Genomic DNA, 72,089 nt, shown 5'->3' with positions numbered 1-72,089 from the left:
ATCGTGTCTTGCAGAATTTACCACCTAAGGAGTCTTTCTGCTGTGCCTTTTGCAACCGGACATGTCTATCTCGTATTGGCCTTTTTAGCCACCAACGCGCTTGCAACAAGCGTGGGTAGAGCCCTTCCCAAATCTTCGTTCGCAAAGCCCAGCCATGATGATGAAACTTTAGAAGTACCAATGCACACTTCCATGGAATAGAATGAGAGTATTTCACAAGTCTTATATGAACTGCATATTACTGTAAACTTAAGACCTAAAATGATAAATGTTTCTATATTATATGGTGAAATAATGAATTATACTGGAGGAAAAATAAACTATCAGCTTCAAGGGAAACACTAGGTTTTTTCCCTGCTCCAAGTTTGCCCAAAAATGCCAAATTTTAAAATTCTTATGGAAAATAAAATTCCAGTACAGGATCATTAAAATATTTTGTTAGGATAAATTGATTTTTTCTCAGTAATACAAAAAAAAATGTAATACTAAATTCTCAACAATATTTTCTGTGATACAGAGAAAACTTACAATGGATGGAAACTACTAAAATATTGGTTTAAATAAAATAGCAAAAGAGGAAAATGCTGGTTTGTCCCCAAGAAAATTTGTGTAAAAGCGGTATGTTCCTTTGAAAATACTTGAAATGAGTTGAATTGCGCTTTCTGGTGGAAAACTTATGGAGAAAATTTCTCATCCAAGGTGAAAACAGGTTCTTTCTCTAAAACGTATTTCCACGTTTAGGTTGATTTTGCTTGACTGTTTTTGTTGTCCCTGAATCTACAAAATAATAAAAATAATAATGCATTCTTTAGGAATCTTCAGGAGGGTATTAAGCTGACAGCACTGATACTGCTATTCATGTTGAAATAATTAGGTATTCCAAGGCTATTAATGGTGTATTGTATGACTATTTTAGACTGGGTAGGATGAAAGTAAAAACCTTTTGGTGACTCTTGCTCCTACTAAAATTTAATTAGCCTTACTTGCTGACCTCATGTTTTATGTAACAGTACACTCCAAAATGACCTCTTAAATGGCTACTAATATAAAGGCAAAGTCTTCCTTTTTTTCTATAAACCAGCATAGCATAAAGTTTTTTTTAAGGGTTTTTAAACTACTTTTGCAAAGTATTCTTATAATTGCTAACATTATATATTCCAGCATTACCTGTGGGACCAACTAACTCTGAATTTAATTGAAGTCAGAATGCCTCACTTTGACAAGGTCACTTTTTAAAAGGTATCATTGCACTGGATTTTTGATTTTTCCTTTTTGAAAAAGCTATAACCTGTAAAATCATTGATGAAGAGTTATATCTTTCCCATCAAATATTAGTAAAGACTAAAAATGAAAATGCTTCCATTAATGGACATAAAATTTATGGATTATGATGATCTGTACTAAATCTGAAAGGCTATATCTCAACAGTAAAAAAAATGTGACTGTAGCCAAAGAACATAAGTTTTTAGAAGCTACTTAACATGAACTGTTTAATTGTTGCAAATTTAGACTGGTAGGGTCAAATTCACCTCTGTAATCATAATGGTTGAATGCATGCTCTTGTTTTACCTTCCTAAAAGAAGCAGGGAAAACTAATCAGATTAAAAGCTCCAGTCAAGCAATTTGAATCTCAAAATAAAGATATGACATAGTATGTTTTGCTTCAATTTAATCATATTAAATAAGATAAATATAAGAGCTAATAAGTAGGTACTAAACCCAAAAGGTCTCAAGAAGGAAATGGGAAGCACATTTTAAATAATAAAACATTTAGCTGTTTAAACATATTATCAAGGATGAATTTTCATCACCTCAAATATTACCAAAATCCATTTGACAAAAGCACAGCATCTGTGGGAAGTACCTTACAACCTCAGAAATTAGGAAAATAAAGCACTTTATATTAACATAAGAATCCTTCTAAAAGCTTGCTTTGGAATTGAATATGGAACAAACTTTCCATCTGATATGCAAAAGAAAAATCAAAGATGTTTTGAATTTTTGCACTCTTTTTTTCACAGCTCTCTTTTTTTATATTTTGTTCATTTTGACATTAGAAGGGAAAAGAACAGCAAAGGAAAAACAACTGGGGAAAAAAATCAAATTAAAAGCTGCAGGAAAATATTTTTAATACAATTGCTTTTCTGAAGGTATAGCATAAAATACCACATTTTTTAAAATTAGATTTTTAGCAGGATTTAAAAGCAGAGTGATAATTTAGAATTCCAGTGAATGACAAACAGAAACAAATTTGTTAGCTATTTTACAAGAAGAAACATGATAAATAATCCCTTGGGAAGGAGTTTTCTGAAAGTCAAAGAAAAATTATAATATTTTCCTTTCTGATGAGTTTATTTCACTTCATAAATGTATTCCAAAATGCATTTTCTGAAAGCACACAATATCACCTATTATTTTACTAATTCTTACATACAAAAATAGACCAGTAAGGCAAACAATGCCATCAACAACTAATGCCCTCAGTCTTTGGTCATATCTCAATGGCACTTTTCATTCTCTCTGAGAGAAAAAGTCACAGATATATTTCAGTATAGCTCCTCTTCCATGCATTTAAATTTTTTAACTTAAGGGAAAGAATTCTCCATTGAAAGGTTAGAAATACCAGACTTCAGATATTCAAAAGTTCCTTATGTTTAGCACATCTCTGTCTGCATGTCTTCTAAGGCAAACAAATCAAAGGACATAACTAGTTATTGATACACATTGCAAATTGTTAAACAAATTCCAGCACATGACTTTTGTATTCATGAATCTGAGTCCTATTTTCATAGATAAAACAACTGTATGTGATATTTTATGTGCATTAACATGCTTTTGGGCTAGTACCCATTAGTGTGTATATGAATGTATGTTTTGCTCTGGACAAAACTTTGGTGTGCATTGATACTCCCCTTGAGTAAAATTTGGGTGTCAATGTTTGCCTTATATCTGTGGGATGACTGTAATGACCAGAGCACATGTTGTGAAATATTGTCTACAGAAAATTTTTTTAGAATAAGTAAATGTGGGTTTTTAAGTTTTATACAACTGCCCAAAGGTATTTAAATATTTTTGAAAAGAAAAACAATATAACAAACCTAAATATTCCCACAAAGAGCTACACAAAAAAAGGGGTCCCAAACTTTCCAAAGTATCTTAATGAGGGTTAAAGGTCACTGCTAAATAAAACTGAGAAACAGAAAGGACCAGGATCCTGTTTCCTTTTTAATGTGCCTCATGTTTATGTTTTGCTGTCAGTAGGGGAAAGGCTGAAACAATTTCACTTACAAGGAGGTTACAAACAGACGGAATATTGCAGCTGGCTGGAAGGAAAAAGTTGGTGCTCCACAGGGCTAAGGTGAATACAAGTTCACACAGACCAGACACATGTTAAGCACACAGCTAATAGCTGACATTTCTCTGTAAATCCTTTTCTAAAAATTACAATCTAGGCTGTGGGCTGAATTCTAATTCCTTTAGATTATTTAGATTGGCCCAAACCCATAACATTAACTTTTAATATCTTCACCACTATTAAAGTTCAAATTTTATGGAAAATGTTCAATTATAAAGATGTGTTATGCCTGCAATTAGCATGACACTGAACAGAGGAAGATCCTAAATTCAAAGTTCCCTGGAATAAGAAACAATTGCTAAGGTTACTCATCAAAGCAATATGGTGAACCCCAACCTGTGTTTAATCACTTCTGAATTTCAAGTCCTAAAAAAAGACTGCTACTTTTTTGAATTTCATTTTAGTGGCTTGAAACCAGTATTATGGTTCTAAGGAATTATTTTCTTCTTAAAAATATATGTACTGTTCTGCTAAGCACATTCTGTTTCTATCATCTAGAATGTGTAGCATACTAAATTATGAAAGTCGGTGTTTAATTAACACATTCACCTTAAAAGCCAACCCATCAAAATTTCTTATGTGGAATATAGGATACTTTGGGAGACTAGTTCTCAGTAAAGAGTAGTTCTTGACTGAGATATCAATAAATGAGTCTGAGCTCAACTTCCATAGTGGTGGCCACCCTCAATGATCAAACTTTAGCTATTTTGGTGAAACGTTCAATGATAATTACATTATTTGACAGAACACCTACATCTGCTTAAGAAGAGAACAACATAGATTTTCCTAACTGACTGATACACATCAACAATAGAAGAAATCTCGGTGATCACTTTTCCATGGCCAGAAGCTCTAAAATGGATTTCTAAGTGGAAGACATAAAAATACAACACACCCAACTGTAATTCTTATAGTTGTGACTGGAAAACCCGTATTGCCAAATGTTCCTTAACTACTTGTTTATTCACTCTAATTAATCAACAAAAAAGCCCAGCTTCTTGTTAAGATTGGTATAAAACTGGTTATGCAAACAGGTTAGCATCCTCAAAGTTTACTGAATGAGATGCTGGAAAGCAGTGCCACGGAAAGGGACCTGAAGGTTGATGGCAAGTTGGGTATGAGTCAGCAGTGCCCTGGAAGCCAGGAGGGCCAACCCTGTCCTGGGGGGCATCAGGCAAAGCATCACCAGGCAGTTGAGGGAGGGGATTGTCCCGCTCTGCTCTGCACTGGTGCGGCCTCACCTGGAATATTGTGGCAGTTTTGGGCACCACAATATAAGAAAGATATTAAGCTATTGGAGAGCGTCCAAAGGAGGGCAACAAGGATGATGAAGGCCCTTGAGGGGAAGCCATATGAGAAACAGCTGAAGTCACTTAGTGTGTTCAGCCTGGAGAAGGGGAGACTGAGGAGAGACCTCATTGCAGTTACAACTTCCTCGTGAGGGGAAGAGGAGGGGCAGACACTGATCTCTTCTCTGTGGTGACCAGTGATAGAACTCGAGGGAATGGCCTGAAATTGTGTCAGGGGAGGTTTGGGTTGGATATTAGAAAAAGGTTCTTCACCCAGAGGGTCATTGGGCACTGGAACAGGCTCCCCACAGAACTGGTCACACCACCAAGACTGCCAGATTTCAAGAAGTGTTTGGATGATACTCTCAAGCAAATGGTGTGACTCTTGGGCATGGTTCTGTGCAGGAGCTAGACTCAATGATACTTGTGCATCCCTTCCAACTCAGCATATTCTGTGATTCTGTGAAATAAAATACTTTTGAATTTAGGAGATAATATTTTACTGGAGAGAGATTACCCTGCTTACTATGCAAAATTAAACTTCAGTAGCAGTATTTTTGTCACCAATTATGAGTTCTTTCAATCATATGAGAAAGATATTATTCAAGAGATACCCATACCAAGTAGTTTATTTCTCATTATGTTATTGAATCACATTAAGCAGTTTGCAGCAACTTGGGAACACTAGTTTAGAAACAAGATTCTTCTTTAATTTTTTTTCCTGGTGAGTGAAACTAATGTGAGTTGCACTGCACTTGTTGTTCTGAAGTCATCCTGAGAAAGGGATAGATCCAAACAACTACCTTGTCTGACATAAAAATAAATTACTTTTATATCACAGAAAAAAATTTCAGTGGACCAGGGGATAAATAAGCCACCAGGATTTTTATTCCTGCAGGCAATGTGTCTCAACAAGTGAAAAACTCAGATACCACCTATTTCTATTGAAAGATACTTCTGTTCTTGGTATCTTGCTTCTGTCTGGCCTAGCCTGAATTTAAGTTGATGTGTTCTTACTATTCCACTGTTATGTTTCAGAATAGACAAGTGTCTACTCATAAACAGAATGGTCTTGAAGCATTCTTCTAGGTAAAGCAACCTTTCAGTTTAGCAGATTGTCAGAGCACAGAGCACACCAAACATTCCTAGGAGTGTAGTTCTGTTCCCTTTGGGTCAGCTTTCAGAAGGGAGAGCTGTCTGAGAAGATCCAGCTGGCCCTGAAGACCTTTGAGAAAAAGATGGAAGAAGCTGCAGCAGGAGTTCCTATGTCATTTGGTTGGGAAATGGACTTAAGCAGATGTCATACTTGGTCCATGACCGAACTGAATTGTAGCTATTGATCTGGACCCTGTAGGTATGGATACTGATCCTGACCCATGGACTGAATTCTTGGCCTGACCTCTGGCATGTCTCATTACAGTGAACTTATCTTGACATCTGGATTCCTGTCTGAGCCTACTTACTATCACCAGGTCTGCCCTGTTTGCCTCACTCTGGTGGGACAGGACCCTTGTCACTAAGGCCACTGCCTCTGCTTGCCTTGCTGTCATTCTGGGCTGCGGGCCATCCTTCTCTAGGGAGTTACACCTGCCCTTGGTTCATCCTAACGCAGGCGTCCTCAACCAAACATAAAGACCTATATTTAAAACAAGGAGTAATGTCTTAAAAAAAAAAAAAAAAAAAAGACTAATTCAGGCCATGAATATATTGTTTGTGCAGGATATTTTTAAGAAAAAAATCAATTCTAACCTCCTTCCCAACCACCTTTTCAAGATGCAATAAGAAGGATGAGCATCTACAGTGCTTAAATTTGGATAAAATTTAGCACATTATTTGTGAACAAAATGGCAGCTCAAAATGTCTTTTTGAGTAAAATTTTAGTTTTCTTTTTTTAAATGCAGCAGTAAAACTAAAGCTCATGAAAACCTTTTCAGGCAGCCCCAGAAATTTTAAAGCCAGAATGAGTAACTCTGTGATGCTCAGTAAGAAAGGGCAGTGAAACACTGCTTAGGAGTTGAATAATTTTTATAGTCTTTTGGCCAGGCTGCCTCAGGTCTCTTCAGACATTTGCACACAATAAATACGCATGCCTCACTAAAAGTCTTTGAAAAATTTCAATCAATTAAAATTTAACATATAGTTCCATTACACAGAACTAATGGAAGAAATTAGAGATATATAATTAAATTTCAAAGTGTGGATTTGGCACTGGAAACTTATTAACTCAGATGCAAAATTACATATAAAGGATATACAAATGAGAATTTTGATCATATTTACACTATTGAGTAATATCTGACCATGCATCTGTATTAGTTTTTAGGACACACTCAAAATTAGATTTGCAGTTTGTTCAAACATCAAGTCCAAGCTCAGCAGCATATATATATAAATATATGTATACTGTGTTTAGTATACCATCAAATACCATCCAGACTGTCTGCCTACAGTATTCTAGTGACAGCTCTTGTGGAAGACAGAGAACAGTGTAGACATATTCAGTGACACAGTTATTTAGTTAGTGTAAAACTGTCATAGCCATTGATTTCAACAAATCTTTGACAATAAACCAATCCAGGAACTTCCCAGTGTTGTTTTTGGTATCCTGTTTTGTGATGCTCAGATGTTCACCACAAAATTCTGTGAACACCCCAGAGATAATTTCTTTCTTCTTCATAAAACATGCCATTTTTTGTTCTATGGTTTTCACAGCTCTCAATGGAAGAGAGAAAAAAATGTCCTTTGAACAAGATTCTAAACTCCTGAAGAAATGACTAACAATGGAAAGGACCGTAGTAACCACAGGGAAAAAGCACTTCTAGCACTACTAAAAGTCCCTTTACCATGTACTCCTGCTTACTTTGTAATGATTGCATGTTTTCCCTTCGGGCCCACTAAAGTATTTAATTGCAATTACACTCATTTACATAGCAGATGAGGCTAATTGCTGGTATTAGTTACCAAATGTATGCTTGTATTGTGAGGGTAAAAAAATGCCCTACAGAAAAGAAAACGACTATGCCTCTAATTAAGGAGCTATGAGTCAAAGTGAGCTTGTTCAGAGATGTAAATATAGAATCAAGGGCTTTCAGAGTTCTGCAGTACATTTTATTATGCCACTTGTTCTCATATTTCAGAGATAACACTGGTAGACCTCATAGTACATACAATGAACTATTCTCATTTTCCCAGAAGCAGAAATGATGGGCTCCACATAAAGACTGAGAGAGATCTAGATTTCTAAAATTTTTAATTAGAAATAAATGTGAATGTCATAATAGGAAAGCCCTTACTGTATAATAGATATACTGAAGTTATTATTTGAAGCAGTTCCATCACCTATTCTTTTGGGCTAATTCCCAAGAAAAGTCTTTTTTTTACATTATTCAGACCTCGAACTGTTTTGTGCCAATGGACTTCATTTTGTATGCAATTGTACAAAAGGATTTTTAAGATACTATGCTACTAAAGTGAATGTGAAAAGCATCAGGTCAAGTGGAAATCCAGATGAATAACATTTCCAGTATTTGGCCCTGGATACCTTTCCTCATATAAAAATTCTTAAAAGATTTGAATCCATACATCTATCTGTATACAGAGAGAGGGTTAGTCCCGGATGGTGAAAAGAAGATTTGTTAATTTTAGTTAGCTTCAGGAGGTCACAGTGAGAACAGAAGTGTGCCCATCAGTATCCTTTGGACAGGATTGAAAAGCTCCCTATACACATTTAAAAATTAACACTTTATCAAACTGTGCCTTAAATTTTTTCCTTTTCCTGGAAGTCTACCAAATCTTGACAGCAGTTAAGCTGTGGGTGTGCAGAAGCACCACATATGATATTTACTATTATATTCTTTTAGGTACTTTCCCATTAGTCTACTATGTTTTGCCTATGTTTAAAATTTAAATTCTTTTGGTTTTGGAATTTGTCACTTTGTCTTCTCATTTCATTACAAATTGTTTCTGCCTCCCATCAAAAAAAAATGCCACTCTCATGCAAAAAATTAATTCAAACCTGAAAATAGTAAACTTGACTTTCTGTTGCCTTTCATGTAATATAATGTAAGTACTGTGTAGTATACTACTGTTCTCACATAGAAAGACTTTAAGTGATAAAGGGCTGATATAAATGAGAATCTATCACTCTTGCTTTGTTTGTTTTGTTATTCCTAGATGCTACTTATTGCTAGTGTTAGATTCATCAGTGTTTGGTTACCTACCTGGTCATTTCATAAAATGAGACTGGCTATGAGTCACCTTATCAGCTGCTCCCTCTTTTCTTTCTGAAAAAAAGATGAAAAAGTTTTAAACCAACTGAAATACATTCCATGGACACCAAGGCCTCTCCCTTCTGAGAGCTTATTCTCATTAAAAATATGCTTTTGTAGGACTAATCCCAAATGGTTTGATGACAGAGGTCATGCAAGTGTCATTTTTCAAACTTGACGAAAATCCACTTCAAGCCATCTTCCCCTCTTATATTTCACCTTACCACTGGAGCGCTTGTGCAGCATACTTACTTAGCTAATGCTCAAAATGTAAACAGGACATCCTCTCAGATAGGAGATCCCAACATGTTGAAAAGTATATGCCTTAGTTCTTAATCAGTTCTGGAAAGTATCCCAAGACTTTCACAAAAAGATACTGTTTCTGCTAATGTGGAACATAAACTTAGCCCTTAACATAAAACAAAACCAAACAACATCTGTCCTTATAGTTTGATTGTTTGTTCCATCCTAGTATAATTACTCTTGCATGACAGCAGCCCCTGCAGGCTATAGCCTTGCTTACTCTACTATGCCCTGAAAGCACACCCAGCATTTAGAGATGAAAACACTGTCAGAACTGCTAGTGAACATTCATTTAGAAGTGCTTAGTGTTACTTGTGTTATTTGGGATCTTTTTTTAATAGCATTTTGGCAATCCAAGTTGACTGAGAAAGATTTGTGTTTCCAAAAGTGACAGTCTCTGAACAAATCTCTGAAGCTTCCAAGGGGAAAAGTGGTCAAAGAGGCAGAGAGATCAATTTTTCACCCCTCTGTTTCTTTACAGTAATAAGGATTTCTTCTAATGTTTGATCATTATTTTAAGGCTTATTTGTAGTTTTTCTAACTAATGGCAATAAAATTTTAAATGGGTATAAAAAAAGGGGAGGACATGCTCTAGTCAATTCTGCAGATAATGTGGGGAGAGTAAAAAACCACACATTTTCTGCCACTGTGACCAAAATAGGGTCAAAGCAACTGAGCTCCTAAAACAAAAAAATTACTCAAGAAAGGAGGGTACTCACCAGAGGAGTGCTATTTCTCCAAGTATAATAACTTTTTCAATATTTTCCATAGACTGCACTAAAGTCATACACAATTTAAACCCATTTCTGAACTAGTATATCCTTGGCTGAACATTTCATTTCCTTTGGTCTGTGGATCTGCAGAACTCCCCATGGGCAGTATGACTTTGTCATAGCCACGAGGCTATGTCTCTTTCTCTTTAGAGGTATGTGGTCTGCTTGGAAGATTGTCAGATGAGATAGTGTGAGAAAACACCCTTTTTAAAACTTGGTGCTTCAGGGATCACAATAATCTAACCTACTCAGAAATGTCTAAGAAGAACAGATATAGAATGTGTCTTAACTGCACCCTCTTAGTGGCATATTTCAAATCCTAACTATGATCACAAAAGCTCTGGTTAAAGTTCACAGCTAAACACCTGAATTATCACTGCTACCTGTTTTTCTGATCATGTAATTACAAATGTTTTCTGCTATTCTGTTTACTACCTTTCCTCGCTGTCCACACAGAATGAAAAAGAATTACACCCTTTGTTTTGTGCTAAGTGTGAAAGTTCATGGTTTATTACATCAGTCTAGTTCTCCATTATTAGGTTTGTCTTTTTTGAGTTTGTCTTTATCTATTATACCCAACTATGGGGTTGGTGAAATGGCTTTTAGAGTCAAGGTACTCCTCCCATTTTGTACAGTATTTTTGTTCTGAACTCTCCACATTTTCTGCGATCAGAGAGTTGTGATTTATTATTTTCTTTTAGAGATCAGTTGCATAAACATTTCAGATATAAAATTTAAGGAAGTAAAATACAGTATTTTCAAAATGAAAAAATTAAGAGTTGTCTTAAGATCAGTAACCTTAAGTTTAAGCAAGAAAAATAAGTCACTGAAACAAGAGACAGCTTCCCATGCAATCTGTGTGCCTGAGAAATTGCTTTAGAACAGGATGGAGCTTTTGTTAAGAGATCAAATTTTCTGCTGTCCCCATAAAAGTACACAATAGAGACTTGCCTCTGAAGACTTACAGCTCCTAGACAGATTCCTCACAGTCATAATGTTCCTTTAGTAGGAGAGGCACTGTGAAGAGAACAGAAGCCACAGCTCATAGTGAACACAGACAATACTCTCAGAATTCTTTGCCAAAATTATAAATTCATCACCTAATCACTACTTTTATCCCCTAGTGGTCAAAAAGTTAGCAATAAATTTGATTCCGTGCCTTCTAAAAGCAGTGTTGATTGTATCTCTGCTTTTACCTTTCTTTATTTACTGGAAGGAACTCTATTACAAGAGAATGTTCCTTAGCTTTTTCTCTCCTCTGTTCATCCATGCTCAAAATAAGATCTTGGGATTTATAGGGTAGATGACCCACAAGCTGTAAATTGTAGTTCATTCACTTCTATATGAGCTCTGGCCTTATCCAGTCAACATTGCTATAATTGTTCTGTGATGTGGAATGAACAGAAAAACAAAGAGCTAGAAGAAAGCTTGAAATTGGCTGGTAGCCTAAGTGTTATTTTGCTTTTTAATGAGAATTTCTCTCTTGACCTTTAAAATTTTTTGCCTACCAATTGTACTATTGCAAGAACCAGCCCTGTTGAAACACTAATAACATGTATATTATTGGTAAGGCTACAATACCCCAAATAAACTGTTGTTTTAAAAGTGCTATTTTTGAAAGAAAGAATAAAATAAAAGAGCAATTTGATTGATTGTTTGTTTAATCAAAGAGCCTAATTATTTTAAATTTCATGTTTTTAAGTTCCTTACGTATCTGTCAAGTCTTCATCAAGGGAATTATCCCTGTCACATCTCCAGTGTGGTTTTGCTATCATTTGCATTCAGTGGTTCTTCAAGAATTGGATGCACAGTAAACAGGACTATCTGAACATCTACTAATTAGTAGGGGAACCATACTCTTTTGGGGTTTATGCCAAACATCTGAGAGCTGGAAGTGAAAGGAGCTTTCCTTGAGAAGGCCTTCAGCAGCAGAATTCCCTTACAACCAATAACCCTTAGAGACCAGAAAGTGCTAACACAGTCCCCTAAAGAGCATAAAGTGTAAAGGGCTGTAGGCAGAGAAGCCAGGGGACACACTAATTCTGATATCCCTCTTGAAACTTCCACTCTTAGAAGTGGAACTCTTAGACTTCCATTTCTGTAGAAGTCTCTGTAGTGATTAAATGCACTTTTCTGCTGTACATCCCCTCCAGAGGGCAGCGGAAACATCCCCTCCCCTCTGTAAAATGAATCACCCCTGGAAAGAACGGGCGTAGCTGTTTGTACGTCTCTTATCATACTAAGGATGTGCTAATATCTTGACCTGCAAACCACAGGACCACCCAGGCCTCTAGAAGCTAAACTGAAATGATTCAGTTATAATTTATGTTGAGAGGTTTCCTCTGCAATATATTCACCCTTGCGGAGATGAAGAAAACACATAAATTTGCCCATTTAAACTAGAAATGAAAGAAGAACATCAAGTATATAGTAAAAAGCTCTCAAAAATGAGTGTTAGCACAAGGCATGGTCTCCTAGATGTCATACTCAGATGGAGATGGACACAAAATAATGCATAGCCACTTGACCTGCAAGAAAGATTAAAAACTCAAAAATGGAAAGTAGAGAAAAGACCATGTGTAGAGCTTGGGAAGAAAAATCAGTTCTGGCAAGAAGGATTTGTACATCTAGGCCATTTCCCTCAGTACAATCTTCCAGACGAGTAAAGGTTGTGGAGTCTAAATCCTCTTCCTTGTCAGCCAAAAATTTTCTCTTTGGATATCAGCATGCAAGTTGGACAAAAGTCTTATGTTTTGGTTGAAGGTATTGACATAAGTTTGTGAAGACAAAATTGTTGGAGAATGTACTGTGAAAAAATATCCAAAAACAAACAAACAAAAAGCTAAATTTCCATTTTACTTTCCTTTAAATGTTCACGGTGGCTGCTGTTCACAACTAAGAGTATTTGTAAAAGCCAGAAAAGAATCACAAACTATTTTGCAAGTTCTGAAAAGTTCTCATTGTATATAATGTTTCTATTTGAATTCAAGGATATAATAAATAAACTTTAGCTGTTTGCCAGAAGAAATCTGAACCTACAGTTTAGGACATTATTGAGACATAGGACATTTATGTTCTCTGAAAGTAAAAAAATTATTTAAATAACAGCTGACAACAGGTATTTCTCTGAGATCTGTCAGATCTCACAGTGACTAAAAGTGAATGTGATCAACTGGAGTAGCTGACGTCTTCTAATAATTCACAACAATATTAATTACATTGCTTTTTAGAACTGGGTTTTTTACACCAATAACTGAAAGATATGTTTGGTGTATATCATGTTATATTTAAAGAAAACCAGAATGTCTCTTTTCCTTTAATGAAAAAATTTACAAGCCAGAAGTCCACAGAGTCACTCCGTATTCCCACTGCTACAGAATATGTGAAAACTGTTAACACAAATTACATGTTTCCTAAGGGAAATCAAGATTCACGAGGACTTGATATGTGGCAAGAGGCAGGATTTGCCTGCTTATCACAAGACCAATTTTAAAAATATGCTGGTCTAATGCATCATGGGAGTAGGGTTTACAGAACTTTTGACTACTAAGAGAGACAGTTAAAGTCAATACAACCTGCAGGGGTTCAGCTCCCTGAAAATCAGTCACTGATAATGTCAACCTCTATCAGACATGGATCAAGGACAGTTTATCGGGCACTCAACATAAATGGTCTTTCAGAAGGTGACTAATTTAAACATATCCAGAAAATGTAGAACCCTTTTTTTCTCCTTTAAATGTAAACATTTATCTATCCTTGTAGATATACAGATTTTTCCAGGTATCCACCAAAAGCTGGATATTTCCAACAAAAGCAGAGAGCAAATTCCAAAGCAGAAGACAGTTCTTGGACAAAGATTTACTGAAAACTTATTAACTTGACAAAACAAAGGGAAATCTCTTACTTCACTACCTCCCAAGAGATGTTCACAATTGATAGTTCACAGTACCCTCACAGGCTCTTTAAGACACAACAGCTTTTCCTTTTGGCTGCACCCATTTACCTCTACTCTTTCAAGTATTCTCTGAGTATTTAAAAATTTTGTAAACCCTGCTCCTGCAACACATTGGGCTGCACCCAACCCACCTTTAGTGTGCATCAAGATTTGTACCTTGCACCTGTCTTATGATTGTCTTTGGCCTCTACTGAAAAATTATTCACCTTTCCTCAGTCTACTTAGAGCTGCTTGTGCACAGCAGCAGAAAGCATAAACCCAAAGCATATGATGAAGAGCTTCAACAGATGGGCTCTGGCAGATCTTTCTGCACTACCGTAAAATTTTACCCACAACTGACTGCTCTGTTTTTTTACTATAGCTTACAGCCCTATAGAAGCGTTAGCAAAAAGAAGTGTGTATCCACAGCTTAGCCTGTGCTCATTTAAACTGTTTTCTCTCATGGCCTTTTCTTAATATTTTTAGTCCCAAATCCTCTTCAGAAATAGAAGACGGAGTGATGACTTACAAATTATCATAATAAGAATGGTCAGAGCTTGTCTGAAAAAGATCTGAGATTAAGTTCAGTTTCTCTATAATACCAGATACATTTGCTATCTGGAACTTACAGGTATATCCTGTAGTGGTAAGGGGACAGACATCTGTGATTTAATAGTGGGTTTGTATGTCTTTTGCCCAGTTCATTGACTCAATAAAGTAAATATGGTTACTGAGAGGGAGAGGAATGATAATGGAGAGAGAGTGAGAGAGAGAAAGACAGGGAGGGAAAGAGTGAGGAAAAAGAAAAAGAGAGGGGCATATTTCATGAGTACCTATATAACAATGCGACATTATGTAATAGCTTCAATAACTCCCAGGAGATCAGGAATGTCACAATTGGTTTCCTAATCTGAGAGTATTCTTCTTGAAAAAGGTGAAAAAGGCATTTTTTTAAAGTGGTTGTAGAATTCTTAGGTGATACTGTCTTCAGTTATATGTATATCCATGTATCTATGTAAACTGTAATTTAAGACACTATTCTGTTCCCCAGCCTATTGGCGGACGGAAGGAAGGAAAGAGATCAGTGGAGAGGAATGTTTAAATAGCTTCTTGTTTTTTACTCACAGGACAGATGGCGTGCAAACTAATAAAAAAATAAAACTCCAAATGGCATTGTGTAGCAGCTGTGTAGAGTGTCAACTATAGGAAGAAACACAGCCCACTGGATAGACTGTTTTACTAGAAATGAGGGAACTTGGGTTCTCAGCCCAGTTTCCTATCCTCAACATGCCTATACTTTTGTAAAAGAAGTCTCTGTGTTTCAGTTTCTTCATCAGCAGAATAGAAACAATTAGATGCTTTACTTTATGAAGAGAAGGACAGAGAGAAAAGAGGAGAACTTAATTTTTGTGGGAAAGCTCTTTGAAAGTACAAAATATTTTACTTAACTAATGAGTGGTCGCATTACATATATGAAGAAAACTGGGCTTTTCCACTTTTCTAGAAGTACTTTTTTTATTGATCAGAATTAGAATGTTGTGATACTGGTAATAAACCTAAGATTTTGCTCACAACTCAAAGCAAATGAAATTCATAAAGTTCAAGCTACAGCCATAGAAAAAAAAAGGACCATGATTTACTCTTCCTCGGGAAAGTTTTATATTTTTTGCCAGAAGACCAAGTTTTTCTCTTTTGGTCTGCAAAAATTTGTTCTGGTATGTGGTTGACTTTCTTCTTTTTCAAGTTACTGTTGTCATCAGCCTATGTCATTATGTGCCAATCTTTTCTGCTTTAAAGTTGTTTTGGATTTGCTTTTATGTATGCTTTTCGTTCTTAATCCATCATTGTCTTTAAACCCCAGGAAGAGTTGGTATAATCACTATAATCACAGCTTAGTCTGGGAAAACGCAGTTGCTTCTCTACTTAAGATAAGTCAGAACACAACAAAATTGATGTGATTTATGTCACTTTCCTAAGTTTCAGGGCTAGCTGCAGGGGTTACCTTAACTATGATTGGTTGCAGGTTTTTAAAACGGAGTGGGAAGAATATTTCTCATACCTACTGTATTCTTTCCTATCAGGGCACTATACAAAAGCCACATTAAATTTTCAGAGTAGCAGTCAAGATAACATTGTACCTCTCTCTGACGCTTTGGATACTATCAGCATTGAAAGGAAGCATGTGGCAGTTTAAAGTTGCAATGATTGTGTTCAACTACTGCCTCTTTGATATACCAGTTCTTCTGTTTATCCACTGCATTTGTGAGGCTGGGGAGGAAGCACTGCTGTGATATGATTCAAGATGGTAGATATAAAAGAGGAAGACAGTTCCCCCTTCATTCTCAGATTCTCTCTTTTCTCTAAAGGACTTCAGAACTAATTCTCTCCATGGGGATTTACACCTGAACGAAACAACACCGGTACTATGGCATTCTCATAAATAGTACTATGTATTTAATTTACTTAGTTTTGCTTTTCCCGTTTATTAATCTAAGGATACAGCTAATTTTTCCTGAATATAGGAGTTAAGTATGATGAAGTTCAGGGAATTTCTATGCTGTGAAAGATTTGTGCCATAAATTAAATTCTTGTTAACTAGCTTGCCTAGTATATTTGTGGCACAAAAGGACATGATATCATACTATAATATTAATAATAAAATAGGGTAACATTAATGTCTTCTTAATATTACCCTGTGAAATAATTCCATCACATATTGTGTTATCAATATTTAAGATTGCTAAGAATATAAATGATACTGGCCACATATGTAACTACATGTGACATCAGATTAATTATTATAAAATAACTGAAAGAAACTTGTTTATTGGTGCAGTAGTGGTGGAAGTGATGAAGTGGTGCAAATGCAATGTTTATCATACCGCACACATTAAAAGTTATGACTGCATAGGAACATTTCCCACTTAAATGGTATGTGTCGAAGAAAATTCTGCACCAAACAACAAAGAAAGGAATAAATTTTGTTCCATCATCCTTTTTTTCTTTTTTTTTTCTTTTTTTGAACTAGATCCCCAGTGTAGCCCACAGGATACTTTATTTATGTCACTGCAGTTCAGGGTCTGCAAACCAATTCATCATGTTTCTGCAGTGCCTCATCTGCTGTAGATGAATGACCCCTCCTGCAACTTTCTGAAGTCTGTTTGCCATTATGTAGATTAGTGCAATAAATACACATTCACGTGTGGGTGAGAAAACGCATTTATGGATGACATTGTGTGGTGTTCCACAGCCAGCTCCATCCAGAATCTCTAATTTAGCATTCAGTAAACACAAATGTCTCTCCAGTAGCACAAGGAAATGTGTTCTAGTAAGTCATATCGATTTTTTACTTAAATGTTATGAAATAGATATTAGCTTGCACTGTCTTTTGTATGCAGTAATTTAAATCAGATTTATAACTTCATGTTACATGTATATTCCCACCATTCATACATAGTGTGTTTAGAAAGTCTAGAATAAAGTAGAAGACCTGGACTGCTTTGGGTCTCTTTTTTGATGATTTGCACCGCAAACCAATTCTGTACAATTTTGAGTTTGTATTTTACAGCTGAATCTGATTTGTCAAAAGGTAGGTGAAAAAAGATGAAATTTTTGAAAAGGGTAAACAAAAGGACTGTGAACCAAATTCTGTAAAGAATATTTTTCAGAATTAAATTAATACTGAATCATATGACCTTTTCTGCAAGCACAAGAAAATTTTGATTGGAAAAAATAACCTCTCTGGCCTAAGCAGAATGAGTCAAGTTTGTAAGTATTTAATGTGTGATTGAAGATTTCTAGGATTAAGCTGTTTTGTTTTTTGTCCAGTGAGCAGTATGATCACACAAACAATCAAATGGAGTAGATTTCTGCCAGTCTTGAATGTCTTAACAGTTTTAGCTTAGAAAACCCCAAAGCAACAAAAGAAAGAGTCCCAAAGAGGCTGCTGCTTAAAAATTTTGGCTTTTGAAGTCTTTCACACCCCTGTTTGGGACAGAGTCATTAAGGTTTGTTTCCGTAGATATTTGCTAATTCTGTAGATATATTCCATACATAGTTTAAGCCATTTGATGAATAAAAAGCTGGCAAAAACTAATGAATTTATGGAAAAGAATGGCACAGCATGTTAACTAAATTAAATTCAGGAAATTAAATAAGAACACCTTAACAATTTCAGCTGCTTATATCTAGTCCAGAAATTCAGTTCTTTGCTATTGATTTTGGTAAGCAGCCTTCCTCACTGATGAGACTATAAGATGATAATGTCATTCAATAACTCTCACACCCTTTCCTGCTATTTGTCCAGTGCAGGAAACTAAGGGCTTTCTTGTCGTGTGGACACAGAGGAAATATCCAGCAACCAAATACTGACCCTTGCATGCAAGCAGGTCCATATCCTCTTCCCGCCTGACAATTTCCTTCCTGCCTGGTAGGAACAAATCTACTCTTCATTTTTCCAGAGTTCTTTATACAGGCTACTCAGAAAGCCCTTGGGCAGGGACAACATTTTATTAATGTAAACTTCATCTAGCAGATGAATACTTAGAGCAACCAGGCCCAAATTTACAGTAAATAATTATTTGCTTCTTTTAACTACAGTTGCTGCAACTGAGTCACTAAATGTTCTGTGTCAGGAACTAATATGAAGAGTTTACTGATATGTCTGACTTTAGCTTAATAAAGATATATTTGCAATTCTGACATTTTGTGAAGGCTAAACTTATGTAAGATGAATCTTATTGAGTCTTTCCCCAGCATTTTTCTGCATTACCAAAAAAGTGGTAGCCTTTTTCTGGCCGTGAAGAATGGAGGTTTTATCTTCTGTCATGAAGTTACTGATCAGAAAACAAACAACAAACCAGCCAACAATCAGCTGACAGTTGATAGGAGAGAACCAGTTTCTCAGAGCTGTATTTTTTTTTCTGGGATTACCAATGTTATTTATTCTTTGAGTGAAAACTCAATTCCAGAATGCAAAAAGAAAGCCCAGTCATGTTCTGTCTTATTCCCATTGTTTAATTACCTGGGAAATGTCCTGTGGCAGTACAAGATTTGTCACTCTGTGCTGTTGGAAGAACCTTAGAAGTCAGTAATTAAGTTGTCAAGAAACTTTCCTTCAGTCACATGACAACAAACAGGCTACTTTTTACTCTAAAGATAGTTTGATTACACTTAGTTTCAGAATTGTTCATTATACCACAACACACTGTACCTATATGCACATCAGAAAGCATCTTTTAGGGGAATTAGTACATTTTTGTCTGATCTGGACAGGTTGAACTGATGGGCTGCAGCCGATGGTATAGGTTCAATAAGGTAAAGTGCTGGGTCCTGCACTTGGGTCGCAACAACACCATGCAGCACTATAAGCTGAGGAAAGAGTGGTTGGAAAGCTGCCAGGAAAGGATCTGGGGATGCTGGTTGACAGCCAGCTGAACATGAGCCAGCAGTGTGCCCAGGTGGCCAAGAAGGCCAACGACATCCTGGCCTGTACCAAAAATAGAGTGGCCAGAAGGACTAGGGCAGTGATTGTCATCCTGTACTCAGCACTGGTGAGGCTGCAACTAAACACTATGTTCAGTTTTGGGCCCCTCACTTCAAGAGAAACACTGATGTGCTGGAGTGAGTCCAAAGAGCAACAAAGCTGGTAAGTGGTATAGAGATTAAGTCATATGATGAGCAGTTGGGGTTGTTTAGTTCGGAGAAAAGGAGGCTCAAGGGGGACCTTACTGGTCTCTACAACTACCCAAAAGGAGGTTGCAGTCAGCCTCTTCTTCCAGGCAGCTGGTGACAGGACAAGAGAAAATGACCTCAAGCTGTGCCAGAATAGGTTCAGGCTGGACATCAGGAAGAATTTCTTTGCTGAAAGGGTTATCAAGCATTCGGACAGGCTTCCTAGGGAAGTGGTTGACTCACCATGCCTGGAGATATTTAGAAGATGTGTAGATGTGGTGCTTTGGGATGTGGTCTAGTGGTGGACTTGGCAGTGTTAGTTTAAAGGTTGGATGTGGTGATCTTAAAGGTCTTTCCAATATAAATAATTCTACGATTCTATGAAAGGGTGGTTAAAAATTGGAATGGGCTGCCCAGGGAAGTGGTGGAGTCACCATCCATAGAAGTGTTTAGGAAACAACTGGATGTAGTACTAAATACCAAGGTTTAGTTGACATGTTGTTCAGTCAAACATTGGACTCGATCTTGGAGGTCTTTTTCAACCTAATGATTCTATGATTTGCATGTGTCTGTCCCTCTCATCTGAAGATCATAGAATCATAGAATGCTTTGGGTTGGAAGTGGCCACTGGCAGGGACGCCTTTCACTAGATCAGATTGCTCAGAGTTCCATCCAACTTGGCCTTGAACACTTCCGGGGATAGAGCATCCACAACTTCTTTGGGCAATGTGTTCCAGTGCCTCACCACGCTGACAGTCAAGAATTTCTTACTAATTTCGAATCTAAACCTACTCACTTTTAGTTTGAAGTCATTTCCCCTTGTCCTGTCACTGCATGTCCTTGTAAAATGTCCTCCATCTTTCTTGTGGCCCCCTTCAGGTACTGGAAGGTTGCAATTAGGTCTCGCTGGAGCCTTCTCTTCTCTAGGCTGGACAAACCCAATTCTCTCAACCTTTCCTCATAGGAAAGGTGACCCATCCCCCCAGCCATCTTGGTGACCCTCCTCTGGGCTCATTCCAACAAGTCATTGTCCTTCCTGTGCTGGGGACCCCAGAGCTGGGTATTGATACTGAGGAGTGCCTCAACCCAAGTGCAGGACCTCACACTCAGATTTCTTGAACTTCACAAGGTTCCCCACTTCTCAAGCTTGTCCAGGTCCATTTGGATGGTGTGCTGTCCTTCAGATGGATGAACCGCACCACTCAACCTGGTGTCATCTCCAAATTTGCTGAGGGTGCACTTGATCTCATTTTCTATGTCATTAATGAAGATGCTAAATTACATTGGCCCCAGTACAGACCCTTGGAGGACACCACTTGTCACTGTTGAACATTGGGACGCTGAGCCATTGACTACTCACTACCTTTGGAATTTGAGTATTTTAATAAATCTGCAGGTCACATCATGTTTTATTAGGCTAAAAGTTTTCTTATTTTCAAGGACTTTCATGCTTCAACATCTCTCTCCTTCAACCCACTACAGATGCCCAGCACTGTTACTGTACTTCTACAGTTCTTTCCCAAGGACTTGTTTTCCTGGACATACATTTAAAAAATTGGTCTTGTGATATAAACAGTCAGATTAGAAACTGAAAATAAATTGACTAAAGAAATTATTTCTTTAGTAATAGTAGACGAAACTTAAACTGAAAACAATTATTTCCTTTTTCTTCATCTTGTTTCACAGGCATCTTCAGTTGGATATCTTTCTTGAGTATTTAAAGTGCTATAACAACCAGCTATAAGAAATGTCAATGTTTATAAATATAATCAGAACACCGGATCACTTAGCAAAATACTAGTTACTTAGTAGTAAAGATAGCTATTTTTACGCTTCTAGAACCTTATTTTGCTCCATATTATTCAAATGTGTCAGTGATCAAGCATGTCAGTGATGGGACTTCCCATTCCCCTCTCCTATTTTCTTGTTAAGAAACTAAACTAAAAAATATGAATCTGAAATACAGGCTGTCAAATTGCATCACTTCTGTAGTTTAGACTTAGAGTGAGACCATCCAGACAGACAGATCTATCTGTATTAATGTAAAAAAGTCTCTCCCAAGCTGACTGAGATATCAAGCATGAGCATTTACATGTAAGAGAACCTTACCCATTTCTGCCCTCTACATAAGTGAAAGATCCATTTCTTTTACTGGATAAATTAATCCAGTTTCTTTCAAACAAATATCTTGCTTTTTAGGGAAAAGGGTATTGGAAACAAAATTAATTGTAATATTAAAATATGCACACTGTACATAGATATATAAAACTGAGTGAAGTTTTTGTGTGTAATACTAGTGTTACAATAAGTAACTTTTTTCCTAAAAATATCAAGCATATTGTGTCTGTAGTAAGCTTCTCTTCTAAACCCAGTAAGTTTCACTTGCAGTGAATGAGAGCCACTGAATGATTCACATAGTAGAATTTTCCAGGAATGTACAAAAATGATAACAAAGAATAAAATAAAGAATTTTTTGTGAAATTCTCATTGGCAAATAGGTGCATTTCAATGCTAAACATAATTTTTTTTAATTCAGCTAACTGAAATCTGATAAACATGAATTTCTGTATTGTTCTGGTTTCTAATGACTTTGAGCTGAAAGAGAACAAAGTTTTGAATTGCAGTGATAAAAAAATTGATTTCTGGCACACGTGCAAAATTGTTTATTTTCATGGGTGACAATTAGACTCAACACGCACAAATGAGAATATATTTCAATACATTCTCTGTACTGCTTAGGTCATGGAGTCAATCAAACATCAACTGAAACAAAACATTCCATTGGTAAATCAAAGGAATTACCACTGAAACGTCATAGAGGAAAGCTTGGAGTCTTTCCATACTAATGTCTGATTATGTGGAACAATGTCAAGAACTCAATAGAGTGTTTGTCCAACTAGTATTTCTGGCCAATTTTCTTCTCTCAAAAATATTTAAATGTAACTAGAATAATTAACATTTAAGGAAATTCAGCATTTTATAGGATCTAATCAATTATTCATTGTGGAATTTAGAGAGCTTTTATATCAGAGAAGACAGAAAATTCCATACGGTCATTACTAACAGAATGTTATATGGTGATGCAACGTATCAAACTGCCAGAAAAGAACAGCAGACCTTTAGGTTACATCAGAAATGGTACTGAAGGCCTGCCAGTGGTAGCTGTGCAGAAAATATTGGCACCATATTTTTTTTCTAGCTGTGGAAGCTGGAATCGAAATATGTAGTTCAACCAGCATGTTCATTCCATCTCAACTGCTACCATCAGCTTTAAGGCATGACTTTCAACTGGTTGCTTCCTTATAAGAATTAGGTTTGCACAAAGATCACTGTTGCTTACTTGTTCTTTCTAGCAGTGAGAAGAGACGGGTTGGGATCTCAAAGAATATAATAAAGGTTCACATGGACCACCTTTGTTTGAACTATTACAGATATGTAGAAGAGGCAGAAGCCATGAAGATTACACAATCAATTATCCATCTATGTTGTTCCAGTTAATTTGATTGTATAAACATAGTGGAACCTGATCAGTGTAGAGAAGCTCTGCACTTCCATCTGTCACTTCATTGCTGGCTGTTGGGACATCTTATTCATAAGAAACATAGACTCTTGAAGGAAATTGTCTCCAACTGCTTAAGAAGCCTAATGCTAATGATTCGTGACTGACCACTATCCTAGCTGCTGCCAAGACAAGTGTAGGTAGCCTGTACTGCCATTACAGAAACCACAAAGATAAATCCTGTGTTTTTAAGCATGTAAATGAACATGGTTGTTTGTAATGTTTTTAGGCTTAGTGTTATTTGCAGCCACAAATAAAGCTGCCTATGTCGTCTCACCCTTCACATCACCGTCTTTATGAAGAAGTTTGTGAATCACTAGGGGGATTCTTCAGAAGACCCACGCTTTCAGGCATGAGATTTATTACCCAGTAAGAGTCTTCTATATGCAAAGAATTCTTTCACCTACACTCCCTCACAAGGACATCTGATGAAGGAATGACAATTTTAACCTGCTAAAAGCATTTCCTATTCTAAAAACGATTTCCTATGCTAAAACCATGCTAAAAGGAACAAAAGAGCTGCCTGTTTCTCCAAGAAAAAGAAGCAATGTTTGGGTTGTGTACTTTTGTGGATGATTTGTGTCATCCAGGGAGATTTGAATGAATCTGGTCCCTTGTATTCAAAATATGTTAATTCATCCTTACAATGAACTGTGTTTAAGTAACTTAGTCTTACAGTTTGTTTCTTTTTCCATGTCTTTAACACTCCCTCCAGCTTGGAACTGGTGTTACCCAACCGCTTCCTGTGGCTTGGAACCAGCACCACACTTACTCAACTGGAAGGAACCCCTTCTCCTTGGAATAAACTCCCTTCCCCCTGCCCCTGGCAATGATGTGAGGTGGTATAGAATAACCTCTGGGACCCAGCCATGTCCCTTCCTGGCTACTGCAAAAAGTAACCCTGTTCCAACCAGAACCAGGACAGTTGTTCTTGGTAGAAAAAAAAAATCAGTATGATTTGTTCATCTGAGAGTTCTACTCACTAATATATCAAGTCACTTATCTTTCAGCATGATAGGAGGCACAGGTTATTTTTGCTAACTCCATCAAATATAAGAATCTAAAATAACAACTGCTGGAAAATGAGTTTACAAGAGGGCCTGGAATGGTTACTGGGACCATGCAAGTTCAAGCTTTAGAAATCAACTGCATAGATAATTACTTCTGAGAGTGCATTGATGCACAGTGTTTCAAAAGACACTGAGAACTGAGTTCCTTGGAACTGATTTTTATCACTGTTTATTCTTCCTCAAGTAAAGTCATTACTTGTTGGCATACATGGGGACAAATCCATAATAACAGAAAGTGACTCAAATGGATAGTGAAACAAATAAATATCCTAAGTTAAAATATGGTTATCAGTATTTCAGTTTCTAGAATAAATAAATAGAATAAAATAGAATAAAATAATGTCTTATTAAAAGAATCTCTTTTATGTCTAAAACTGTGTACAAATTCAGGACCAATAATATTTTTACCTGTTAAAAGATAACAGAATGCTATTTCTAATTCTTTTTATGTTTAAATATAGCATTTTTTTCAAGTAAACATTTCATAAGAACCTTTCATGCATACACTACAGTACATGTCATAGTTGAACTAACATAATGGAGTGCTATGAGCTATTAAATTAATGAGTCATACTGAGGAAGATATACATCAAAGGCTAACGCACTTTCTGATATGCAGGCATGCCTTAGTGTGTTACTTTAGGTGCTCTGGTACATGGAAAGACAAAATCTGCACTAACAATGTTTACTTGTAACACCCTTGTCTCTGGGCGTGGAAGGACTGACATCTACATCACTAGAATTTCTAGTTCAGGTTCAAAGTTGATATAAATTATGAAGAAATTTGGTCACCAGGGAGTTGTTCTAAATAGTTGAATGACGAGAGAAGTTACTCTAGCTTTCATGCTTAAATGAGAAGAGAGGTGAAGTTCTGAAAGGAGAAGAAACTAACAGAAATATTATAAAAATAAGTAAAGCTAAGGACTCTAATTTATTTTGTTTCTTGATCTTTATTTTATTGTACACAAATCCTTCTGGATTCTTGACATCCAAACTATGTTGGTTATCATTGACTTCCATTGATTTATTGATGAACTAATTACAGCACCACTTTCATTTTCTCTGTATATGGCCAGAGATGCATAACCTTCTTTGTAATATACAAAACTGATGTCTAATCCTCAGGTTTTTTAATTGAAACAGTAGCAACAGTCTTGATTCTTACTGATGGGTTTGTTTACACTTGAGGCAAGCATGTGCAGGTGTGAGATCATGCATATTAGTACGTTCACATTCAAGCTGATTTGCAGCAACCAATGAATGGATAAATCGATGTTGAATAAAGGAAGAACAAGACAGACCTTACAGAATGGAATATTTCTAGGAATTGTTGTGATCTGCTACATACATGGTGCATTAAATATTTTCCTCTCTTCATTTCCTATTCCTATATTTTCCTAGTGTTAATATGTGCTATGGCAGTTTTGTATAGTGCAAATAACAAAAAGGATTATAGACTGGAGAGTCTATAATCTATCTAATCACAGCTCAGTTGTGCATCTGTTGAGTAGGGTGATGAAGGAAGGATTCATACATTAAGATATTGGGGATCTGAAGATCTGGCTTCTCTTCCTATTTCTTAGGAAGATTTTATACTCAATCTTTGGCATATCATTTTGGGTTTGAATCAATGTCAAAGATAAAGACAATCTTTATTTCTTGGTGCTAGAAGTTGTGTTGTAATGGAGATGGGTAATGGTGATGAAATTGTACCAAGGAGCTGTTTTGCATTTGTAGTGATGTGCTTTGATAACTCCAGATGTCAGAAAGTATAGAAATGTAATGTATTTATTACTAGTATTTTGTTTCCCATTTTATCATCTGCTAAAGGACATAATTTGTTTTAAGAAAGGCTTTAAAGGATTACAGTGAAAATACATGTTGAAAAAAAATACTAATGGCCATTTCCAGCATATTTCTGATGCCTGAAAGAAGTCTGACAAAGAAAAAATACAGATGTTTTCTTTCATTTTCAGTTTTTTTGTAGAAATACCATGGTGTGATATGATGCATAAATGCTTAATATACAATAGATATTTGAAACTTATTGACTATATGTTTGCATTCACTCTCTATCTTTCCACACACATAGGAAATAATATGATGATCATTCACAGAGTAAAAGAAAATGGATAAGGTCCATAATAATGTTTCCAGTCTTTATATTTTAAACATTTTTCAGCTTAAGAAAATACATGGAGTGGCTTAAAAAATCCTTAAATATATTACTCTAAAACATTTTTAAATTCTCCAGAGCAGGAAATGCATAATCCTTTATTTCTATGTTGCTGCACCAAAAAACACCTAAAAAACTGATAGATAAAAAAATTATAAATAGAAACATTATCATCACCCCTCTCATAAGGTCTCACCCTCAGTTGCACTTGTAAAACAAAAGAATGGAAAGAAAACTGTATAAAAAGGATGAATTCATAACTCTTAAAAGTAAGAAAAGATATTTTCAAAATAAATATTGAAACATATTTCAAAGACAAAATGTATTGTTTTAGTATGTCATCAAAGCCAAATTCTCTCCTGAAAAATTACTTAAAAGCAAAGGTTCATTTTTTGGTAAGACAAATGGTTGAAGAAGCTGTTAATGTACATTTAAGGTATGGCATTTTTGAAGCATCTTTACTGTTACTAAACTTAACAGAAATATTTACTTTAGTGAGAACAATCAACACTAGGCCAGGATTAAATGCTTCAAAACTTCCATTCTTATTATCTGTCTCCATTCTTCCTTATAAATATGTTTATGAGAATCTAGTTTTCAATTTAGATAAATTAGACTGTGGTAATTACAATTTTCCCATCCTCTGTGACAAATCAACATCTAAAAAATACTCTCAAATATATGAAATTAATATTGTGAAAGGTATGCATGGCTACTTTCAACTTGCTGCATAAAACTGTCTTGCACATGAGTTTTCCACGCATATAACTGCAGTGTAAAAGATGACATTATGAGAAACCTTCTGACAAATTGATTAATGATCTTGAGCTGCTGAAGTTCAGCTGAGTGAGCAATTAAACATTCCAAACAGCAATGAACCTTCAGAGATAATTTATGATAATTTTATGCACAAGAGCTCAGTGGCTTTTTAATTTGATAGCATGTTAGTAGCATAGATTTCTAACAAGGGAGTTTCAGTGCTCCATACATCACTAAGATTACTTAAACATTTCAAATGTGGTTGATGAATGAAGTTTCCTGAGATGTGAAAAGATACAGAAAGTGTCAGGAGGTTGAGATTATTCATCATATCAATTATTGAATGTGGATGCGTTGACATCATACTCCCAGCTCATCTTTTATGGCCATTATAAAGACAGAACAGAAATAACAGACTTGGTGAACTGCAGAACTGTCAGGATATCCAACTTCTTCCCTCTTTTATTCCAGCACTTTGCTGTCACCACACAATTTTAGCATTTCCAGGTGTTTCTTCAAAAGTCATTCATAATAGCAGGAAAACAAGACCCTTTGAAAATCATTGACTAATACCTGGAACATGGCACATGGTGTGATTCTTGGGTTTGTTCTGTGCAGGGCCAGGAAGCAGACCTCAATGATCTTTGCGGGCCCCCTCCAACTCAGGATATTCTATGATTCTGTGGAAAACATCCCATACAGATCGAGAGAAAAAAAGGAGGTTAGATAACATAACATGAGTTTACAATTAGTTTGCCAGAAATAAAAATAGTGTCATTTTCTGCTGAAGGAGAGCAGGCTTCCCTTCATGCTTCCACATATTTTTTTTGTCCTTTTTTTTGCTTAAAAAGGCTACATTCAAACAGTCAAATATTTTTAACTCCTAGAATATTTCTCATTCATTCTTTTATTTCTTGTTTTGGCAAGTAAAATATAATGTTTAATCTTGCGTTTCTGACATACTCATGACAATTAGAAACACACTAAGCTAAACTAAAGTAAATAATGTAAAGGGGCTCTTTTTTTCATATGAACAAAGACTCTGCTTTGAACAGAACACTGAGGCACTCAGATACCACATTTAAGAGAACAGAGTTATTTGTTTTTAACACTACTATAATGGTCCTGACAATAAATCATCAATTCACATATCCAAACAATTATCTTTTCATGCATGCAAAGAAAGAATGCTGGAAAATAAAAGCTAAAATGGGCAAAAATGTGTTGCTACAAGGAGGACAGAAGTCTGTTACTTAAACTCCTTCAAGTGAAAGGTCATGTCATTTGTATAAAGCAACATACTCCTCAAGATCAGGAACTATGCCGACAGCTTGGAGAGTGATAGGTGGGAGAGTGGGAGGTTTGCACAGACCTTATGGCTTCAAATTCAACTTTAGACTAGAACTATTAGTCTCAGGCTAATGAAAAGAGTTGTCTGGCCCTTTGTATGTCTTCAACATTATTGTTTCAAGGGATGACTCCAGTACAGCTCAAAACGCAGTATTAGCACCTATCAACATAATTGAAAGTCTCCCACCCTTGAACAAGGCAGTCAATATTAACAGAAGAATCACAGAAATTGATAAAAGTTCTACAGACATGATGATAAACTTCTGGAACCCTCACTAGACATCACTGAACAAATGCAACATAGCTGGCAAGCAGCTTCCATGTCCACCTACAGACAAGTAGGACTGAATTTGCAGCATTGAGGTTATCTTCCTTGGAAAGCTTTCTTCAGCTGAGTCAAGAGTTAGTTCCAGTCACATCTAAATAAAGAGTATTCTTTTCCTAAAAGGATATCAAAATAAGTCCAAGCACTGATCATGGAGGAAAATTCCCTGGAGAAGAACATAAAGAACTCCAAATTGTGTGAGCAAAAATAACTTGTTATAAAACCCTACAACTTAGAAAATTTGACCTGATTAAAAGGTTAAAAAGCGGATTTGTTTCACCTACAGAATGGATTGAAACAGTGCTCAAACACAAAAAGTTGGTATAAATAGAATAATACTATTGTAACCTCTAGTATACTGCTGCAAAAATTAAATATTAAAAAGGAAACATTGTAATTATCATGTGAATGTAAACCTGGGACAAGGTATCTGGCAGCAAGATATTGAGAAATTTCTAATAATAGAGTATTTTATCAAAAAGTTACTCAAATAACTTTCATAAATTGAAAGAATATAGAATCATACAATATTTGGAGTTGGAAGGGACCCACAAGGATCATCAAAGTCCAGTTCCCAGCCATGCATAGGAAAGCCACAAGAATCATACCATGTGCCTGAGAGTGTTGTCCAAATGCTTCTTGAACTCTGGCAGTCTTGGTGTTGCAACCACTTCCCTGGGGAACCTGTTAGTATCTTCAACCCTCTCTCAGAATTGAGTATTGATCTTGGTAATTTTTCATGATCTCTGCCTCAATTTAATGGCATGCACTATTAATCATTCCGCTGGTTTGCACAATCTTGAAACCTCAGCTCTTCTGGATCATCAAAATGGCACTTGCCTGACTCCCTAGGAACTTCCTCAGGAAATAGCCAGGCTGGTAGGTAGGAAGGAGGCAAAAACTAACCTAAATGTCTTCTTTTCTATGAATCTCTGGTTAACTCTTTCTTCTGAAATAGTCTCTGATTATTATTTTTTTTCTTACTCAAAAGGGTTAAATTTGGTAAGAATACTGGGCAACGATGTAAAATACTCCCATCTATAAAGTTATAGTTCTACCACAGATATAGTTCATGTCCTCCTCAGTCCCATGCTCACAAATCTCCAAGACAATGCCTTATGGAATGCAAAACAGCCAAAATTGATGCAAATCCAGATTTCATATAGGCTTGCATCTTTCATTTTAGTGCACACAAATAGTACCTGGAAGAAAGAAATTATTTACCTGCCAGTCTTCTGACACAGGGACATTAGGACAACATTTTCAGTCAAGTTCCACCAGTACAGTAGTTTACTCTTGATGACATTTCTCTCAGTTACCCAGAAAAAGCTTCAAAACTGGTCTCTCCTCAAAATGTTAGTGAAGAATGGGTGTCTCTAAGACTTTCTGAGAGTCAAATTAGGGAAGACTATTTTTATTCTCACCATCTTTTCTTTTTTTTTTTTTTAGCTAAAACAATGTGTATGGAGAAAGAATACTTAAAATCTTTTCTCTACAATATGAATTAAAACACTGTTATTAAGAAAATTATAGGAAAAGTGCAATTTTCATCTGAAAATGTGTCCTGACATATGGAAAATAAAAAAAATTAGGAGAAATTAGAAGAATAAATAAAATCTCTAATAGAGAAATGTTAGACCTGCTTTCAGTTGTCATTGCAGCCCTACATACAGAGACTCTTTTGATGCTTTCATAAGGTGCCAATCAATGCTCAAAAGTAGAACTAATTGTTTGTATTCTTGAAGAGAGATATGCAAAACAATTCTGAAGTCCTATTTTACTAATATATGGTAACGAAAATGAAATATTAATAATATAGTCAACAGTACTATAGATATGAAAAGCAATGAATACCTAAAACTTGTACCTATAATACTCTTCTGACAGTAATATTATAGTATGTAGCTTTTGGCAGTTACATTTGTTATTTTTCAGGCAAAGCTGGCAACAACTCAAAGAAAGAAAACATTGGGCAAACTCCAGCAGCCCTTTCTTAGGCAAGATGTCTATTTAAATGCAAGATTTAACCTACTCTTTAATAGAATAAAAATGGATTATGAATAGGGTATCTTAAACTTCCTGCAAAATAGGATGGTCTCCTTGTTTGCACTATTTAACATTTTGATTTCCCATTCATTGCTGAGGCTGTAATGAGCATCAGTTATTACATGGTGGCTCAGTTCCAACATAAATCATTTAACCTCCCCCTTTTTATTGATTTATATTAGCATTTATTGATGACACTCATTGTCTCTAAAGAGCCTGAGATCTCACATTAATTAAGTTCAAATTAAAACAAACAATGATATACACTACGGATTGTTGAAATATCCTTCAAGGTTTCTTGCCACATGCCTACATTCAGTTTAGACCTCATACCATTGCCATTCTAAAAATTCTAACCAGACAAACCAAATTAAACTGAACAAATAAACACAGCAAAAGAAGAAGACCAGGGCAGGCTGAACATGAGCCATCTGAACATGAGCCAGCAGTGTGCCCAGGCGACAAGAAGGCCAATGGCATCCTGGCCTGGATCAGGAATAGTGTGGTCAGCAGGACCAGGGAAGTGATTCTTCCCCTGTACTCAGGGCTGGTGAGGCCACACCTCAAGTACTGTGTCCAGTTCTTTTAGGAAGGATATTGAGGTGCTGGTGCAGCTCCAGAAAAGTGCAATGAGGCTGGTGAAAGGACTGGAGCAGAAGTCCTATGAGGAGCAGCTGAGGGAGCTGGGGTTGTTTAGCCTGGAGAAGAGGAGGCTCAGGGGAGACGTCATCACTCTCTACAACTACCTGAAAGGAGGTTGTAGCCAGGTGGGAGTTGGTCTCTTCTCCCAGGCAACCAGCTGTAGGAGAAGAGGGCTTAAGCTGTGCCAGGGGAGGTTTAGGTTAGACATTAGGAAGAAGTTCTTCACAGACAGAGGGATTGGGCATTGGAATGGGCTGCCCGGTGAGGGGAGGGAGTCACCATTCCCTGGAGGCATTTAAGAAAAGACTGGATGGTCTAGTTAACAAGGTGGTGTTTGGTCATAGGTTGAACTTGATGATCTCAGAGCTCTTTTCCAGCCTAGCTGATTCTGTGATTCTCTATTCAGTCTTGAAATTACTATTGAATGGGTTTAGCAAAATTATAGTGTCGCGATGTTGTATCAGACGTCGGTCTTTTTTTTTTTTTTTTTTTTTTTTTTTTTTTTTTTTTTTTTTTTTTTTTTTTTTTTTTTTTTTTTTTTTTTTTTGCAGTAGTATATATAAGCCTATCTAGCTCAGCAGTATCTTTCTTCTGAAAATATTTTAATCACAGGGAGAACATTACGCTGTATTTTTCTGTTTCCAAGACCTCCGATGTTCTTGGATGCACAATAAGTTTGGGGTTTTGTCTCACTCTCAGCAGACCAATTTATACCTTCCTTCCAATACATTCATGTAATTCTCAATCAAATATGTTGATTTAATCCCACAACTATATTCAATGGTAAATTATAAGCATTCTGTACAATAGCATAAATATGGACCGCTATGAGAATTTTTTTCCAAGCCATGAATGGCAATCTTCACATTCTGCAGGAACAGAAACACGGACTATAGTTATTCTTTGTTAACTAGATCTCTGCTAAACTATTGTTCATCTTGTACAACAACTATCAATATATAAGTATCGTAAATATTATATAAATCTAGACTATTACAAAAGTATTATAAATATTATTATAAAAACGATCCTTGAGAGGATTTTTCTAACTCATATAGAACATTTAAAAGTTAATTCAAATTCAAAGCTCTCACATCACTGAAGCGTTCAGGAACGCTTTCTATTAACTTAAACTGAAAACCTCACTTCGATGTATTCTGACAATTTTAAGAAATGTGGGAAGCAGCCACTAACTGGTTTTAAGGCAGTTAAGACTTAAAACACTTGTCTAAAAAATATATCTGACTCTCTGCCCATAAATCTAGTCCTAGTGCTAAGCCTGGGCAGAGATTTGTGTCACAAGACATGCTGAAGCCATTGTTGGAAATAGGTGGGAGAGAGTGCCTGTATTAGCCCATGGTGCTGCTATGGCTTGGCCAACTCTTTGCAATTCCACTCTTTTCATGGGTTTCACATGTTTTGCTCCTCCTATAGCCCTCACCATAAGTGTAGGTGGACACTTCTGTAGTGAAACATGCAGAAGATTCTTGTGAAAAAGATGCAATTGGGAGAATTCTCACAGAAGACCCCACTTTACTTCCTCAATCTTTTTGCAGCACTGCTCTTCCTATGGGTCTTGTATCTCTCTCAGGGAACAATAAAGGCAGTTGCTCCTTAGCAGAGAAAGGAGAATTTTGAAGACAAGCATCACAGCATGGCAGGCAAAAGCCATGGCCTCACCCACACGAGGGCTTAGTCCTGTCAGGAATTCAGCCCATGGGTTAGGGTCAGAGTCCAGATCAACAGGGCACAATCCCAGCATGGCTACAGAGTAGCTCAATGCAGTCCATGCACAAGCCAAATGTGAGAACCTCTACTTAATGCAGCGGCCAGCAGGGGAGATGGGAACCCCACCTGCAGTTTCTTCCAGCTCTTCCTTGGAGAATTGCAAGGTCAGTTGCGGCTTCTCAAACAGGTCTCACCTGTCACAGCTATTCTCCCAAGAGGAGAGAGGATTGTTCTCCTAACTGACCCTAAGCCTTGAAGGAAAATTCTGCCACAGGATGTACTGAAACCCCAGAGGAAAGTCTGAATTGGGAAGATTTCTCATAGCAGCCCACATTTTGCTTTGCCCTTTCCAAGGTCACCAGCTTTCTTTTTCTCCCTAACCTAAACCTAGTTTTAACCGTGGTCTCAGAGCTTTTAGTACACTTTTCATTAAGTATTTCTGCTAGTCCTTGAAAACTAACTATTCTTTTAAAAAGACATACCAAAATAAAAGACTCCAGCTTTCCTTACCTACATTATATTTTATTATTGTTTTAAATAAAATATAATCTATGTATATGGTTTCTGTGTGTTACATGTGATCTTTATTTCCTGGTAGGTTATGCTGTACTTCCATCATTGTTTTACCCTCAAAGTGATCTGTACAGCGGTCTTTATGAGATCTCAGTTTTCAGAATAGCACAGGTTTCCTGCTGTGATTCAGTAGTTTCATGCGAAGACCATAATATTGATCTGATTATTTTAACTGCTTCTGCACAATAATGAGGTAGTTAGTGTAAAATAGTTGTTCAGTTATATAAACCAAGTTGTATATTTCTAATTTGGATTTTGCAACCTCTATGTAAACTTTATTTTAGGCTTACATGTTTGTCTTTGTCATGATGCTTCTTTAATCAGTTATTCTGATTATTTTACTTATCCTTGTAAATAATTTCTAACCAGTAAGTTATTCTGTTTTTAGTCCAGGAAGAGGGACATTATAAACCTGATTAAAAGTCATGGAAGTTAAACAAAAATTCCAGCATTAGGACCAATTAGAAACTATCAGTTTACTATGCCATTTTTTTTTTTTGCAATGCTGCTAATTGACCCCAAATCATTCACTTGGACATTTTGTTACTCCATGTGAAGGAATTGAATTTTGCTGTCTAATTGCTGTTGGTTTACTAAGTGACAAGGTATTGTTTCAGCGATAAATACTCTGATAGAATAAAACTTAACATATTATACAAATACTTCTCCAAATTTTATTTTTAGTTTCAGCGCACACCTTAATGCCAGTGAAGTTTGATTGCCTCAGTGTCTGCAGAAATGAACACAAAGGAACTGGGAATACTTCTGAATCCAACTCATTTTAAAACTGACATGATGAAAGCACAGATAGCTTTTTGTACTACCAATCACCTCTAAATACTATGATTTTTTTCCTCAGTAAGGACTGGCATGAGGTTACAGATTTACAGCCAAAAGAAACATAGCTTCTATTTTGAAATTCTGGTTAAACACTTTAAACACCTGATTAGTCTTACTCAGATTGATAATTCAACTGACTTCACTTTGAACTCATGACTACCCTTCTGAGTAAAGTTTTGCAAGTACAAGCACTGTCAAGACAACATTGAATTTGTGGTTCTGAAACAGTTTACCACCTAATTTTACCTTTTAAATGCTAAAGGAAAACTTAGTGAAATTATTAATTTTCAATAAAAAACTTAAGCAAATGTCTTTGTTATCTCTTTGAACAAATAGATATATTTTATAGTATATTTATTCTGGACTTCGGTAAAGCCTTTGACACAGTTCCCCACAACATCCTTCTCTCTAAATTGGAGAGGCATGGATTAGATAAGTGGACCATTAGATGGATAAGAAAGTGGTTGGATGGTCACATCCAGAGGGCAGCGGTCAATTGCTCACAGTCCCAGTGAACATCAGTGACAAGTGGTATCCCTCAGGGGTCTAAATTGGGACCAGTGTTATTTAATGTCTTCATTAATGACATAGATGAAATGATTGAGGGTACCCTCAGCAAATTTGCAGATGACACCAAGCTGAGTGGTGCAGTTGCCACACCTGAAGGACGTGATGCCATCCAGAGGGACCTGGACAAGCTTGAGAAATGGGCCATGGGAATCTCATGAGGTTTAATAAGAACAAAAGGGAAACATTACACCCGTTAATGACATAGACAATGGGACTGAGTGCACCTTCAGCAAGTTTACAGGTGACACCTGCAAAGATGAGTGGTGCAGTTGACACACCTAAAAGATGTGATGCCATCCAGAAGGACCTGGAAAAGCTGGAGAAATGGGCCCATGGAACCTCATGAAGTTCAGCAAGACCAAGTGACAGGTGCTGCACCTGGGTTGGAGCAACAGGCTGGGGGATGAACAGATCGAGAGCAGCCCTGCTGAGAAGGACTTGGGGATGCAGGTGGACGAGAGGCTGGACATGAACTGGCAACGTGCACTTGCAGCCCAGAAAGCCAATTGTATCCTGGACTGCATCAAAAGCAGCATGGCCAGCAGGTTGAGGGAGGGGACTGTTCCCCTCTACTCTTCTCTGATGAGACCCCATCCGGAGTACTGCATCCAGTTCTGGGACCCCAACACAGGAAGGACATTGACCTGTTGGAGTGGGTCTAGAGGAGGGCCATGAAGATGATTAGAGGGGTGGAGCATTTATCCTACAAGAAAAGGCTGAGAGAATTGGGTTTGTTCAGTCTGGAAAAGAGAAGGCTTCAGGGTGACCTGATTGCAGCCTTCCAGTACCTGAAGGGAGCCCACAAGAAAGATGGAGAGACTATGTACAAGGGCATGTAGTGACAGGACAAGTGGGAATGGATTCAAACTGAATAAGAGTAGATTTGGATTAGATATTAGGAACAAATTATTTACAGTGAGAGTTGCGAGGCACTGGAACAGGTTGTCCAGAGAAGTTGTGGATGCCCCATCCCTGGAAGTGTTCATGGCCTGACTAGATGGAGCTCTGAGTAATCTGATCTAGTGAAAGGTACACTGGTCCATGGTAGGGGGTTTGGAACTAGATGATCTTTAAGGTCCCTTCCAACACAGGCCATTCTATGATTCTAGGCTAACACAGATATAATTAATTTTACAATGTATTTTTACATAGAATACAAACAGAAATACAGAAAAACATAGGATATACAGACTACAACAGTTCTGTAATTGCTAAGATTACTGAGTAGAGAATGACAGAAATTCTCAAATCATTCTTTTGAAAGCCCAGGTGAATACATGAAACAAAGTATATTACTTTGACATATTCTTGATGTGAGGGAGAAGAAAACCACATGGATATCAGTAATGAAACTTCTCTTAAGCTCACTTGTTTTGGGATCACATCCTAAATAGCAAAATTTTAATTAAAAAGGTGTGAGAGAATTTTTTGCTTCATTTGGGATGCCTAACAGAGCAATCAAAAAGAAAAAAAAAGGCAGCCAGAAAAGAAGAAGAAAATCAAGCTATTTCTCTGTTAGTGAATAGAATAGAGTGATTTGAGAATGGACCTTATAGAGGATGAAGGGAGAAATTGTACGATGTACTTATGGAAAGGAAAAAAATGTTAAAGAGACATTAAGGACAATTTCCTTCAGTCCCTGCTATAAGAATCTGAGACATAGACTGATGTTCACAGACAAAGTTCAAAAATATTTAATTATCACATACCTATCCAGACCTCACCGTCGGAGAGGATAGTGACACCAGCACTATGCACACATATAAAACCATATCTATTAGTAATACTCAAATATTTTTCATAGTGTGTTTCTGCTACCTGTATTCAGTTGACATCTTGTGAGATGCACGAGCTGGGACTCAGACCCCCAAAAGGCACCTGTTTGGAAGACAGACATACAGTGGTTACCTTGGCAACTGACACAAATGAAAGTTCTCAGAAGAGATTTTTTTCTCACATAGTTGTTTTTTCTGCTCGTAGTCTTCATTCTTATGTACACATAGATTCAGGCTACAAACTTTACCAATCAAAGTACAGCTGCAATGTTTCAACTCTGACTTTTATTATTTTCTGCTTTCCAGCAGCTTATGATGAGCATTTGCTCATGAATGGAGAAACTGGTAACTATCTGATAGAGCATGATGCTCCACCACAGAGCATGATGCTCTGTTGAAACTTTACAGATCATTTACATGAAATTTTGAAGAAGGAAAAAGGTTTACATTACTAGTGAAGAGATGCCTATACGCATTTGCACGTGAAGAACTGCCTAAATCAGAACCCCAAATTGAATCTTACGAAATATTTTGACTAAACATATATGTACATGCATGCTTAACAGTAAAAAATATGTTATTATTAATTAGAGTCAAAGTACTTTATAATTGTTAAGTATTAGCATGTCTATTTCACAGGCACAGAGAATGACCCAAAATCTGTAATATAAGTTATGCTACTTAAAATTTCCTCATTTTGGAACCAGTCTCATTTGGAATAAATTTTGCATCTTACAAATTGCTGTCTTATTACAGCAAAAATTTATTACTCATGTGAAAATATCACATAAGCAGTGTGTTTAAGAAGTGGATTGTATATCTTATCATGTATAAATACTACTCTAATCAGAAATTATTAGATAGAAGAAATTATGTTTCATCAAAAGTCCAACAAGGGACAAATTTGGAAGGTCACTTTTTCATTTAACCCCCTACAGTTCCTTCTTCCAGATTAGTTCATGTTTGATTGGTTGGACATGATTATGCTCTTTATCACATTTAAAAAAACCCGAAGCTATCTCATTTTCCCTGATATAGTAATTGGTCTAGAAGCAAATCAAAAAGCCATTGCATTTATTTGGTGATCTTACTGTGTCCTCAGTGAGTGAAGAATCACTTTACATGATACCCATTTCTTCTGTTTTATTCCCCAAGCAGAAATAATACCTTGAGGCACTAGTGGACTTTTCAGTTCTGGGAGGGTCTTGCATTCATATTTCTGAACCACAATCAGGAGCTTTTTTGTGTGCCTTCTCCTCTGGGCTGCTGATACTGGTAGCTAATGGTGCTAGTAGACCTCATCCTATTGTGAGACATTAAAACATTATCTCCCACAAACTCGTATATAAGACCATTGAGAGTGTAAACTGGGGCCTGTTGTATTAGTAGAAAGTTTCCTTCATTTTAGGTTTTCTACTTCTGCAGTTTCTACTGATTCATTGTACTAATCAGGATAAATTTTTTTTTTTCTGTCAGTATAGGTGAAAACATAGAAAAAGGAATACTGTCTTCCTTATAAGTGAGCACTATTTGTAATGGAAAATACCAGAAATGCAAAACTGTTTTCAAAGTACTTGAGCTTGAAATAACAAGTATTTGATAGGGTTGCTCTGCAACTATTCATTTTGTTTTGAATTCTTAGTTCTCTTCCTGTCTCCTTCTGTCTCAAATTTTCATCACTAAATTGTAAACCTGGCCTCTCTAGTGTTCCTGCTCTGTTTTAGTTTCCAGTACAATAACTACACTATTTCACAGTAAGGTTAAATGTGAAGGATAGGTAATAATTTGTCACTGTTTCAAGCAGAATTCAGGGACAATTGTGATTTAGGCTTCCAACTTTAAAATGTGATGTATAATTGACATTTTGATACTTCGAGGCCATGGTGTATTCTCACACTTCCATGAAAAAAAACCCAACTTGCTGACACAATCAGGAAACAGATGGTGACAAAGATCTTGCATTTAATATGCCAATCATTATGCTTTACTTGCATATTATCATCTCATTCATGAGGCCACTATATGAAGGAATTTTGCTATGCCTCTACAAATCAATCAAGAAGTCTTTTAGTATTTTTTTTAAATATAATTTAGGTCTTTCTTATTCTTTCTATGTTTCATTATATTTGGGGTGAAGTGTTTATGCAAATTTATTACACATGAAAAAATGCTTTGACAATACTAAGGTTAGAATAGATGTCAGCAATGAAACATTCACTATAGATAGCTTCAACAGAGAGACCAAGAAATGACTTGGCAACTGAAGTATCTGCATTTTCTGTACTTTGCTGTGGTCCTCAATCCAAAGGCAGTGACATAGTAAGACACTATGAAGGATGATGTTGAGTAGGAGGATGGATTTGGTAATGTGACCTCATATCTACTAGAACCTGGACTTCAGTCAAAATTTCTGCTCAAGAAAACCACAGATGGCAGATTACCAATAAATTTCAGTTAGAGTTAGCACTGGATTTAAAATCAGTGAGTATTTGACCCAAGCAAACCTTTTCAGCTCTGAAAATAGGCATTTTCCTTGAGAGTATCTGACAGAGTCCCTTCATACGGGAGTGAATTCATCCTCTCACAAACTGGGCAAGGACTCTTCTTGGACAGCCTGAGGTCCTCTGAAGATGTTTTAACCCATTATTGCAAGTGGTGAGCAAGGGCTGGTTCTTTCATCTTATTTCTATTCTGCAATGTCCAGACAAAGCTTCTTCCTTCATAAGTACCAATTCCCTCTTCATATTTAGAGGGAGTTGGGATATAGTTGGCATGATTTTTTTTTCTGTCTCACTCCTACTGTCTATCTGTAGGTTCCCTATATCCTAAAATGTAAATATTTCCATTTAAAGAAGTAAAAAATATTTCTGGTTCTTTGCAAAAGGATCAACACCAGCAAGAGGACACAGCATGTGTCTTAAAAGTGCATTGTTACTTGGGATTAAACATGCATCTGACCTGGTTATAGTTAGGTAATTATTCAAAAACATATATTTCTCCTGAAAATGTTCCATCCCTGGAAGTGTTCAAAAAAACACGGATGTGGCACTTGGGGATATGGCTTAGTAGTGAACATGATGGTGCTCGGTTAATGATTGGACTTGATGATCTTAGAGCTCTTTTCCAACCTTAGTGATTCTATGAAGTGAATCGAAATATACACTGACTTTCCCTAAAAGGAATTTTATGCCATTGTTCACCACAATCCAAGGTCATTTCAGGCACCATACTCTTCAGCAGCTATTTCCATGAGACAAGTCTCATAGAGGCAAGGTGGTCTTAGGCGCATGAAAAGTGAGCCTGTGTTTCTTTCAAATGTGTCACAACACAGAGTTTATGGTAGCCTTTCAGCATATGAGTGTTTCTTTCCCCCTTTCATTTTTCTTAAACTTCAGTAATTTCAGACTACTTGCAACGTACTTCGTTAGACCAGATCTTCACTGACTTAGAACTGGGAGTTCTGTCATCCTTATTTTGTTCTATTCCTCTTATTGTATGGTATTATTCATTTAGCTTGTCTAAGCAGGCTTGTGGTTTACAAAACCAGAAATCCTCAAAGTTGCAATTCTGTGTTCCTTTTAAATTGGTTAAGAAAAAACAAATACCAAAAAACCCCACCAAACCCAATACAGCATTGTGTAAGAGTTAGGCTGCTCTTAAACACAGGGTCAGATTTATTATTTGTTTTATTACTTATCAAAGAGAGTGGCTTACACACCTTGCATTATCTAGACAGCAGTCTCTTGGGATGTTAAAAGTCAGGGTTACATCAGTTCTTGACTTTATCCAGGCTCTGTGTTGTATAATGTCAGTGTAGCACAGCATTTCCTCTTTGTTCTGAGGGAACTTGATTCATAATGAGTCCATCTAGAGTGTACTCAGATTGTGATAAAGAGCTTTACACAGAGGCTCCTATTTTAGCGAAACAGGTGCTGGTTTTGATTAGAGAAAAATTACATCGTCCAAGAGAAAGGACAAAAAAAAAGCAAAGGGAAAGGAAGGCAAAAATAGAAAAAAATGGCAACCAGACACAAATACATTTGCACATATAAAGCTGTTCTAATGAAAGCCAAATTGATTTGACATTCAGTGGCAGTTTGAAGCCAAAAAAAGCAAAGCAGCCTACAAAAGGCCCAGCTCATTGTTTATGGAGTGTCATACTTCATCATTTGTGAGACCAGTAACAGTGATGGGAAGACCTTTAAAAGCAGGGAGTTTGCTCAGAATGGCTGTGTGGATACCGCTGATGTCAGATCCAATAGAATGATTGTGAGCTATTTCCTGAATTGAAATCATGTTTGTCAGATGAAGTAGATGTTTTCTAGAGATTATATCTTTGACAATAGAATTTAGTACATTGTTAAAATTCTTGGCTGATTTCTGCTAGGCAAACACAGCCACAATACTTACCTTTTGGTGGGTACTGATCATGGAACTGCCCTGAAGAAAAATCCAAAGGGAAAAAATTATGTAACATGCAAATGCAGCTTCCAGTACACAAAAATTAATCTCTATGAAAAAGAACTTTGTACAAAATCATGTAAATTAATGTAGGCACCCTTTCATCATCTTTATTTTCATAAATTACTTTACAAATATTTTTACAAACAAAATTTTTTACATTTTCACTAGAATAATGGACCCCTATTACTAGCAGACTGCAGAATATATTTCGTCCATCTCTGTTTTCAGTTAGAACACCTGGTGAGGAGTGACATGTTTATCAGATGTTGGTGAATGCCAACATGAATTAAATAAGCCTTCAGAAATAGCAAGATACTATAGACTTGTACAGGAAAGGATATGTGTGGGAAGTAGTCTCTCTCTGCCTTCTAGCTATGATCTCAATCTAGATATCACAATATTGATATTAAATTCTGATACCAATGTTTCTGTTTAGATTTCACTAGAAAATCTGTTTCTTCATTGGGGAAAAAAATCAGGAATTTCAGCCTCCTGGATCTCAATTCCCTAATGACTCGTTGAAATACAAATAGACAGTGATCTCAAACTAGCAAGTCATCAACCACAAGGCACATATAGTATCTAGTGTGGCCTTGAAACTCAAAAAGCACTATCAAGGTGAGCAAACTTATTATGGATGGCACAAGTGTAGACAAAAAAATTAAGAGAGACAAGATACATGTGGGTAGGTCTAAGTGCATAAACGAAACATTTTATTTCATTCACATTGAAAACAAAAATCAGTTTAACTTGTGTGTGTGTGTGTGTGTGTGTGTGTGTGTGTGTGTGTGTGTGTGTGTAAACCTTCCATTCTGTTTCATGGAAATGTCTGAATCTGTGAGTTTATTAGCATGACCACCCACCACAATAAATAGATTAGTAGGTCAAAATGTTTAAATATTCACAAAAAGCCAAAATTATGTCTATATTAAGTATTGTACTCTGTGACATATGAAAACAGTGCACATTGTTTGTTAATTATGTATGCAGATATAATTCCTGCTGTGTTAGCTTTGCATTGTAAATCATATGATTTAGTTTCTTTTGTCATATATAGGAGAATTATAAGCCATGTTGGAATAAATTACAAATTTGGAATATTGCAAGATAGGTTTCTAATTTCACTTTGTGATAGTATCTAGTGATTCAAGGCCATATCTATTCTACCACATCCTTGACTTCAGTTTGTGGGGGAAACGGGGTTGCTCTGTGTCTAACAACCACCATTTTAATAGTCAGTCTGGAGTCCTCCACTGATGGCAATTAATTCTATTGAATTACATACTTTAGTGCAGACAGCATGATAAGCCCTTCGACAAGTGTATTTCACTTTCCTCAGGCTGTAAGTGTTCTCATGGATAATTGTGTTGTGAAAAAAGTAAACAGGAAATCAGTTAGTGAAGACTGAAGAAATGCATTGCTACCAAATTTTGTTAAAACATTTAAAATGTTACCTTTTAGGATTCAGTGTCAGAATTATAACACCACAGAAGTGAATGCAAGCAATTTACATTTTCCTTAGAGCTATTGTTTCACACTGTCTGAAGATTCAGGCTATGTCTTTCACTGCTGAGAAATGATGTATTTTACATCAAACAACATAAACTTTATAAATTAGTGAAAACAAGGAAGAGGCAAATTTCACTTTAATGTAGCTAGTCAAGGTAAACCTTAGGCCCACATCTGCCATTATATTGACAAAATATAAGGGGAAATCACATGGTGTTAACAATGAAAATATGGCATTTTCAAAAGATCATTGTATTAATTACTTGCTGTTCATATTGGAATATTCTCTCCACAGTTCTACGCTCACAAAGTCTGAAAATACCTTACAGTTTGGTTTTGCATTTCCTTTCAAGTCTGTGAAAAGTGATAGTTTTTATTTGAAATTTTTCCAAAAAGGAGTTAACCAAGGTAAGTAGGCTCAATGTATAAACTTACGCATGATACTAAAAAGAAATATATTAAAAATTAAATTTTCTTGGTAAAATATTACAATTAATTGTTTTGTTAGTTACAGACAAAATATTTTTTTTCACTTAGTCCCTTTCTGTTTTCTGTGCTATATCAAGACCAAATATTATTTGTGGAAAACATTCATAAGTTATCTTATGAGAGAAGAAGAGTGAATATGTTAAGTTTCTAGTCTGGCCATGGAAAATTTATATAACAAAAAAGAGACGTTGACAAAATAGTTTTTCATGTTGAACTTTCCTACCAGACAACCGGTATCATAAGCTGGAAAACTGTTCTCAAACAGCAGATTTAGGAACTGCTTAGTTCATCAAGGACAACTGATTTGGATGTGTAATTACCACGTATGAAACAGTTGTTTCATCTAGCAAAAGAGCTGAGCAAGTCGCTAACAACTGAAGATAAACTAAGAAATAAATATTTTAGTTTTATTTTGTTTTTCTAACGCTGAGGGTGATTAACTCCTGGAACAAATTAACTCAGCAAGTGGTAATTTCTCCATTGCCTATATTATCTGCAACAGAAATGGATTTTTTTCCCCCATGAAAGACCTACTTGACTAATCCAAAGCTGACATAAAATCTGTTGCTGGAGATAAAGATGTGGGAACTCCCCTTTTCTGATAACTTATACTAAGTGTGTGATACTTGCATAGCACTTCCTTGCAAGTAAAGTTTGGATGGTTTAGGTAAATGGCTCCTGAGTGGTGCCTGACACAAGTTACTTGGCTCAGAAAAAAGGCATTAGATAAAATTTTATATGCTTGTGTTTTATGGAGATCTAATAGTCTGGATAACCTAGGGATTTCTTTAGTCTTAAAATTGCTAAGTTTCTATTAGCATCTTTAGGACATACAAGTACACTCAAGAAACAGAATTACATCCTATAGGAGCGAAACTGTTCCTTTGCTCAATTCCAAAAGTGGTTCTTTAGATTTTTAGCCCTTCAACATGGTCAGTCTTTTCTGCAGTACTGTAGCAAAAATAATTTTAACTACATTTTTTTTACGTCCAGTGACCACAATCTGTTTACACACAGCTAAGTCTGACTGTACCATATTTTATTCCATTTATCTAGCTTCAGCTTAGTAAATTCCAGCCCACTACTCCTTTTACAGCTCAGTAGAGTCATTGAGCCTGCTCAAGTGCTGCTAAACACATTCTGAAGACTGGGATAAAAAGGTATACTGAAAGCTTCATTGATACAGGTATTCTTTACTGCTGATGGAAAAAAGACTATAGGATGGCATTAAAAAACAAGGTAGGATTTACTCTTAGGTAACTAAGAGAATTGATATTGGGCCTGTAAACGGGACAGGTTAAACACAGACATTCAGATAAGAGCAAGCAGTTATACACATTTTCAGCATAAACCTTCAGTGTAAAAAAATCTCTTTTCAAGGAAGTGTAGCCGCTGACTACAAGCCCTACTCCTCACAGGCTGGTTATTATTTAAAGAGAAAATTTTCTCCTGCTTGGCAATCTAGTAATTATTTGAAGAGGAAGGAAAGAAAGACAAGAGGACTTATCCTGGAAGAAAACCAAAACTCAAGTTCCTCTTCCTTGTCTTTCTTCTAACAGTAGGGATCAGCGAGAAGAGGTATTTTATTCCTGGCCCTGCCTGTGCAAAGATGAGTAATATTCTCAGATCTAGAAAGCCCAAAACATAGAACAAAGAGAAAACAATTCTGCACTTTTATCCAAATCAGCAGTAGAAACTAGTCAACAACTGGGTTTTAGTCAATCATTTTATTGGTAAATAAAAACCAAATGAAAACAAAACACAAATACCACATCAAATAAGGTCGTTTCTGGTGCTAAAAAAAGTAAACCAGTGTGGTTTTACTTCACAACACCCTCCCCCAGCTTCTTTGCTCCATGCTTTATTCCAGCCCATGAAGTAAGAGTATGTATACGTAGAAAGAGACTAGTTCAGTAAAAAGCTGTTTTCTTATGCAATTACTCTTTTATTGTAGAACTACACTAAAAAAAAATAAAATAAAAAATACAGCAGTTTTGCAGCAGGTATTGTATAAGCAAGTGTACCTTTATTTTCCACATACTATTTGCAAAAGCAAATTGAGTGTTTTTTGGTCAACTGTGAAATGCCATTTGTAAATGGTTCATTGGCGTTTCTTTTCCCCTCTAATTTATTGCAAGTTTGGTTTTGTTTATGAAAATAGATTTGATCAGCGTAAGTGTTCACTCATTCAGCGATATTCAGCAGGTTTTATTCACTTTTATACATAATTGCATTTTCACTCTTGGAAACTCATTTACATAATCTCCGTATGGTCATTTCACAGTAACTGTTTGTGGCTCTGGTAATGCTAGCTAATAATTACCTTAAGCTATCTGAGAATACCCCACTACACATTGAATATATAGTTATTTCTTAATATTCAAACTCTAGATCGAAAGCCTTCTGACTAGTCCAATGCTATGAAATGTCAAGCTGTTACCAACAACAAAGACTGTGCCTCTGCTTCTCAGCTCCTGCAGTGAAGCCAAAAATGCCAGTGTTTACTTAAAGAAGGGGAGAAAAACCCCTCTCCTTCCTCTATACTTGGATCTGTGGTTATTGGAGTGAATAGTAGTTTTTTGTCATTGATTTCAATGGGAATTAAATCTGCCTCTCTCATCCCTTTTATGCTGCCCTCTGCATTTCTGGCAAATATTACACAATAATTGTCATACAACTACACTTCCTGTAGCTGAGATCCTGCTTAAATTCCTCATCTACTGACTTAGGTTAGGTTTCCCACCATCTTTTATGCAGAGTCATGATGTACATGTCTGTGTATATAAACACATAATCTCACTAGAAAAATAAGAGAGGAAACAAGAATTTTCCGTTGGAACTTCTGTAGGCCAAAACCTGCAGGTATTTTTACAACAGCATCCCAGATTCCCTGAGCTTTGGTGAATGCTTTCCAGCATTACTGTGGCACGAGATAGCTTACAATGAGAGTTTGAATTGAATGACTGTGGAAAGGGGCAAAGGCAGATTATGAAAGGCAGGACTTTCTTCCCATTCCTCCATAGCAATTGAATTTAAAAATGCCACTGACTTTAATCACCAGTTACAGGGTATTGAATCATACAGGGTTTTAGAATTTGGCAGAAGAGGTGAAAAATTTCTGAATGGGGATAAAAGAAAACACAGAAAAGCCTATATACGCTGCAGGGGAAAAAAACCTTGTTTGATATTTGACAGAATACACAGAAATAACATTTGGATAATGATTAAATAATACTGAGAAAGTCTACTGTGCAAACAAGAAATTTCTCAGGGTTGTGTATGTGTGTGCTATTTAATTGTTTTGGATTTTTGGTTCAGATTTCTTTTCAAAAAGAATGATGTGCTCTAAAAAGAGAGGACAAGCTTGGTTCAGTTATAGCTTTCATATAATTACTACAAACTAATGCAAATTAGACTCTAGGTCTGCTCAATGTACATTTCTGTGCTTGCCAAATTATGTTTGGCAGTGTGGTCAAGCAATAACAGATGCACACTGTGCCTAGTTTTCTCGGGCTGTTCAATAATTAGGAGGGCCATGTATTATAATAAACCACATCCCCTTGGCTGAGATTTGGATGCAAATTGCACACTAATTCACTTTCAAGTTTTTGGAAGCATACCAAAATACATGAAAATTAGGGAAATATACTATTTACTTCATGAAATGTGTTTAAAACTAAATAAAGCTCATTTGTAAGCAATGTTCATCTATTCCATCCTTGTAAAAAAATTAACGAGTTCCTTTTCCTTTACACTATTTAGTTCAGCAGCTAATGTGACACCTCTGCAATGTTCATGGCATCTCTATTATTTTTGCACTGAGACAGTACAATATAAAAGACAGTTACTCTGCTTTGTATTTCTCTAAGGTATTGCTGAGGTTGAGTGGATAATATCAGTTCAATGAAAGACTTGAATCACACTGCAATCCAAATTCTTTGCAATCAGTTGAGTTGTAATGGCATGCTGTTTATAGCAGAAAATTCGTCTTCTGAAAAGGCTGAAGATTCTTTACCCTTAGTTATTATACAAAGCTTGAATGGACAGATTTAATGAAAAAAATAACACTTAATGAGGGAAATTCTAGGAAATCCAGCAACGTAATGTAGTTGCTTGTGTAGATGTAACTACACGAGTCTCCAAATTAGAGAGAAACATAAAATTAAAACAGTTGAACTTATTGCTACACATATTAGCAGGTAGTTAGATTGCCCTCGAAATCGTTTAAAAGTGAGCTGCCTTGCAGTAACAGTTAACACCCCAAACAGATGAATATACTGCAACCTAAAAGTGGTGTAATAAGAGACACATCTCTTGTGTTTATTGCCTACTAATTGTAATGTGATTGCACCAAAGAGACAGGCTCACGAATTAAGATTCCTCTGTATATGCTCTAGACAAATACAGAAAAAAGGCAGTGAAAATGGAAAATATCAGAATGCTCTCCTGCAATATTAAGGGGGTTTTTTTGTTTTAAGAAGAGATAACATGGAACATAATTTTGTAAATATTTCCAAGTATTTTAAATTTTACAGTGATGTTCAAGAAGTTCGTTGCAAGAAAACAATGAGGCAAAATGTTGCTTGTCAAAAATATAAAAATTCATTTCAATATATTCTACACTGCCAGCACAATTTTAGTGACTACAGTGTATTTTTGACATGGGTGACTTAATTGTAAACTAATTCACACGGGCACTAGCAGAAATTTTTATAATAAAGCAGAAGTCAATAAATTACAGAAGTCTTAATTATTAAAAATTTAATAGAACAGAAATACAAGCATAATGACAGGAAGGAAGTGTCCTATGATTGAGATTGGGTTTAGGAGGATAAATCAATGCTGTGACATGCAGCTATGGCTAGACTGCTATGTATGTCAGGTTTACAGAGTTTTATAGCAGGTGTTTTTTAGGTGTTTCTTAGGTGTTTATCCTATTTAGTGGTTGTTGATATAGCAACTATATCATCACAGACTAACAGAACAGCAACAAAATTCTTGTTTCCACCATGATGAACACAGAGTTAACTACATAAAAGCAGTTTTGGCAAAAGTACTGCTCACTCTGTATGTTGAAACTGAAAACAGGCTAAAGACTAAATGTGGTAAAGCAGCTGAAATTGTAAATTTATTTGCATCATTTAAATTAAGGGACTGTGAGGAGCTTTAGGTGATTTTTGCAAAAATAACTGATTGAACAACTGAGTAGCAGATAAGCCTCAACACAGATAAGACACCTGCCCCCACGCCCCGCTAAAACATATTAGTGGAAACAGTCTAATGTATTTATACATAATGATGTCTTCTGAATTAGCTGTAACCTAAAAAGAAAAAGATCCAGGAAAAAAAAATCCAGGCACTGCTGTAGGCAGCTGAATGAAGAGACTTGTTCAGTGGTGATGAAAAAAGCAAATAAGATGTTAAATTGTGTTAAGAAGGGAATAGAGAATAGAAAAGAAAGGATTACAATTGCATGATATAAATCAATGGTACATTGATTACTGTATTCAGTTAGACATCTTATTTTAAAAAGACACAAATGAGAAGGTGAAATGAAGTACAATGAAAATGACAAAGGTGTTACTTTCACAGTCACTAAATTATGTCAGCCTCTCCAGAACCATAAGGGACTAAGTAGAAAATGTTAATCCCAATAGATTAGATAGAAACATCCTAAGAAAGCTAGCCCTTTTTCTAACATTTATCAGATGCAAACCATCTCATTTATGAGACGATGCTTCAGCATGCTGCCAGTATCTGGAAAATACAATGATAGTGTAGAGATGTTTTGAACTACAGTCATTCTGTTGTGTGTGTACTCACAGTAGATGCAAAGAACGTGTAAATCCAAATCATCACTTGAGAAATAATGTGATTTCAATTTTTTGATGAAGAATCTTTCTCTGAAATTAGTCTATCCACTTAAACTTCTGGGTATTCCTAGCTTGTCACATTTTCTTGTGAAGGAGGGTTTGGGGGGAACCTGACATTTTGGGGGCTTGGAGATGGGAGGAGTTGTTAGTGCTTTTTTGAGGATTTTGCTATTCTTTTATAGAAACAAATTAAATGAGATCAGTTAGGATTTATTAATATTTTTTTTATTGTTGCGAAGTGATGAGGATCATCACTTGACTGAACTGTTCAAGACAGTGGGACATATATGTAGTAGCTCCCTAGACTTGGAGAAGACCTCTGAAAACATCAAGTTTGTGCATATTTGTGTCTGGTAAAACAATATGTGTGCATGTTAAACATTGAAAATAGTCCAAGAGCTGCCATTAATTTGAATTGATCTGAAATCATTATCTAGAACTGCCAGGAAATTGAAAAATGAGTTATTTACTCAACACTTATCTGAGATACTCCATATCTTTTGAGGAATGTACAACAACATAATTATCATCATGTTTCTAACTTCAATGGTACATTAATTCATTAAATATGAAAGAAAGCATTCAGAAATGACTTTGGTAACGTATCCATATATAGTTATGCTCTTTAACTGTTGCGCTCATGTGATAAGCAACACATGAAGAAGTCTCTCTGGAGCGTTATTCAGTAGAATAGTCTCCCAAGAACTTTAGGTAAACTATATTTCAAGTTGTGTAAACCTATATAATGATAAATATCTGACAAAACTTTGGGTATAGGGCAGACCAAACACATTGTCAATTGTCTTCGTCTTGCCAGCTATGTTCCTTCAGCAGTTGACAGCTTTTGTGATTTTTTTCAGTCTATTTTACTAGAGATGATAGAGTTACACTGGCATGTCTTGCATATCTATTAGATGGCTGCCTGCACTTAAAGCTCAATGAACCCTGCAGATTCCTTCTAGTCACTCCTCCTACATTCCTTATCAGAATGTTCTGAGAATAATATCACCTCTACTGAAGTGTCAGGTGAAAGCCAAAATAAATAAATTAATTTCTCTTTATTTGATTAATTGTATGACATGTTAACACCATTGAATTGATCATTATGACTTGAGGTTTTGCTTATCAGCGTCTCTTTCAATAGTTCTGGCAAGTTATACAGTTATATTGAAACAGAGCAATAATTTTTATTTAACTGACTATCAGAAATCTTTTCAAAATTTATAGCATTCAAATTTTTCAAGGAAAGATGGAGAAATTTATTTTCTGTTGAAAATAACCCATTTTCCAGTGAGTCCACTAAAAATTTTGGATTATCAAGTGTTTAGCTGAAAATATTGAGATATATTTTATTATTATTATTACCATGCATATCTATCTTCCTGTTTACTTTCCTGTTAATTTCTTTTTAAAGCTAGAGCTCAAATTTGCAAAGGTAGATGGTTGAGTTAGGTGCCCAAATACCTCCACAGATGTGACAGTAAGTCTCAGTCAGATTAAGGTTTAAAAACCTGTTTTCTGCTGCAGAATAATACATTGGGAGAAACACTTGCAAATTATACTGTTTTCATCACTCATTTTTTTATTCTTTTCTAAAAGACTTTGGGAAGCTCAGTACCACTATTTGCTAAGACGGTATGCTTTGTTCAAACTTAGGAATGCTCTAGGAATGGTGTAATGGCTGAGGATAAATTGTTATCTTCCAAGACTTGATGCTAGCAATGTGATCTGCTTCAGCTCAGAAAAGAATATCAATTCTACCCACATCTGCCACACCCTCAGCAAATATAGTAGCAAATACCCTACCTGGGATGGTACGGAAAAAAGGTGGCCCTTCACTCCTACCTAGTGTTGCTTCATGTTTCCTCTGTGAAAAGACAACTTACAGGAGCAGTTTTAGGGTAATGAGTATTTTTGTCCTAGATCATCTCCTTGCAACGTGTAAATATCAACTTCTCAGAGACTTAGGAGAGATGTCTCTTTTCAGTATTTCCCACAAGTTATTTTCGGTAACTTTTGGTCTACGTTATACTTTTATGGATCCCATTATCAGCTTTCTCTCCTCACAGACTTCAGGCAAGGTAGTGAAACACCTGCAATAAGTGCAATTCCAGTAAGTGACAGGTTTGGTGCTGCAACAACCAGCTAATGTTTTGAGGCCCCAAAGTGTTTTGCAGTAAAGTTTTATATCCTCAGGATTTTGACAACCTTTGCAATTTTCAAGAAGTGGGATAAAACTATCTCAGAAGTGGTTACAAAAGCTGGGGACACTTTTGTTAACTGAGCTGTCATTTTGGCATGGTTTCAAGTGCATGGCAGACTCACTGAAAAAATATTGCATCATAAAATAAACCATGTAACAGAGTCTTAGCATGGAATATACCTGAGAACATGAGGTCAATCTATGCTTGTTATCTCTTAGAGATTAAAAAAATCCCAAACAACTGAAAACCCCAACCTAGCAGAGGGTTAATTTAAAACTAAGAAGAATCTACTTCAGGCAGTAATGTTTTTTAAACCTTCCTTTATAAATTTTGCTTATCAAGGAGTGCCCTTCTGGTATATCAACTGAGCCAAGACTGAGTTCTCAAATACTATGATGGCTTCTGTTAATTAGATAGTTTATCTGTGATGAGTTGTTGACACTGAGATGATTTGTGTTAAATAATTTTAAAATATTCCGTGGGGCACTAACTTAGATGCATTGTTTGTTCATATTCCAGGCCCCAGTTTCAATCTTTTTTACAGTCCTCGACAGAAATGATGTTGATGCTTCAGCTAACTTCTTTAAGTCAGAACAAGTAACATTACAAAGATATTTTTTGAGTAACTGGAAATCTCTGTAATATTTATTTCCTTTTATATTCTGAGCTTTAGTTTAATACCATAAATTTGAAGAACATTTTTTGTAATATTATTTAAATATGCTAAGTTTTGCTAGTTTATAATTTCTTAAATGTTTCTTTCGTGATGTTTTCCCTCTCACAAATCCATCTCCAGTCCCCCACTTCGGGATAAAATGCAGGACAGACTGGCAGAATGTGACACTTCTTTCTACTAGGGTGCTATATTTTTCTACATGCTCTATATTTTGGAAGCTTTACTTTCACAGGAAAGGTGGACAGGCTGGGTTTTAATTGTGAAATACACTATTTGTTAAGGAGTGTGCTTCAGTGATGCTTACTGCATATTACAATTTGAAATGAAAAAAAAATTTAAGCCTCCATGTAGATGAACCAAAGGTAAACACTTAAAGGGTGGAAGTTACTCTGGCACCATAATAACAGGAGTACATCCTTATTTGTTCTCCTTGTTCTTCTACTCCTTAAATTAGTTCTCCCCTCCTATCTTGCTTCTCTATTCTTAAACATTTCAACCTTGCCATTTCTCTCTTTTCTTTTCTTTTCTTTTCTTTTCTTTCCCATTTATCTATTCCCCTTTTCAACAAAAATTATACCCTTCTTTCTGACTGTTTTTATCCCCTTTTCTCTTGTTTGCCTTCATTCTCTCTCTAGACTTTAAAGCCCCAAATGCTCCTTTTTCCTTCTCACCGCCCCATCCTTCCTGAGTGGGAGTGCTGCCCATGCCGCGATAACACCTCAGACTCTGTTGTGATCTCCATTCTGCATTTGCACATGGATACAGTCCCCTAATTGAGAGACTTTTTTTTTTTATTAAAAGCATTAGACATTTATATGTAGGAATAACACTTGCAGAGACATTCTCTAGGTTAAAAGTTAAAAGGGATGTCAATCATCATACTTCAGAACATAAACAGATTGCCAGCGTGGGTTGAAAAGGAATTTTCCCCACACAAAATCATAGAAGTTTGCAATAGAAAAGAACTAATAGGTCAGCTAATCTATCTACCTGCCAATTCAAGCTTCTTCCACAACATGTATTTTGCTGCTCCTTTGGCCTTTCAAAAATCTCAAGCGATTGGACTGTTAATGCTTACCCACAGAGATTATACAGTTGTTTAGTGCAACTAGTTTGCTCTCCAGAATTTTTCAGGTAGACAGATTAAACTTTATTTTTTTTACCTTCATCCCACTAGTCTTAATGCCACTTCCATCTATCATATTAAATAACATTTCTCTCTTGACTTATTTTTCACACCTTTCCATTAAATATAAATTGCTGCCATGGCCTGTTTGATGATTCTTACCTAATCTACTACATGCCTTTAGCTAAATAAACAATTCTTTTCAGTATGACCTATGTTTAAAATTATACTCTTGTAACTACAATGCAAATGAGAACAATCAGCTACATCATGACTGTAGGCAAACTAGAGCTTCTGAATATATAAATGAATACGCATATATTTGTCAACAAGGATATCCATATACGTGGTAAACTCACACCTATGCAAAATGAACATGCAGCTAACTATAATTTCCAGCAAGACAGCTCTTTCAGCTACATGAACTTTTCTATGGTACTCTTTTCTGTTCTGAAATTCTTTGTTCAGGAAGGAAGACAGCTTTCCAAATAAGGTGTCTGTCTCTACAGACAAAAAAAAATTGTTTGAGGATTCAGAATAATGAAGAATTTTCAATAAAATAAAAAATACAGAGAAAAGCTTTAGTGTTTGACAGGGAGGTTAAACAGGTAAAGGAGTGCTGTCCCTTCCACGGCCACTTATAAATTATCCCACAGACCACGAAAATCAGTCAAACCAGAATTCTCCAGCAGGTTTTAAAATTCTCATATTCTAGCTTGTAAACAATGGGAAGACAAAAAATGCACAGGTAACCCAAACAGGCATAGGAATACTTTGCCTTGGTCTCAAAGAGACACATACTCTTGCAGATGTGACAGTGGACAGGGTGAGAAAGTACTACATTGCTGTCCAAATGTATCACATGTGTATCTTCTGTTACTTGTGGGATTAGTAACATGTTAGAAGAATGAATTGGAAGGTAGAACTCTTGTACTCTGTGCTATTGTTACAGCACTTAGGAGTCAGAAAACCAACACAGAAAATGTCAACTCCTGCTGCAAACAGCTTGCAACTATCCAGTTTCTGTTTCCCAAGACAACTCGCCACTCTTGGATAGCTCAATCATCATTTTTCTAGAGCTATGGCTCTTGCAAGTGTAAGGTTTTACTACAGAGATATTTTGAAAGTATTGAGATCAAATTCCAAGCAGCTGTTATAAGATGAAAGTGGCCAGTGACCTTCACTGCACTGCCTAGCTCTCAAGATACTTTTAAACTCCATTGACCTAAGGTGATCAGTAGTCAAGGTTGTTCATATAGCAAACACAGATTGCAGTGGTTCTCCTGTAAAAGTGTGTTGAAAAGTACAATATAGAACTTTCTATTTTAGATCAGTTTCTATTATATTTCTAACAAGCAAGTAGGTAATATGGTTAAAATACAGGTGATGAAATGGTTACTATAAAGTTAATATAAAGTATCCTAACTAGACACATTTCTGTAGCTCTGTTTTTATATTTCTTTATATCCTTTGTAGATTGGCGTAAACACAATTAATTAATCATGAAAAGCAACTCCTACAGAGTAGAAGCAGGATTTTAGCTTCCAAAGTAACTTCCCTGCCAGACCTGAAAAATCTTATTCATTGTCAAGCAGTGTCACTCTTCTTAGCCAGCCTTTGATACCATGAGGTGCAGCAACCAAGAACTGCAGCAGTCTGCCTGTTTTTTGACATGGATACAGGATTGAAATATACTGGGCTATTTGCACCATCTGGTACATGCATTTCAGTTGAATGAAAGCAGATGAACTCCTGGGCACTTTGGTGATGAAACACCAGGAGAAAAAGAAACAAAACCCAAGAGACGAAAAAGTGTTAGTGAGGAAAAGAAGCTGAATTGATCTCATTTCTGGACTACAGAAGGCCATCTTCTAGGTTTCCTCACACTTGATATGGGACTACATGTTTGACTCCTTGCACGTTTGGAGTGGGAATGCGTTAGATTAAGCAGACTGTTCTAATGATCTTTTTTAGTTTTGAAATCTAGGGATCTATAAATATGTATATATCAATGTTGCTGTGACTATGATTTGCAGCTGTCAATCAGTTTGTCTTTATGGCTGTAAATTTTCATTTCACTAGATTTTTTTGCAGTCTTCTGAAAAGAATAAAAGTCTACTCCACATCTCCACATTTTAGACAGAAGAGTAATACATGATTAACAGTATGGTGAGAGGTGTCACATTCACATTAACACTGATGTGTGAACCAGTGGTCAAATGGCAGATTACATGTCTGTCACAACACATCAGGGCAGTGTTCCAGTCTGCCAGCTTTACCCTGCCCAGCTTCTTCAAACAAAGAGTTCTTCTGAAAAATGTAGCACAAAAAGAATGTTGAGCCTTTGGGGGAAAAGAAGTCTATCTCACAGTCAAATTTTTGAAGTCTTTGTAACATCAAATGGCAGAAGGGGTTACTCGCAGTCACATAACCTTGCAGGTTCATGGATCTCTATAGCACAAATGTTGCATAATGTGGCCTTATCAAAGATTTTCTGCATGATAACTGTATTACTGAAAAAGTACTATGGCTGGCATATTTTGATTTGGAGAAAGGATGCCAATTGTATCAAGGCTAGGAAAACTCTGACCCAGTTCCAAGACAAAAAGCAAGTTTTTGGAATATCATTTGAAGCAAAAGTTCCAGTTCATTGGAAATGTAATGAAAAGTGTCCTTCTTTTGTCTTAAGGACAGAATTTTGTTTTTTAAGTGGGTAATTAACTAGCTGCTTGACTTCTTACATAGCAAATAGTCACACCTGGAATTGAGGTGACTTTCAGTGGATAATGATGTCTGAAGCCAATATGTATAATGAAGAGTAACATATCTTCAATCCCTTAGGACGTTTACATATATTAAAAGCAAAATTTTAGACAATAATTGTAATATTGTTTGCAAAATCAAAAATACTTTCTCAGGGTTTAAAAATGCTTTCTAGGGGGTTGTGAATATCATGCTCACTTGAACAGTGCCTGACTTCTTACATGCTCTAAGTCCCAAAAGTTCTGCTAAATTTTCCTGGAAGTTAAATTGCTTGTTCCAGCAGTACTCTCACTGCATTGAATGCATAAATTGGAAGATATCAAGGCTAAAATGCTTAAAACACTTAAATAACATAAAAGTTAAGTTCTATTTTCAAGAACACTCAAACTATATAGGTTTTTCTTTACAACATAAACCCATGTCAGCTAAAGAATATTATCTAAATACTATACTGGTGAATAGCTGGCATGTGAGCCAGTATTTGGACACAGCCCAAAATGAGTAGTTAAGTATTGTCTTGGCTCATCTCTTAAATGTTAATATGTGTTTACTATATATAAAGGACTTGACGATAACCTCTTACAACATTTTAAACATTGACTTTATCAAAATCACTCCTGATTTACACAAAAACAAGAACTGGAAGATGGAATCTATGCATAGATAGGATATGGAAAAAGACACACACATGCGCACACACATATGTATATGTATATATACAAATGTGTGTATCTTCCATATGCTATGTATAATCTCTCTGTAACATCAAATACATAGTCTACATTTCATAAAATATTACAAATTAATTTGTAGAAATTTACTACTCCTTATATGGCAGTTATTTGGATTTTTACATTGATTTTGTATGGAAACATGCTACCATACAAATTATTAGCAAATCTAGTCCTTTGTATGATCATATAGCTTTTACTAAAATCCTCTTCTCTGGTCCCAATTTAAAATAATTAAGAATACCTATATAGTTGCCGAGATCTACGAATTTATATAGTACCTACACATTTATTTTAAAACTAGTATATTATGGTGATAAAAAGTATTTTTCATAGTTTTTCCTTTTTTTAACTCACTGCTTTGTTAGTGAAATGAAGTTCAACAACACTAAAATGAGCCACGATTCAGTTTGTCAGGTTTGGCTTCCTTTCATCATTTTTTTTCTTCCTGACACTATGAACCTGCTGCTACTGTCATAAGATGTAAAGTTTATTTCTGTACACATTTTGTTTCTCATTTCTGTATGAATGGCTCCTATGTCTTGAGGAATAGAAATGTAATTTTCTGTGGATTGAACTTAAACTTCTCAAGAATAACATAGGTATGGAATGTTACAAGGAGGAAGAGTAGCTAGAGGGTCTGGATTCCACCTTTAGCTATCTTCTTTCTAAGTCACTTAAAGTCCCTTAAATAATTATTCTTAAGCAGAAGTTTCACTGTATGTTACAGCACTATATAAATAGCAACTAGTGTTGTGCAGCACAGCATGGTGTTATAAATGATACAGCTGTACAACATTTTATATTCAGAAACTAGATAAAAAAAATGTGCACAACATAAATTCTATTCAATGATATTCATTAAATTATTCTCACATTCAAAGACAGATAAACTTAATGAAATGCTTTTTAAGCTCTCATAAGTGCACACTTGAGTGATGTAAAAGAAGTGTTAGAAAATTGTCTGATATTATGCTGGTAGGAAGAAAAGAGGTATACTTGTATGAAAATATTCTCAAGAAAATCAGAGCCGATACATAGAGTTTCCTATCTGTGAAGATCTTTAGTAAAAATAGTAATGAAATAGTACTTACAAGTGGAATTTTCATAAGAATTTATTATTGGTCAGCTCTGTTTCTTTTCAGTTTCATGCACGTTCTCAATAATTTCTGCAGAAGAAGGGTTTCCTGAAGTGTAGGACAAGATTCATGGGAAGAATTATGCTCTTAAAATCACAGTTAGGCATCTAAATAAAGCAACAATATTTTATTCTGTAATGTTCACAAAATCCTTACTGAACTGAAGCCTGTAAGTGTCTAGAGCTGCTCAGCATCTACATTTTCTGCAAATAATATTCCTGTAATGTCATTAGACACATGCTGAACAACCCATACTTTCAAAACACCATGAATAGTATCAACTAACACTCTAAGCCCAGAGTAATTCACAGATTAATTTCACAGCCCTGTCTGGGGGTCCTGAAAGTATTGCCTATACTTAGCTGTCAATTAGGGACTAAAGTGATTTAAATTATCCTTCTTAGAGGTTTGTTTTTGCTTCCATAGTTCATTTCAAAAATTAGTTACACACATGGTATTATTATAATATAATGAGTCATCTGTTAATTATTTTGGACATCTATGATAAGAAAATACACTAATGTTCCAGTTATTAATAGAATTAGCCTATGTATATGAAACTCAAATATACCAAATTGCCATGATTGTTTAACAAACTGTCACCAACTCACAGTTTCATCTTTAAAATGGTGCAGGTACTTTTTGTATCTAAGTTCTGTGAAGACATGTACAACCTGCAAGTGTGGCTTTACATAATTTCAGATAAGCAGTGTTTAACCTACCTTACTTTAAAGCCTTTCACGAAAATGCATGAATACACATGCTATCAAAAATAATCTTCAACCGACCACATGCTGTGTAAGGGTACCAGTGAAATACTTCATAAACAGACAGAATGCAAACATGCACAAACACACAAACCACTAATGCCATAAACAACTTCAAGCACAGTACAAACAAAATGCATGCCAAGAAACCTGTTTAAAAATGTGTATTATAGAAGAATGCATTTTCAATTTCTGAACATTTATTTGACTACTTATTACACAATTAACCAAACCATGTAAAGTCTGTGATGGGTTTTGAATTAAACTTCTACCAAGTTCCAGAGACTGTTTATTATTCATTTTTACTAGATAGATACGTGTTATGTACGATATTTATGATAGATCTTCTTTTTCTTCATGTGTGTCACCTAATAAAAATGGCAACGTATACGTGCTGTGATCATATGTCCCCTACGTGCATATCACATTTATAAACAGCCAGTAGTTATTGGGTGAGAATTTAGGTACTCAGCAAACATAAAAATCTAAATCATGCAACCAATTTACTCCTGATAAAAATCCACAGACTTCAATACCACTTTGCATCTGTAGGTACATTTACTTCTATAGAGAGTCTAAATATAGGAGTTTCATTCTAATTGGACTGATTACAGTACATCATATCAAAACCACCCAAGGCCTCACAAAAGCATCACAAAGTACAAAGTACCTAATGTGCCAAGGGGCTGACAAGTGAAACCCTTAGCCCACGCTTGGCAAGCAGACTGGTTGGAGACAAATCTGAATAGGATTTATGTTAGTGAAAAACAGAGAAGGCTGCTGTTAAGTAGGAAATACACAGAAGAAAGTCAGAGCTTAGAATCTGTCCCTCAGAAGGAGCTGGGTCTATGAGTCCAGTCTATGTGCTGGAATTTAGCCTGAGATTCTTCCCATCTCTTCTGGGGAAGACTGTGAGTTAGGACCAATTTAGTGTCCAGCTTTAAGACAGAAATGACAAAAGATAAAATTTCATGAAAATTACTTCCAGATTCTTCCTATATACTTTTACTACTGATATGGAAAACAGCAATACAGTGTTGTGGCAGGCTCTGAGCTGCATAATTAGTGGATGGCCAAATATATAACTACCAAATCTAGTCTTTTCCTTCCTGGAGTTCTGACTTTGATTTTTTATCTTCTCATATAGGTGTTCAGATTCAAAAAATCTGCAGGAATCTTGTGATCATGAGTCCTTTGAAAAATTCACTTATATTGACAAAATGTTTACAGGAAAGGCTGTGGCAGAAGAGGGTAGATAAAAAGATGGACTGGTAGCAGGTGTCTGGGTTCTTAAGGCTAAATCCAGTCTTAAAATGCCTAGCCAGACACAGAACATAGAGACTGGAGTTCACTGAAAATCAGAAGTGAATCAGAGAGTGAGCTGACTGGTAAGAGGTGCTGACAGGACAGGGTAAGCTCAGGCACAACACCAATCCAAACATAGGTTCATGGGGCTAATCAATGGCTACTAAGAAATACTGAGGTAAATCTTTCAGGGCATGTCTAAACTGTCACTCGAATGCAAAAAGATTTAAGAAGCAGAGTGAAAAACTGTGAATGGTCTCAAAGTAAGCCAGAATTAGAAAATTACTAAATTAAATCAAATAAGTTTCACTGACGACTAAACAGACCACAGCGTGGGCACTGATTTATCTGTTCTGATGACTCATATAGAGGCAATTTAACCAGTTGTCCATCCAGGCAGAAGCCACTATCCCCGTGGCAGAGAGAATGTTCACTCCCCAGATGCTGCTGTTTATAACTAAGCATAATAGAATAAATGCAATTAGTGGTCTTGCAAAGTAACACAGAATTTCACATTCCAGATTGGCTGAAAGGTGATACGTCATCTCTTCATTCATGCTGTTCAGCAAGAAGAATTATCCCCAAACGAGTTATCATTTAAATTCAACAAATACTTCTAAGATACTAATGAATCTTCATTACCAGATTGCACTGATTAAACTAGTAAAATTCTAAATGAATTCAATTAAATGGGCATAACTTTTGCACTGCATCTCAGTGTTCAGAAAAGAGCCACGTATTAATTAGATTATTTACTGTTCTTTGCTTTTAAGACATGTTTAATTTGAAACTGAACAAACAGTAAGAAGTAAAGACTATTCTGAATTTTGACTAAAATTTCATTTAATGCCAAAAACATGTTTCTGAATACTCCTCAGGAATAGGAAATGCTTCAGGAGAAGGTGGCAAACCAAGCTACCCTTGATATTTTATAATTTAGGGAAAAACACAAACACACAAAAATTTAACCATGTGGACATGTAAATAAGTGAACGTTCCTAAATTTTTTTTTCAGAACTTTTCCTAAATCTGAATTAAGTGACAAGATAGTAGTTGTTTTCATTTTATTTACCCTTCAGATCTTGCTTATACACAGCTTTAATGTTTTCCTTTATAATCTCTGCACCCTTATTATCTATGTGTCTTTTCCCTGGTGACTGTCTGCCTCTGAAAAATACTGATTAAGGTGAACCCTGTCTGCCTTTTCATGCTCAGCAGAAGCAAGTTTTTTTCAGTTTTTCATTCTGACTAAAGATCAACTTAGGACAATCAACACTCCTTCATTTTTTTCAAATTGAAATTTGATAATTTGCTGGCTAGTACAAAACGAAACAGTATACTTTTGTAAGCTTAGAAAGAACTTTCTCCTGTTGGTAGTAGAATTCTGACACGCAATTTTTGTGGCTTTTTTCTTCCTCAGACATAAGGAAGTTGCCAGAGAAGTTGCTTGGGTTTTCTAAGTGGTTAGTGACTTGCCCAAGTTCTTTTGTAGCAACAATCCTCTCTTGTTGCAGTGAAATAACTTGGGTTGATATTAAAAAAAAAATAGAGAAGTTAGAGCTCTGGCTTTGGCATAGGGGGAGTATAATTTGCCTGAAGCCACGGTTGATTTGGAAGGTTGTGGCTATGGTGATGCAAATCCTTCGACACAACTTCAGACTTTAGGTCAGTAAGTAATATTCGAGTTCCTTCCTGATAACTGAGCATGACTCAGTGATTAAAGCTGTCAGGTGGCCTGACATCTCTGGAGGTCTGCTATCGAAAAAGTCATGGCCAGAAGCCTTGAAACCCATATACCTGTCTCTGTGTTTATTAATGTCATCACTAGTGGCAAATGTAACATACAGTTTAAAAAAATAATGCTCTATTTTTTTTAACTGGATTTATAAAGTCCAAATGTTTACTTAGAAACTAAACATTTTGGTACTGGGGCCTCTAGGATATGTTGGCAGTGGAAAAACTAACCTACACCAGATGGCAGAGGTTAAAGAAATACTATAAAATATGGCTTCTATTCATACAGTTCTCAGACAAACAGAACCCCAAGCAGAAAAAAACTGTGAAAGTGGAAAACCTTTTCATTTGCTTACATTTCTCTTTGCTACTCAGCAAACCTGAGAGGTATTGTATCATCACGTATCAAGAAAGTAATATGCCAGATTGCTGTAACAGGTGGAATATGTTTGTTTGTAACACGTTGAATCTGAAATAAAGAAAGGACCAAAGTTACTAAAGGTTTTACAAAAACATTTGTAAAATGTATGTAGCTTGGTTTTGTACCTGCAAAGCTTACTGCGTAAGTGACAATTTGAGACAATAGCTGCATTTTGCACAAAAAATAAAAAAATTATACTGTCAAATTTTCACAGGTTCAGTTAATTTGTATAGGTGAACATGTAAGCTAAGGAGATAATTCTGCATTAGCCTTTTTAATTAAACATTTCATAAAACAGAGCAATTTTTATCTATACTTCACACTATTATACCTAAATCATATAATTTCTAAATGTCATCCTTAGTTTTTGTTTCTAAAGCTTCTTAAAATCACAACTGTTTTGTAACCTCAATATACTTACATAGCATTTCATGAATTTATTCTTTTTATCGTATAAATGCAGCCTTACAATAGAAATACTTATTTTATAAATTTTTTTCAGTTAAAAACCAGTAAAATAAAATGCATGATATAACCCATTTTCTTACTATATATGTAGTCACATGATGTTAAAAAAAAGAGAGAAAAAAAACTGATGTGAACTTGGGCACAATGGACCATGCTGTCAAAAAAAATCAGTTGTCAAAAATGCAGATGGCATAAAAACACAGAAACAGATAAGTTATTAGAATAATTTTTTTTAATAAGAGCTATTGCATGGATTTTTAAAATGGATTATGTGCCTAAATATGTGGATGGGTAGCCACTATAGTCTTCAAGGATACCTAAATGTTTCTTGATAAACCCATTTATCTGAACAGTTAGGCAATTAATACTTTGAGAGATATGGTCTAATGTCCAAGATAGAAGTAAATGTTCTTCCATATAAATAAAAAGCTACCTGATGACTTGTCCTTTTCCATTAAAAAAAAAAAAGAGAAAAAAAAGAAAACAAAGCTGCAGCAAATGGAAAGCTCTGCACAATGAAAACAACTACTGTGCAGTTCTCGAGAATATTCAGTAAAGACTTCATGTATTTGAAGTGTCTGAACTACTATCATACTAGTAATGAAACAGCACTACTGGGGGCATTCAAAAGGATGATTAAGGCTGGTAACTAGCTACCTGGCCAATCTCAACAGTTCAGCTATGGGCAGGCTCTGCCTTTCCCTCCTGAGCAAGTTCCCATGAGACAGAGAGAAATCTTGAAACACAGAACATACTTAGAACTACTATGACTGTTCCCTCCTTCTGCCTACCCTATTTTTGCCCCTTTTGCCTGTAAGATTAGTGGCATTTTGGTGTGAATACAAAGCCTCTTTGCGATGGATATAGAGTCAAGTGTTCATAATAAACTCATCTCTTATTGCTAGGCAACACTGAGCAATGTGAATTTGTCACTTCTGTTTGGTGCAACTTTCGATTTCACCTCCAACTGTAACAATATAGCCTGCTATATTTTAGATGCCACTGTGGTTGGATGCCATCCCAGGAAAGATGTGAACTACTACTGACAGGGAGTGAATGACTGGCAATGGGCATAAGCAGTTTTTTGATTCTTAAGCCTTGACATATAATTAATTGTTAGATTTATTCTTCTATGAAACATACTTCATGATTCCTGTTTACTGGCTGCCTTTTAGAAAAGGCAAATGGAACAAACAAATTTCCAGTGAGGGGAAGTTTTGCTAGCCTGTTTACCTTTTTTTTCATGTAGTATTTGTTCTGTTTGTATTTTTCTGCTTTGACTGTCTTTTTGAGGGGTGGCTATAAGTAAAATTCAGATTTTAAGTATCCTCAATGAAGCAAATATCAATATTTCTAAGGCATATCCAATTATTTGCTTGAATCAATATGTTCCTTACTTAAGAAATTGAGGTTCAGATTATAAAATACGTTGAGCAACTCTTACATACTGCCCCTCACATCTAACACCACCCATTGTCGAGGAGCTCAGATTATTGCAGAAAGAATACACAATTTTTTCAATCTGAAATGAAACTCCTCATCCAATTCAAAATAAGATGAATGCTATTATGTGCTACCTAGGCTTTGGTTTGTTTTTCTTTTTTATTAGAGAACTGATAATTTTGGCTTTAAAATCTGTGTGTGATTGCCTAATCTGGCTACGAGGTCTCAACTCTTTGAACACTTAGGTCCGTTTGAGAGGCAAAAAAGGGAAAACTGAAAACTAATATTGTTTCACCACCTTTGTCTAAGACACAGTTAGAAAGAAGGACGAATTTATACATCAAAGAAAACACACATCTAAAAAGTTAGCATCACTATCAACAGTTATTTCTCTAAATGTTTAGAAACGTTTCCCAACTATATTAACTACTGAAATATGACAAACAGCTGAGAATCCTAGTAATATTTTAGTCTTTCATATTTTCACTGACTTACTGAAAACAAAAGGAGTTTCCCTAACTGTATGAATGAACCATAGCATGTGTGTATTCTTTTAAGAAAGGCCAAGGGTGCAGTTCTATTTTCTTAGCTCTGCTTTCATATTTATGTGTCTCATTTCCAGCTCATTGCTGATGCCTTAGTTGCACTATCCATCAACACTTTTATCCTCCTTGTTCCTCAAAAAGAACATAAAATCCTTTTTTATGTTGTGGTAATATTATTGCAAATAAAAGCAAATACCAAAATCTTTATTAGTCTGCCAAAATAATAAACTATTTAATAAAAGCATGCTGTAAAAATAAGGTCATTTGCATCACTCAAGTTCCTTACAGAAAATACAGAGAATTATTGGTCAAAAAGTGCAAACTGACAGCAATTATTTCTGTTGTTGATCTAATGCTGCCTGAAAATGGGATAAAAAATGCACTGAGGTTTTGCAAGTTTTCCGTCTTTAACTGTTTTTAATGCTGTTGTATACTTAAGAGCCTGGGAGAATGAAATTTTTTAAAACTGTATTTTAACCAATCTTATCCATAGTGGAAGAAAGAGAGACTGGATATACTCTATTAGAAATCTTTAATGCAAAGTTATAGTAACCTTCTGACTCCCATCTTGCCACAGGATTTATCATCCAAATATTTACCATTTTTATATTTCTTATTAATTGTGTTTCATTAGGATTTGTGTCAGTTTTATCTATATGACATTTTTCACCTTTTTCTTTTGTCGTCCTTGCACACAGATCAATGAAAAGCTGATATTTAAGAAGTTTGTTAAATGTTTAAAGTTACTCATAATATGCTGTTAAAATCATGTATGTAAGTCTGATCCTTTTTCCCTGTACTACAAACCTCACCATTATTTTCTCACTGCAGTTTCTCTCCCCATCTGGCAGTTTTGCAAATATGTTATTGATAGAGCACAGAAAAATCAGTTGCCGTGGTGAGATTTAAACACTGCTTGTGATGTCCCTGAATACTTCCCCAGATGAACGCGCATATAAACATTAAAAATAAACCAATCTTATAAATTTTTAAGATTATAAATTATCTCATTCATTATACACAAAGTATCTACCTTAATTGCCATAATCTAAATGATAAGAATTATCTTTAGAACCATTGAGTTAAAAGGTTTACGAAAAGACTCTTTTTAAAATACTTATTACAGTGATCTTTTGTAACTTACACAATTGTAAAACTCCATAAATCTCAAAATACTCTGCAAGGTATATCTATGTCACTTTACAGAGAGAGAAATTGAAACAAAGAGCAGCTGAAAAAGCAGGAATGATTGAGCAACAATCAACAAGTTATTGACCAGAAAATAAAATTTTAAGATTCAGACCACTGGTGTTGTCTCAGTATTTCTGGGCTCTATTGCTTCTGCTTCTTAAGCTCAGTAGAGATGCTCCACTTATTTAGAGGATGAGGACTGTATAGAGATTAAATATTTTAAAAAAACATTATATATATTGAAATGAGTATTTCACAGAGCCCTGTTAGTATATTCAATCATGCTTTAAACCATTAAATCGGCCAGGAGTTATTCTCCTTGCTTCACAGACTGCAGACTGCTGAAAACTGAATTTAATGTTTAGGATGTCATGTGATACGTGCAGGTTAGATAAAAGAATTCATGTTAGGAACAGAACTTTTTTATTCTGAAGGTGTGGAAATTTACTATTTGCATCCATCAGTACGTTCAGTCAATGTAAGTTTTTTGTCTTCCAAACCTGAGCTGGGTTACACAATCTGGTAAAGTCCCTCATATGTAGCTAAATCAGTAATTTCCAAAGTTTACTTGTTTGGATATTGTACAGAGTAACAGCAGTTGCTGGACTAACAGCTCCCAAACATATGCAGGACCGTGTACTTCAGAAGGAAGGTGTTTAAACCTTATGACAACCATACAATTGAAATACAGAATATGTACAAGAGCTTCAGAATACTCCATCATTAATCAGTGTTAGGGTTTAAATTAAAAGCACTTGCATTGTATGTGCTTGGTATTTATTGGGATTGCTATGCTATGTATACATCATTATGACAGATGGGATTATAAAATACTTAGATAATTGCAGAAATGTTAATTAGAAGTTTGTCTATTCAGGCTAAGATATGCAATAAAGACATCACCAAATTACATTTTTCAGAATATTTTATCTTGCATTACCTGTAAAACAGTAGATTTGCAAAGGTCTTTTAAGGATTATTTCTGAGCTGTCTTCTTACACATAAGAGAATTAAGTAAATCATCAACAGTGGAACAAACCAATGGAAGATTCCTGTAGATAATAATTTGTGACTTGAAAAGACTACAAATTGTTTAAATTCCCTTCAATACTTTTAAAAAACCCCACAACCCAAGCAACCAAAAAAAAACCTAACAAAAATAAGCAACCCAAACCAGGCAATGGCAACTAGCAAATTGAAATTAATGTTCATGCAGCAAAAACCAGGGAAGGCTATCCCTATGGGTTAGTGGCATAGTTGACTACGGACAGAGAATCTCTGAAGTGAACCCCTGGTTCACAATCCTCCTTTTCAATCTCTGCAGATGGGTGATAAACTTTTGCTCATATCAGCTCTTATTCCTGAAGTTGTAATGATTTTTTAATGTTATTGCAGTAGTACAATGACTGCAAAACCGTATGTTTTTGAAAATCATAATGCTTACATGAAAACCAGAGAGTAGGTGTCCTGGTTTTTGTCTTTGCCCAATTTCTCAGGCACTACAGAACCTATGGGACAAGAAGAAGAGACCTTTTTGTTCAAAACCGGTTCTTATCAATATGGTAATCAGAAGTATCTTTCAGACTCTCGAAAAGTATTTCTTTACTTCAAGGCTTAAACAACATTAAAGAAAGCATACAGACAAAGCAGTGTTGGAAAGGAAGTAACATGCCCTTATTTTTAGCACTTGCCCACTTGTCACTTAAACTCTCATCTGCCTTTCAAATGTAGTGCAATCTAATTTTTATGCATACTGTATGCTCATACAGACAATTTCCTTATTTCAGAGTATGTTGAGTTTGGTAATGGTTTTTGTACTTTTTCTTAACCTGTTTCAGAAATAGCACTGCCACCATTTGTCTCAGTAATATACAGGACGATGGAAATTGACATTTTTCTATATAGAAGTGAAAAGAATATTAGTTTTATCAAAGACTAGATCCCTTCTTCCCCTCCAGTTATATTTGAATTTGGTGACTTCAGGGCTTACTGTGTAGGATGATTTTAAGCAATGGTCCCTGTGGTTGCTGCCTCTATTACCTAATAATTGACCATGACAGAAATTATAAGTCCAAAGCCAAGGGGCAGAGTGAATAGCATATGTCAGGGTCAATTATAAGGTGGAAGACCCTGCAACAATAAAGACTGTACTGATTAGAGCATGATATTGACATGGGGGCCGAAGCTTCAATGTTATTTCAAAGGGCACTGTCACAACCACCCTTCCTTGAGGACTCAAAATCAGAGCCAGATTATGTCAGTGGTTTATACTACAAATGATGTCATAAAGTTCAATGGGACATCGAAAGTTACAACTGATTTGTTGCTTTTCTTTTCAGCAATAAAATGCTTTCTCAGAATCACTCATAATTAAGCTCGCTACTTTGCTAATTAGGTCAAAACAGCTTCATACTTACTAGATTCTTTCTTGAAAAATCCAACTCTCTGAGATGAAGAGTATTAAACGTGACACAGTTAAAAACTGGTTTGATTGTTAAAGTTATTAATGTTATTTCTACTGGCAAAACTGAACAGAATAGGAACCATGGAATGGAAAGAAAATAATCCTTTTTATTACTTTTATTACTTAAAGCTCTGTTATAAATATTTTATGGTATGGGAAGATTTTTGTAGTGAAACAAATGGCCCAAAAAACTTGCTGTTTGCTTATTCCCCTGAAACTTCACCAGTTTTAACCTACTCAAATGTTCTTAATCAATGATGAACCACAGAACCATTTAGTAAGTGAGGAATGATCTCAAATTATACACCACTACAATAAGAGACTATAGTTCCGGTTTAGATTTTCATTCCAACAGTTCAATTTTCTGACTCTTTTCACTGAAGGCTGCTTCTCTAAATTTCTGAGACTCTGTAAAAATATCCCAGCCATTTCTGCATACAAGATCCCAGTGGTTTAGCTCATGATGAGGAAGAGGATACTGTAGCTTAACCTCATTAACTAGATAGCTAATTTCTCTCTGTTATCATGGGTTATTATCCATGACCACATTTTTCCTGGGTGTTTTGCAGCCATCATATAGATGGCTAACTCCCAATAAATTAAAGTCTACAGTTTTAGATTCAAATTTGTTGAATGATGAACATATTATAAGGATTATTGAGCCTAAAAGATCTCTTCCTACCTAGAATGGTTAATTAGGAGATCATAGTCTTTAACATACAGTTAATACAGCTTCACAGGAAACATGTCATATTAGATAAGAGGGACCTGTTTTTGAATCTTGTACATGTACTTCTTTACAACAAACATCTCTGATCTACATTTGTTTCAATGTAACATTAGAATAGCTCTCACATTTGTTTTGTATTCAAAACTTACACAAATTTAAAAAACTGAAATGTTTATTTCTAAAAATATCAATTTTTTAAGTGAGAAAAAGACAGGAAAATATAGAAGTGCTTTAAACCTGTAAATAGAATATCTCCACTTAACTTTTTAATTGCAATCAAAATAGATACATGCAGAACAATACCTCCTTTGGTACTACAGGCTTTCTGGTGATCTGGAGACTTTTCTTTTTCCCCTTGGAAGTACTTACAGACTTCAGATAGAGAAAAATACATTTAAATCCCATGGATTAAGCTGAACAGAAAAAATGTAAATGAATGATTTTGCCAGTTACACTTGACAGTTTCTCTTGGTGGTAATTAAAATTAGTGCTTTTATTAATATAGTAAAAATTTCAAACACTGAAAACTCATTTAGTCAAGTGAAAAAACTGTTCAGCTGCCAGTGAATATGAATTTTAGCTTGCACTAGTGTCTGATGGAAATGGAAACACTGGTCATTTTGACAGAGGCATGATGGTATAAGGCTAATTTTATACTTTTGACTCTCTGAAGATTAGTAGATTGGTTAGCGAAAATTAAGTTCAACAAAAGCTTAGAAAAACTCTCATCATATAAGGACAATTACAGTCAAGAACCTATATAAAGCTACCTTAGGCTAAATTCTATTTCTGTCATAGTAGTTCATAAATACAGGTCTGAGAGTCTTCAAAAATTCTACATAAAGGACGAAGTAAAGTTGTGCAATTTCATAGTTCCTCAAAAACAAGTCAAATCACCTATGAAAATGACAAGTCTTGTCTTACCAGAACTAAGAACTATAGGAATAGGTGCATATATATTTAGTAGTGTTTATACGGAGCACTTAGGAGCAAGGAGCCCACAGGCCCAGTATGTCATTCCTCACATACAGCACTGATCACCAGGGTGATCATCAGTGTGAATGGCTGGAGGTCAACCAGAAGTATACCTATTTCTGTCTAAAAAGAAATGATCAGTGGGACAACGTGCTCAAGCTAATCTTAACAGGCTGTTTTATCCTGGGCCTGATGCACTGTTAGCATGGTTATGCAGCATTCAAGCAACGCTCCTTACATCTGTCGAGCTGTAGAAATGTTGACAGAAGGACCTTGAGTCCTTCTACCTCTGAATGGGGAGATACGCTGCCCGAGAAATTTCATTCAGATTCTGGTAGTATGTCAATACATCTCAAGCTGCCAAACCAGAGTATTTTTCCCAAAATTTAATTCAAGTTTATCTTGTGGAAGAATTCATAATACCGTGTTTACTGTGAAGTAAGTGAAAATTCAGGAAAGTTGTCAATGACAGGCAGCTAAAGGAACTCTGCAGCCAGTTTCTTAGTGAAAAAGTCCAATATATTCTCTTGTAAAATCTCAATTTTTTCTGTATTACATAAACAGTTTTGAGTATTAAGAGAGGCAAAAATACTGCCACCTGTTAGATGAGGAAAACACCTCTGACTGCAGGAGAGTCAGAGCAGGACACTCTAATGAGAGGCAATAGTGGCACACTGCCAGCTACACCCGTGAAAACCCTGACATTCCCGTTTTGGACATGGTACCGTGAGCAAAGGAGGAGATGATTTTCAAAACCTTTTTTTTCAAAATGGAAATATTCCTCTAATATTACACCTGCTTTATATATGCAGTATTCTATTACTTACTGGTGATTATATTAGGAAATCTTTTAATTAAGAACTTCATTAGTTCATCTTTAAGTGCCAATCACCAGATAATTGGCCCTTTTCTAAGAGGCACTGCAGCTCAGGTATGCTAAAATGACTGTTTCTCAGAATAACTTACTGAAAGTAAGTTATTTTTGGAACTCATTTATAAGAGGACTTAATTAACTATTCCAGATCATTAGGGATACTGCATTGCGTTTTTTAATCCTCTGACAGGTTCCTCCAGTTATATTAATTCATTATCATTATTTTCAACTCTCTAGGCAGAAAAGGGTGAAAAAGAAACACTGAGCCATTGCTGGCATTCTGTACAAACTAGCCAGTACTTCTCCGAGATGAAAGGCAGCTTTGGTGGATTTTATTGTTTCAGCTGCTGCGGCAGTAGAACAGAATGTCTTGGGGCAAGCAGCTTGAGAGATGATGCACTGCCTTTTGTCCACCGTCGTACGGCAGAACTTTTCAAGAGCAGTGACACTGCAACAGAACTATTCCATCAGGTGAATGAGAGTAAACAGGTTTTCTCACAGAATATATTCCACATAATCTGAAAACAGCATCTTTTTGGGGAAAATCTGTTTTGAAACACCACTTTATTATTCAATTTTGATATATTTCGCAAATTCTGGGAGCCAAATCTCACTTTTTTATTTGTGCAAATAACTACTGATGTCTTCATCAAATGGAAGCAAAAATTCCAATCTCACTAGCACACAAAGCAGACTTTGGTCCTAGAGCGACATATGTAACTTCTACTTCAAACAAGTCTGACTTGTAAGTGGAAATTTGATTTTTTTGGAAGCTGTAAAACTGAATGCAATAGAACCATCTGCTGAAAAAACAGCAACATTGTATCAGAATAGATTAGTAATAACAGACCTTTGCAAAAAAGTGGGACTTCAGAATTACTCTTTTCCAGATCTTCTAACAATGTTACTTAGAAGAGATCTTTACAAGTCTTTGAGTATTTGTTCTAAAGCTGTCTGATTAAAGTTACAGATTATATGGCCTCTCCATTTTATAAAGCACCAGAATAACTTACGTACATGATTTTTAGACTTTCCATGTATCATTGCTAAATATTGTAAATTAGTATCTTTTAAGTATTCACAACTACTAGCCAAATTATTCTTTCTTGTGATAATAATAAACATATTTAATTCAAACACAGAAAACATGGAGGTGATGTATGACAAAATTACCTTCTTTTTTCTTTCTT

General features: G+C 35.7%; 1 long non-coding RNA gene across 1 annotated transcript; it reads right to left on the bottom strand.

Moving 5' to 3' along the window:
- Positions 1–27,799: 27,799 nt before the first annotated feature.
- LOC113995924 lies at positions 27,800–67,291 on the bottom strand. Its single transcript, XR_003543575.2, has 6 exons — positions 66,797–67,291; positions 62,145–62,257; positions 57,938–58,030; positions 41,419–41,448; positions 37,052–37,111; positions 27,800–27,839 (listed from the first exon to the last, which is right to left on the bottom strand). It is a non-coding gene; the product is annotated as an uncharacterized LOC113995924 (long non-coding RNA).
- Between the last annotated feature and the right edge of the window lie 4,798 nt (positions 67,292–72,089).

The sequence above is a fragment of the Pipra filicauda genome, unplaced genomic scaffold (genome assembly GCF_003945595.2).
Source record: "Pipra filicauda isolate LSUMZ 115617 unplaced genomic scaffold, ASM394559v2 scaffold134_size1991817_pilon, whole genome shotgun sequence".
NCBI classification, from domain to species: Eukaryota; Metazoa; Chordata; class Aves; order Passeriformes; family Pipridae; genus Pipra; species Pipra filicauda.
The sequence above is the reverse complement of the archived record's forward strand: the minus strand, read 5'-3'. Positions and strand labels throughout refer to the sequence as shown.